Genomic DNA, 71,256 nt, shown 5'->3' with positions numbered 1-71,256 from the left:
GATCATTTCTCTTTTATAAGAGAGAGAGCTGAATAATTTAGATCTTATCCTTATCTTCCTGCTTCTTAATGTTCCATTTCCAGGTTTTTTGTCATTAGCAAAAACAAAACAAACCAACAATCACCAAAAAAACAAAACAAAACAAACAAACAAAAAAAAAAAACCACTGAATGAGCTGTATTTGACTGGGTAATTCCAAAGTTCTAATTGCTACATAGCATTGTATTGCTATAATCTCCAAGTGCCAGTTCCTGAATTACCATCCTTTTTAGCTGTAGTAAGATTTTAAGTCTCACATGTGTGTTTCTGTGTCTTTGATATCACAGACATGCATGTATCTTTACCTATGCATAGATATACACATCTGTGTATATTTGTAGATATCTAGCTTTCCTACTACATCTTAGTGTTCAGGTTGTTTTAAAATAAACTTGATTATACAAAAGTTTTAATGTGCTAGATTTGTTGGAAAGTCACTGGCTGATTTTAATGCTTTTATAGGCGGAGGGAAAGGCATGCTAAGACAATAGACATAGCCCAAGAAGAAGTTTTGACCTGCCTGGGTATTCATCTTTATGAACGACTGCATCGAATCTGGCAAAAACTGCGGGCTGAAGAGCAGACATGGCAGATGCTTTTCTATCTTGGTGTTGACGCTTTACGCAAGAGTTTTGAGGTATGGAAGGACAATTTTCAGGACGTGAGAATGCTTTATCAAAATATTAAATAAAAGCTTTTCTTTTTTAGCATTTGTATCTGATAATAGGTATCATTTGGTCTTTTTGGAACAGGGGAAACCTAATTTTCTTTTTTCTGATCTACCTACTATTTTTTTACCCTTGGCTTCCTCTCTAGAAAATGGAGGCTAATGATTACTTAACAGGATGTTGTGAGAGAACTAACAAAAGATTGCAAAGCTCTTGACAATACGCAGCTATATAAAAATACATATAATAAAACTTTAAGTACATTTTACATTAAATTTAATATGTTTCCCTTTCTCCACTGTTTTATCATTTAGCTTTCTCTGTCATAGCTCCTTTTGGTGGATTTTTTCCCAGTTGCATTTCTCTTCTACCTTTCCCTGCCTCCTTTAGATAATATATAGCATCTTTTTAGTCTTAATATTATTTAATTTAACCTCTTGGAACACAGCCACTAGTTTGGAAACTTGTAGACTTCAGTTCCACTTGTTTCCACTTATTTGTGTTATTAGATGGAAAGCTGCTCTAAAACTTTTGGTCAAAAATTTTCCCTGTTGTATTTCAAATTTTCCATAAGACTAATCTTCAAATATAGTATACTGTTAGACTTAATTTTCCCCTTCCTTCTCCCTCCCCAATAAGATTGGGCTTATGGGGAATCTTTTGGAAAATTTGTAAAATCTTTAGTTGAAGATAATTTTCTTTTTTGGGGATGGAAACTAATTTTCAAAATTCATTATTAGTTTTTACCTGATAACAATTTAAACTGTTAGATTGGCAAAAAAAAAAAAAAAAAATTATCTGATGGCGTAATCTTTTTTTATTTTTTATTTTTAAATAGATGGCTGTGGAAAAAGTACAGGGTATTAGCCGATTAGAACAACTCTGTGAAGAGTTCTCAGAAGAAGAAAGAGTACGAGAACTCAAGCAAGAAAAGAAGCGCCAAAAAAGGAAGAATAGGCGGAAAAATAAGTGTGTATGTGACATTCCTGCCCCCTTGCAAACAGCAGATGAAAAGGAAATGAGCCAAGAAAAGGTAATTTTTGAATCAACTCATGAGTATTTTGCACCAAAAATTCCTCAAAGAAGCAACTTTAAGACTAGTTTGGTATTTTGGGTTTTTTGTTTGTTTTTGTTTTGTTTTGTTTTTTAGTATTCCTAGTTAAAATTAAATTTTGCTACTAAAGTAAGTAGTAAGTTAGGACAAAAAACATAGCATCTTACTGTTTTGTATACTTGAATTCTTTAACTTTAAAGATAAAATCAGGTAGTAGTATGTCAGCCCACCCTTCAGTGATATGGGATACAGTAAAAAACTTATGTGTTTGATCTACTTGAAATCATCAGGTTTTGAATCTGTCAAGTTGTAGAATATACCTTTGTGTAATTGTTTACTCAAAATTGTACATTTTGGGGCAGGCAGCGGTTGAATGTTTTAGAATATCAAGCTTTCCCTTCGTTTATCCCTTTGTATTACAAATGCTAAGGAAATCATTTAAGTGACTTTTATAATCATTTGTGCCTTGATATAATCATTTGTGCCTTGATCCTTTAAGGAGACAGGCTTTGTGGAAAACAGCTGCAAAGCCTGTGGCAGTACAGAAGAAGGTAACAGCTGCGTAGAAGTAATTGTTACTAATGAAAACACTTCCTGTACCTGTCCAAGTAGTGGCAATCTTTTGGGATCTCCTAAAATAAAAAAAGGTGAGCTATTAAACATGTCTTTGTCTTCACCTTTAGATGAAAGAAAATAAAATCATAGATCTGTAAGTTACAAAATTGTTTTTCTTAGTTGTGAGAAAATTATGTTAAGTATAAGAACAAATTATATTGTAACCTCTGATTTATTCTCAGGTTTATCTCCACACTGTAATGGTAGTGATTGTGGATACTCATCTAGCATGGAAGGGAGTGAGACAGGTTCTCGGGAGGGCTCAGATGTAGCCTGCACTGAAGGCATATGTAACCATGATGAACATGGTAGGTTGAGAATGAACTTTTTGTTTATTTCTCTTATGGTAGCTGATTTTCTTTTAGAGCACATTTGAGAGAGTTACTCCCTCTTTCAGGTGATGATTCCTGTGTTCATCACTGTGATGACAAAGAGGAGGACGGCGATAGCTGTGTGGAATGTTGGGCTAATTCTGAAGAGAATAACATAAAAGGAAAAAACAAAAAGAAGAAAAAGAAAAGCAAAATGTTGAAGTGTGATGAACATGTAGGTATTTGTCTATAGTAAGAATCTCATTGTTCATTTTTATTATTTTAAATAATACACAGCATCTAAAAACTTGTGCTCATTAAGCAAAAAAAATCCTCCTCACAAAAATCCCAAGGATCAGTGTATTTTGTGACTTTCTAAGGTATTTAAGGAACTGTTGTGACTTGTATTTTCTTTGTGTTCTGTCATGTCAGTCTTCTTTTAGAGCTCACCTAAGGTGTTAAGATTCTATTTCAAAGTACTGAACTCATTCATTTTTTCCATAATCTCTCTAAGTACTGTTTCCACATATTTATCAAGGAGTTTTTTCTCTTGAATTGTAATTAATTTGCTTAGTAATTATTTACTGTTATTTCAGATCCAAAAGCTTGGAAGCTGTATTACAGATCCCAGTAATCGAGAGACCTCAGGAAATACCGTGCACACAGTGTTTCACCGTGACAAGACCAAAGATTCGCATGCTGAAAATTGCTGCAGCTCGGAAAAGGGTGGGCAGCCACTGCCTTGGTTTGAACATAGGAAAAACGTACCACAATTTGCAGAACCTGCAGAAGCGTCACTCGGTCCTGACTCTGGAAAAGGTGCCAAGAGCTTAGTTGAACTCCTTGTGAGTATCTTGACATGTGGTGGTGGTATCTGGTCTGTAAACTTGGGGGGAGAGAACTAATGCTTGTGGGGGGGAGGCGCGTGTGGAGTAAAGAGAATCTGAGCCTCTAGGGTTTTGTTTTGTTTTTTTATTGACTGTAGTTATTTTTCTTTAGAAGGGGGCACAGGCTGCTGGAACACCCCTTCTTGGCTTCTCAAAGCATGGTATCTAAATGAGGAGCTGAGTTGTCCTCCATTCTCACCTTCCTGGGAAAGGGAGGGAAAGAAGTTGTTGGAATTTGAGAGTCAATGTTTGGCAAAAAGTTAGCTTTGCAGTATACTTCTCTTGAAAACAAAGGATGTTCAAAATCATCTATGAGACAGGATTATTGCTGGATTTTTTTTTCAATGTCAGTTTATGGGAGCCATTCTTCTAGACAAGGGAGGAATGGGCTGCTTAACCAAAGCTGGATGTGACAGTCCTCCATTGTCTCTTGTTTTATGCCATGAAGAAAAATGGCAAAGCCAGGATATAGGCGAATTGTACCTCACATCATGAAATGAAGACTGTGATGTTGTTAATAATGATAAGGCCCTTTGTGTGATTCTAAGCAGTCAAATCTTATAATGGACTTTTTAGTGGGTTTATAATATGATGCTGTCCCTTGGTGTAGAATTTTTTTCAAGAAACTGGCAAGCAAATGTCTATTAAATATTCTATTAGAAATTTGTTGGGGTTTTTTTTTTGTTGTTGTTGTTGTTTAGTCATTTTCCACTCTTCCATAATTCCATTTTGGGATTTTCTTGACAGAGATATTGGAGTGGTTTGCCATTTCCCTCTCTAGCTCATTTTGACAGATGAGGAAACTGAGACAAGCAGGCAAACCCTGGGACTTGACAAGGGTTACACAGGAGTAACTTGGCTGAAGCCAAATTTGAACTTGAAGTGGGTCTTCCTGATCTCAGACCCAGTACTCTATCTATTAAACCACCTAGCTGCTCCTGTTAGAGATTATTCATGTGGGTCTGTTCAGTGGTTGACAATGCTTGGAAATCCTCTTCCATTAGTTGATACTTTCAGGTAAAGAGATTATGGATTTGAGCTAAAATGTCAAGCAAACCTAAGATTTTAGACCACTTTTTAGTGGTTCTTATTATGAAAGAAATATAGTAGTTCTTGCTGTTCTTGAGTCAGGCTTGGGATTCCTTTATTATTAGGAGTTCTGAGAAAGAAAAGAATTCCCTTAACCATTGCAGGTCAACCCCTGCTCTGCTACTTAGCTCAGGGAATTACCTAGGGTACAAAGAGAAATTGAAACTTGGACAGGGTGCATAACTTGTTGTCTATGTGAGACTGGAAACCAGGGCTTCCTGGCTTTCAGACCTGCCTTCTAGTTTTTACTCCAGGTTGCCATTGTGGTCGTCATTATTGTCATTATTACTGCCATTATTCATCATTATCTTCTAAAGTAGCAATAAAGAGGGATTGCTTGTTTTGATAGTCCTTAATTTTTTTTCTTTAATATTTAAAAGTTTGTTTTTGAAACTCCTTGGATATTAACTGAAACTTAAAAGCCTGCATTTTTTTTTCTTTTCCTCCTACCAGTATGTCCTATATTGTTTCTTCATTATCCGTTTTACGAATCCTAGTTTAATAGTTGCTTTCCTTTGCAGGATGAGTCTGAATGCACTTCAGATGAGGAAATCTTTATCTCACAAGATGAAATACAGTCATTTATGGCAAACAACCAGTCTTTCTACAGCAATAGAGAACAGTACCGACAACATCTGAAGGAGAAATTTAATAAATACTGCCGCTTAAATGATCACAAGAGGCCCATTTGTAGTGGCTGGTTGACAACGGCCGGAGCAAACTAAAATAAATAAAATAGCTCTGTCTTTCATTGAAACACTCAAGATGACTACTGCGCCTTCTCTTTCAAAAACTCTTAATTTAGTGACTTTTGGCAGAATTTTATCTTAAATCAATGTGATTCTTTTCTCTTTTTTGTTTTCGGGGACGTTGGTGGAGGTAACTTCATTAATTTGTTCTTTCTTCAGGCTTGTATGTTTAGTTGAGTAGCTGTGCAAGCCTGCCTTATAATTTAAGCCATCTCTTTTCATTAAATGTTTCTCTTACTGTGAGACTTACAAAAGCAACTTAGTGGCAAAAAGTAATGTTGTACTTATAATTCTGTACAGAAATGATGAGCTGAATATAAGGTTTTACAAAGTAGACATCCACTTGCAAAAAAAATGTTTGGATGTAATATGTTAAAGCGCAATGTGCAAAATTTAAAAATAAAGAATATTTATTAATACGCATAGTACAATTTGGTGTACATGTTTCTACTTAATGTAATAATAGTATTTCCATGTTTAGTTTGCCAATCACCTGACTTGGTTAAATCAACTTGTTTTGAATGGGGGGAGATGATGAGAAAAATCTTCAATGAACATTCATAGAAAAGTTACTTCTAGATTTCAACAAAATAAATCCTTCCCTTGACTGCTTATTTTACTGTGCCTAGTTGATTTGTAAAACAGTTTGAATAACTTTTTTTTAGAAGTCTATTAGAATCCCTTTAAATATACCAGTTATCCCAACTTTTCTGGATATTTCAATTGTTCTCATTAGTATCCTAGTGCTTCTTAAATTCAAAGGTTCGGATTGACCCATAAGAATGAAAACAAAACTTGGCAGATTTTCAACTATGGATTACCTAATAGGGCAATTACTTGCCGATTAAAGCTTAGGATCAGGAGTAGTACTGAGTAGTTAAACACACTGAAGTCTGCATAAATGCATGTTCAGCCTTATCTGGTTTCTAACAATAAAGTCACTGTGGCATTACAGCTTATTGCTGTCACAGGCTGTCTGTGTAAGTACTGAAGGAAGAGAAAGATATTCCCTAAGGAGAGACATTTGGCAAGCCACTTCTCCATTTAAAAATCAGAGACAGTAGCTGAGTAAACACAGGCACTTGGGTGTTTTTTTGATCTGATGTTGTACATACAACACAATGGACAATACCAGCAGATGATTATCAGTATCTCAGTATTCTTAGCATTGTAGGATTGGGGTGAATCTGATATTCAGACTTGAAATGGGGATGATGAGCTGTATGTAGTCTTTTTTTGTGGTTCCTGAAATGTTTTTAAAATCCACAATCTAGAGCAGAAGTTAAGTGAATTCCATGATTTTTCTCTGGCTCCTTTTTTACTCTGTCTTGAAGCTCTAATGATGACTGTTGTCCTGGAGAGAAATCTTGGCTGAGGTCCAGCATCTAAAATTGAGCTGATGGAGATGAATTCTGTCATTTTGTAGACTGGGAAATGTGAAATGTAAAGCCGCAGAGAGTTTTGCAAATTTGCTGGAGGTCATGTGGCTAGTTATAGAGTCAGATCTATAATGTAATTCCAAGTTTCATGTTTTTTTTCCATCATTACATCTACATTTACTTCTTGAACACTTTCTTGAGGGGAAAGGATCATTTGCTGTAGTTTTTCACAGATCTGAGTTGTATACCTTTCCTAGCTCAATCACTTGTCATGATTGGGCAAGTCATTTAACTTCTCTATGGTATAAAACAAATATTTTCATAACATAGTATTATGAAAAAGATGATTGCATATTGTTTTGCACATTTCTTTTGTTCCTTACCTTTCACTCCTTTTCCTTCTACATTCTCCCATTTAGCCTATTATCTCATTTTAAAAATTGAGATGATTCTGTATGTGTAATTGGCAAAATTGTGGAGATGAGAAAATGTTTGAAAATGTTTTAAGTAAGCTGCAAAGTGATGAGAAGTGTATATGGTATTGTTAAACATTTTATATGCTTTGCATATATGCACACTGCCCTGAGCATTAAAATCCATGTTCTCCAACAACCCAAATTCAGCTAATTTTGAAACTGAATTTTCTTTTTTCCATAAGCCTCTTAACTTTGATGTTTTTCTGTGGTACCATCATTTTACTCAAGTATTCCACATCTGCAGCTCTTCCATCTTTGATTCTTGATCCTCATTCATTTATAAAGTCCTGATAGCTTTCCCAAGTTCTCATCACCTACTTGGACTGCTACAATATTCTAAAAAGTCTTCCTGTCTCCACTTGTACCTCTTTCCTCTCCTTTTTGCCCACCTTTTGTAAAGCATTATTTCACATGTAGAGCCAGCCCTCTCTTTTTCTGCCTGAGGTCACATTCTGTGGTACTTTTGAGATAGCTGGGATGGTATACATACTGTATAGAATTCTAGACAGGAAGACCTGAATTGGATTCCACAAGTTAGCAAATCATCTGCACATAGGAATGTGTATATGAATACATGGAATCACTAAAATATAGGTGCAGAAAAAGAATGATGCAGGACAAAGTCTTGGGGTACAGCTAGAGTAAGGTGATGAGACATGGATTGCAGTTAAGCAAAGGAAACTAGGTAATCTAATCAAAAGCTAAAGAACCAAAAGAGATGAGTTTCATAAAAACCCAGGGAGGAGAAAGAAGTCTGAAATGTGTGGTACCCTGAACTGAACACAATATGCCAGATGTGGTCTGACCAAAGTAAGATTATCACTTCTTTCATGGTCCCATAATTAAAATGACAATATATAATGTTTATGCCAGGTACTGAACTAAAGCACTTTATAATGATCTCATTGCTCACATTAACCTTGTGAGATCCAGAGTCAGTATCTGACACTGGATTTGAACTTGGGCTTTTCTGATTTGAGTACTAGTTATATTCATTGGGCCATTTAATTGCTATAAAAAATCAGGGATGCTAGATGCAGTATCAGAATGAACTGAGAAATAAGAATAGAAATGAAGGTCTTCCCTATATTGAGAGAAAAAAATTTGAAGGACTAGGATCTTTGCTTAGGGTAAAAGGGATGATAGTAATTGACTACAGAGAGAACTGTAGAGTTATTCAGTTCTTTGTATTTGCAAAGTAAACTGACCTTTACAAATAGATGCCCAAGATAAATTGTAAGAGAACACCTATCTATCCTTTGTATGAATTCAAACTACCTGATCCAGAGTAAGCCACTTCCTGGGTCCTGAAAGACCCAGCCAATGGGATTATCTGAAAGAACATGGAGATATACTACAAGGTGGGAAAAGTGCAAAAAAGGAAAGGGAACAGTTTGCAAATTATAAGCCAGTGAGCTTCACTTTGTTTCCTGGGAAAATTCCAGAACCAGTCACTAAAGGGATGGTTAGTGATTAGAAATTTAACTATAGAAAAAGAAACAGTCATTACAAAAAGTCAGCAAGGTCTCTTCAGTAATGAATCTTGCCAAACTAATCTCATTTATCTTTCTTGGCAAGATTACAAAAGTAGAAGAGAGAGGGACTAATGTTGATATAAAGTGTATCTAGATTTTAATTGTTAAAATATTCTTGTGGAGAAAATGGAGAAATATGGATTAGATAATACCATCAAATAGATTCATAATTGGTTGTTCATTCAGTTTTAGTGTGGAAGATGTCTCCAGTAGAGTATTCCATGGATCTGTGCTTGGCTATGGGCCATTTAACAATTTTACCAGTGATTTGAATAAAGGTAGAAATAGTACAACAAATGTCCTGATGATACACAGCTAAGTGCAGAATCCAAAAGAATTTGTACATAAAATGAAACTCAGTAAAAGTGTTCTCGGATATAAAAAAACCCGAACTTTACAAGTATAAGATAGGAAAGCTATGTATAGATAGAAGTTGATTTGATAAAAGATCTTGTGTTTTTGGTAAACTGCAAACTCAACGTTAGCAAAAATGCCAGTGCTATTTTGGATTTTTAAGAGGAGAGCCATAAAATTTGGAACTATGCTCAAAAACATCAATGCATACCCTTTGATCCAGCAGTGTCTCTACTGGGCTTATATTCCAAAGAGATCTTAAAGAAGGGAAAGGAACCCACATGTGCAAAAATGTTTGTGAATAAGTTATGGTATATGAATGTTATGGAATATTATTGTTCTGTAAGAAATGACCAGCAGGATGATTTCAGAAAGGCCTGGAGAGGCTTACATGAACTGATGCTAAGTGAAATGAGCAGCACCAGGAGATCATTATATACAGCAACAAGACTATATGATGATCAATTCTAATGGACATGGCTCTCTTCAACAATGAGATGATTCAAACCAGTTCCAATTTTTCAGGAATGAAGAAAATCAGCTATACTCAGAACTATGGGAAATGAGAGTGGACCACTACATAGCATTTCCACTCTTTCTGTTTATTGTTTGCTTGCATTTTTGTTTTCCTCCTTAGGTTTTTTCTTTCTAGATCCAATTTTTCTTGTGCAGCAAGATAACTGTATAAATATGTATGCATATATTGGATGTAACATATACTTTAACATATTTAACATGTATTGGACTATCTGCCATCTAGGGGAGGGGGGGCGGGGGAGAAGAAGGGGAAAAGTTGAAACAGAAGGTTTTGCAATAGTCAATGTTAAAAAATTACCTATGAATATGTTTTGTAAATAAAAAGCTATAACAATAAAAAAAGAGAGGCATAACTTTCAGGAATAAAGAGGTAATAGTTTTACTGTATTCTACCTTGTTCAGATCTCTCACCTATATGTTATAATTAGTTTTGGGGGCAATGGTTTTAGAAGGACATCGATAAGACAGAATTTGTTTAGAGTAGAGTACCCAGAATATTGAAGGGATTGAAATGTTTAGCCTCGGGAAAGGAAGGTTTAGGGAAAATGTGATAACTGTCTTCAAATATGTCAAGAGATATCACTATAGAAGAACTTAGACTCATTTTACTACCAAATAGCAGAAGCAGGAGTAATAACAATAGTGATAGTTAACCATGTATATAAATTAGGTACTCTAAATTTGATGTTCTTCCATGGAGGTTTCAAATAGAGTTTGGATGACCATTTATGGGGTGTAATTGAGGATTCCTTTTATGTATGGGTTTGATTAGCTGACCACTGGGGTATCTTCCAACTCTGAAATTTTGTGATTTATAGGGTCACTCTTTGTAATCTATTCCCTCTCCAATCTATTTTCTACACAGATACCAATATAGTAATAAGAATATATAAGTCTTATGTCACTCCTCTACTCAAACATTTAGCTCCCCATTGCCTATGAGATACAATACAATTCTATTTGTCATTTAAAGCTCTTCATAGTCTGTTTCTAGCTTACCTTTCTAGACTTATTACATACTCCTTTCAATACATACCACATTTCTACCAAACTTGCCTTTTCACTTCTTCGTACCCAATATGCTATGTGTTATCTCTATACAAAGCATTGTACAGAGCTTAAATATTCTTTCTCTTTGCCTATGCCTTAGTAACATAATATCTCCTCCCAGAAATGACTTTTTATTGACTGTGTATGTGTTTTTATGTATAGGCATATATGATTTAATTTATTAACATGTGTTTGTGTTGTTTCCCCAGATAGAATGTAAACTCATTGAGACTCGGACTGGTTTGTTTTTGTCTTTGTAAGCCCACCCAAAAACCCAGGGCTTGGAGATATAAGATGCTCATTAAATGCTTGTTTGATTGTGATGGTTTTGAGAACATGGGAAGGTAAGATCTGGTTGGGAGAGGGAAGAAACAATTTCTGACTTCTAATATTTGGAAAAAAGATTTTTATTGGAGGACAAATTAGACTTATTCTGCTCAGCTGCAGAGAACAGAATTCAGAGAAATGTAATAAGAGAAGGACTATAAGGAAAAACATTTCTAAAAGAATGTAACAGAGTGCCTCTGGAAGTCCTTAGTTCCTTCTCCCTAAAAGCCTTCAAAGGAATATGGGATGATTACTTCTTAAAGTTGTAGAGAGAATTGTCCAGATTTGGCTTAGACCTATTCCCTTGCCTCCCTTGCCTGAATCAGGCCATCTGTCCACAGCAGGATCCATGTCCTGGAGGAACTTCTCCCCTTGCGGCTACATTCTTTGGATTATTGCCCTCTTTTGGAGCACCATTTCAGGAATGCTTTACTTCATTCCTTTTTCTCGGGTCATCGATTTTGCCATCTCTTCACCAGCATGTGCCACTGCTATCTGACACTCCTCCTCACCCTCTCTAGTTCTTGGGATCTTCAACCATGAATCAGTCAACAAGCATTTCTTAAAGCACCTCCTATGTATCGAGAATTATGATAATTATTGAATATACGAAGAAAGTCAAGAATATGGTCCCACATTTTCATAGTGGAGACATATAAATAATTATGTTAAATACAAGATAGATAATAAATGGAAGATAATAATTACTACTTAGGATGTTTGCAAAGCACTTTCCAAAGATTTCATTTTATCCTGGAAACAATTCTGCGAGGTGGGATTTGAGCTGAGTCTTTACCCTGTTATTGGTGTTACTACCCTATGTTCCCTATATGTTGAGAAGAGGGGGGATCCCCAGATCAGTGTTGTGAGGTGTCTCAAAAGTATCTCAAGGGGCAAAGTTTATTAAAAGCAATGTGACACCATTAATGAAGGGACTGAATTCTAAGAGAATCCTGTAAAGAGACTGAAGCTGCACTTATACAGCTTTCAATCATAGATACGTTAATTTTATGATCTGAGACTAGGAAGTAATCTCCAGATGAATTAAGGGTGGTCTTAAGATAGATTGGGTATGCTCAGTTTCCTGAAGTAGATTTCCAAAGCTGGAAGACCAAGGACTCATTAGAACAGAAGCCCCAAGGTCAAGGGACCCCAAAATCACATTATATCACCATCTAGCAACATTCAGAACCAAACTGCCCCATCCCTGGCCACCATTCCCCTAACATGTTTCTTCTATGGAAATGTAAAGCACTTTTACATTTGAGTACTGTCTTTACTTTTGCATTTATACACCCCATATTTAGCACAAAGCTTAGCACTGAGGAAATTCTTAATGTTTATTCATTCATTCATCCACTCATTCTTTCCCTTTCAATAGCAATGAATTCCTTTCTTTATTCATTCCCCTCCTTTGCCTTTAGTATTCCCAATTATCCTTTAAAGCTCAACTCAAATACCAATTTTCCACAAAGCCTTCCCTGATCCTGACTTTAGACATGACAGCTCTATTTTGCAACTCTCTAATGCATGTAGCATACTATGTTTTATCTCTTTCCATACTTTACTGACATCTACATTCCAAAAGTTGCATCATTTCCTATGTTTAGCACAATACACTGCACTTTCCCCTTCTTGAATCTTGCAGTAGATTCACTTTGAATGTTTCTTGAGTGAATAACCAGTCATTCACTAATCTAATCTATTAAGTATCCCTTTGATGGAATATTATTTTCAGCTTTTGGGAACTGGAATGCAAATTGAGTACCATGCTGATCTTTTTCCTCTCTTTTGATTGTAAAGGTTTTTTTTTTTTGGGGGGGAGGAAGGTAGAAGGTGGAGGGGAGTTTTGGAAATAAGAGAAGGCAAGGAATGAGGTGAATAGACAGATGAAGCACAAGTTTAGGAATCCAAAAACAGGTTTGCCTCTTCTTGTGGCACATTTCCCTAGTTTTATGTGTAAGACAATTGAAGACTTTCTACTTCCATGTCCAGACTAGGATTCATCATTTTAGGAGAAAAGTTCCTGGTCTTAAAACCAATTGCCAGGGTGATTTCAGTTACGGCCTTGATTCTTTGCTTATTCCAACCTCCTTGGCAGAGCCAAATGGAGAGGAGATTTTCTTAAAGTCAACCAATAGAGTGGAGGTTAAGATATTTCTACCTTCCTTTAGCCACTGACTAATTTCTCCTGGGATGAAATCAGAGGCTTTAATAGAAAAGCATACAGAAAAATAGAAGAAAGAGTTGGACTCTCCTATTCACAGATAAAGGGGTCCAAACCTCATTTTATATAGAAAATGAAAATCTGAGGGGTTGTAACTCCTGGAATTTGAACTCAGATTCCCTGTTCCAACTTCAGTGCACCCCAGTGATTTAATAAGCAGGCGTATTCATCAGATATTCATTTATGAAGCAGCTAAATAGCGCTTCACACAGATAATAGGGATCAGAGCTAATATTTGAATATATAGGGCTTCCTTTCCCCTTCACTAATTTTTCTCATTATTCCCTCTTCCATCCTTAAAAGTAATAGCTGACACTTTTTAAAAGGACTTACAGATTTAAAAAAAGAACACAAAACTAAGCACCACCTATGAAGTAGGGATTCTATTTTAGTAATAATCATTCTACTACTTATTCCATAAGTAGTTCCATTTTACACATGGAAACAGAAATGACTGACAGGAAGTCAGAGACAAAGAGCTAAACCCATTTGTCTCCAGATTTCAAGCCCAGCAGGTTTTTTTCCCCCTTTACTTTCCTCACCTCTTAACCATTAGAATCCCCTCTTCTAATCCAAGATCCCTTCCCTCATCTTTCTGAAGCTCTAGAACCAGAAGCTAATTCTCTATAAAAGCCTTCAGGAAAAAAAAAAAAAAAAATGGGAGGATCACTTGTCCCAGCCTCAGGCCCCAACATGGCTTGGAGTGTGCCATAAACCTTATTTTTTTCTCTCTCTGGACCCTGACCTGGGAAGATCCCTAGGAAAGAACTTTCATCTTGTACCCTTCCTTCTGACAGAGGAAAGTGGAAAGAATATTCTGTAGAACATCTCTCTTCTTCCACAGCAGAAAGAGCAGCAACTGTCCTGAATTTAATTGGAATTGTAGAGTCCAAGGATTTGAGTTCAAATTCCAACTCGAATATTTTCACATTGAATGTTGATTATACGTTCAAGTAACTGATAATAGCTGGCACTTTGAGGTTTGCAAAACGAGTTGCAAGTCACTCCATTCGATTCTCACAAGTTTGGGAATAAGTAGGCACTATTTTATTTTACAGGAGATTGAGAAAAGCAATGATTAAGTGACCTGCCCAGAGTTACGCTGGGATTTGAGGCAGGATTTGGTCTTTTTGCATCCAGGTCCATTTCTCTATCCACTGCGCCATTTAGCTGCTTCATAAATGAATATCTGATGAATACGCTTGCTTATTAAATCACTGGGGTGCACTGAAGTTGGAACAGGGAATCTGAGTTCAAATTCCAGTTCCGCCATGGTCATACACCTACTGAATGTCGAAAGAGGTTAGCTGGTCACCAACGTGACCTGCGTGACCCGTATGACCTTGGGCAAGTCACGGCCAATCTGGGCCCAGTTTCCCCGGGCAAGGTGAAGGTATTGGACTAGTTGACCGCAGAGGTACTTTTGAGTGTTCGAGATAAGACCTCGTCCGAATCTCCAGATCAGGGGACAGGCACTTGCTTTGCGTCCCCTGGGTTGCAAGCCCCCGCCCACACCCCAGGGCCGTTGGAGGCGGCCTGAGGGTACTAAGCTGCTCGGGCATAGCAGCGGGTTCCGGGACAGGTGAGCTGAGGAAGATTCACCCCGGTTCGGAACTGCGCAGGAGGCAGAAGATGACGACACCTCCTACCTTGAGCTGGGGGCGGAGCTTCTGGCAGGAGAGGGCGGGGATGAGACCTACGGCTCCTCCTACCTCGCGCTGGGGGCGGGGTTTCTGGTTGGGCCTGGCGGGGAGACGGTGGGAGGCGCTGGGCGTGGAGAGGGCAGCGGCGGGGCAGGCGGAGCCGGGGCGGAGCCGGAGGTGCCGCGGCCGGGCCCGCCCGCTGAGTGAGGGTCTGCGGGCATCTGAGTTTAGCTTGAAGGTCGGATCGGTCACCAGCCCCGGGGGGAGATGGATTCCCTGGGGCCGGCGGAGAGCGCGAAACTGTTGCTGGGGCCGGGGCCCTTAGCCGGCGTGTCCGGATGCCTCCAGAGGGAATCCAGCACCCCCAGCATGAAGCGCTGGCAGGGCCGCCTGGCGCTGGTCACCGGCGCCTCCTGCGGCATCGGAGCGGCCGTGGCCCGGGCCCTGGTGCAGCACGGACTGAAGGTGGTGGGATGCGCCCGCACCGTGAGCAACATCGAGGTACTCCGCGCCGGGACCCGAAGCTGAGAGAACTTGGGCTGCCCGGCGGTGTGGGGCGGGAGGGCGGGGGGCTGTGGTCCGAAGAGGTGGAGGTGCTGAAGTTCTGCTGAGAAGTTGGGACTGTGATCGATGAGAATTTGGGGGGCTCTTGGGGGACTCGAGATTTTGGGAACGTGTTGGAGGAGCTCAACTAGCAGGGGTTTAAGGGGTCGCGGGAGGGTTGATTGAGGATGTTTGCGGAGCTGAAGAGGTAGAAGCTGTGATTACTGGGAATTTGAGGGGCCCTATGTGGGAGGGGACTGTGACCATGAAGATTTTTGTATTTGGGGGTGCTGTGATAGTGGAAATAAATGTGTGTGTGTTGGGTTGTAATAGTGAGGAACTTCAGGTTCGGGAATTACCTGGAGGCTGTGATTATGGATATTTGGGAGGCTGGGATCTTTGGTCGTGGGTGGGGACCAAACACAGAGATTTTATGAGGATATTTTTGTGTGTGTATTTTTTGTAAGGGTATTTTAAAATGTTTACTTTTTTATTGCATGTAAAAGCAATGTTTAACCTGTTTAGTTTTTTTTTCTTCCGAGTTCCAATTTTTCTCTTACCTCTCTCTAACCTCCCCTCCCGTTTTTCCTCATTGAGAAAGCAGGCAATTTAATAAAGGTCATACATGTGCAGTTTGTTAGTGTATTTTTAATTGTTACTGGAAATGTGTATTGTTGGCCTCTAATGGGGAGGTTGAGGTACAGGGGTTTCTGTGAACTTTTCAGTGATGAGGGATTGAGAATTCTGATTTTGGGGAGGTGTGATAGTGAGCCTTTGTGGTGCAGAAGTCTTTGAGGGAGCTGTGGGACAGAACGACTATATTGCCAAGGATTTGAGACTGTGGATTTGGAAAAGGACAGGGCTGTGATAGGAAGTTTGGGTGCTGTAGTTGCGAGAATCTGAGGGAAGGAGAACTCTGACAAGTGGGAGAGCTGGAGTGACTTGTAATTTTTAGGGGTGAGGTACTCAAAGGATGATTCTGAGTAGTTTATAAGCCTCACCAGACTGCCACAGGGGACTAGGACACAAAAATGGGAAGAACTCCAGTCCTACAGGAAGCAGAATAATGGGACATAATGAAGTTGGTTGGAAATCCCCTGTGTGGCTACCAAAGACTAGGAACCTCCATAACCTAAAAGCATTATCATTCCTAATCCTGGCACTTCCTCCAGGTATCATCTTGATCCTACCTCTAGGACAACCACACTGATAGGATCCTTGACTTCTAACATTTCACCCAGATATCTTGCCTTCTTTGGATTTAGAACTAAGAGAGAAGGGAAAGAGTAAGAGAACATTAGTCAACTGGGAAGTCAAGAAGAGAAAGAAAAAAAGAAGCTATCATATATTTGGTGGGGAAGGAGTGCTCACTTCATTACTTGTGTTGTTCCAGACTTAGGCCAGATGGACTTAGGCAGCCAGTTTGAGAAACGTTCTCCTTCCCCACTCCTTGAACCTCTTCATATGGAATATATTTGTACTTCTCAGGGCCTTAAATCAATTACAGTAATTAATAACCATTATGATTTTGGGTTGGGAGACCTAGGAATAAGAGGATTAAGAACAGGTCTGGGTGTTGTCTTCTTTACCTTTAGCACAGGAAGGATTCCTGATAATATCTACTTCCCTATCCCAACTTGGATGGACTACACAAAAGCTTATTTATCTTTATGGAGCCAGGATGTTAGGAATATGTTTGTCATTTACACTGGCCTGTTTGTGACATTGTATTGAAACTCCTAGGTTGTTCCCCACCTCCTAACACACTGGGTGGTCATTGGGGTTATGGATATTAAGTGCTCAGAAATCAGAGCTGAATGGAGCAACCAGGGTAGAGGGACAGAGACAGTTTCTGTGGTAGCTCACAGTTTTATTTCTTTCCTGCTCTGTGGGCTGGTGCTTGGCTTTATCATTCACCTTCTGTTCAAAGTTCCTATCAGGGAAGGGCAGCGATCTGATGTGGGTGAAGGTCTGTAAGAAAGATTACGGGGCAGAGTCCTTGGTCTTAGACTTCACTGACCAGTGATTCATTTTATAGCTTCTCTGATATCCTCAAGGTCATCTGGCTCCACCTGTCCTTTGCCTTGCCCTCCTCCTCCAGGCCAGCCAGCTCATGGCAGCTCAGGGCTCAGTCCCAGTCTTGTGACTGGACAGTGTAGCCTGGTCTCTAAAGGGCCAGGCTGGTCCCTTAGGCAGCTGCATCTCACTACCCTATAGCCAATTTTCTATCCCTTGCCCCTTGACATCAAAATAATGATACCTTTCAGGACCAAAGAAGGGAAGTCAGTCATTGAGTTCCAAGAAGTCTAGTCGCTTAAACTCTAGGATGTATAATCTGTTTCATCCTCTCTATAATACCTCTAGGTAGAGGCAAGTGAAATTATTTGCAATTTCAGGAAAGAGAGTTACAGAAAACTAGAGGGAGTGATGGGAAGATATGGATAAGGAGAATTGAATTTCTATAGCCCCTTCATTCAGACTCTTCCTTAGGAGATTTTGGTCTCACTCATTCCTTTTTTTCCCTTCCAGGACTAAACCTGGGGTACTGAGTTAGGAATTGCCCATTATGCTTCCAGAAAAGGAGGGATGGCTTGTGTATTTGAATTTGATTTGGGAACAAGGATGGGCATGGAGAGAGGGGCAGAGTCTCCATTGCAGTTCACTTGCTTCAGCCTTTTTTTTTTTTTGTTTGTTTTTTTAAGCTGGTTTCTGCTTTCTCTATAGGATTACCAGGTTTCTGGCAAGGGACTCCTGTGTCTGGTCACATTAGGAGATGGAAGCTGCCTCTGGGCCAAAGAAATTGTGTGTTTACAGGTTCTTTTACTGGTAGGAAAGGAGGGGAGCTCTCAGGTCCTGGCAGATGGCTGAGCTGGATTGGAGCCAGCACCCATATGTCTTTCATGGGGCCCAGGTGCCCAGAGTGGATGGGCACTACCCACTCTCATTACCATATTGTTTTCCTTCTGCTAGTGCACCTCATGGACAGTTTCTGTGCAGTGTCACAGTCCCCTCTCTGCCTTCTCGGCTTCTTTCCCTAGTGTCTCTGTTTTGAGGTTCCTGACTGTTCTGAAGCTCCTCTAGCTGCAGAGTGAGTACTCTGTATCCTCCCTGGGGGAACCTCACAAGGAGAGATGTGTTCATATCACCAACTCACCTGTCTTATGATCTCAAGGACAAAGCTTGAAGGGGGAGAGAAGAGGGAGAATACATCTAGGGAAATTAGCACTAGTTATTGAGTGACATGGCACTGGGTGACTGGAGGGAAGAACTGGGATGGCATCTCCTGACTGATTTAAAAATCTTTGAGAAATCTAGAGCCAACTTTGTGGACATAATCCTCGAGGAATGGAGGCAGTAGGACTGGGGCTGGTAGGTCAGTGGGAGGCTTCTTTTGGCAGCTCTGGAATCATTCTGGGAGATTGGAAGAGTAGCTTCAAACCTGTCAGGGTAGGGATTAGAAGCTCTGGCTTTACTGGATGGGTGATTTTCTTGGCTAGAGTGGCAGAAAGATTAGGGTGAGTTGCTAGGCAGAGGAGGAGAGTTTCAAGTTAGAGATAAGACATTATTTTCTTGGGTATACTTGCCACCCTTCCCTACAGCTTCTACTCTGCAGCTTTCCTCCATCCAGTTAGAGGTTGGATAGATCCTCTCCCAATTCTACAGTTTGGAGAGCTGAGGTCTGGCACCAGGAGTGTCTCTCTCCCCTACCCAGGCAGTGGGCCATCTGTCCTTGGAGCTGATGGTTATCGTTGAAAAGTAGTCTTTTGTCTCGGGGGCTGGGGCTGTGATTTGACTAGGAGAGAGCTTGACAATTCAGATCTGTTAGTCCCGTGACGAGATTTCTTGTCTCTGTCCCCAGAAACTGGCCGCTGAATGCAAGAGTGCTGGCTACCCAGGGACTCTGGTTCCCTACAAATGTGACCTGTCCCATGAGGAAGACATTCTGTCCATGTTCTCGGCTGTGCGAGCTCAATACAAAGGTGTGGACATCTGCATCAACAATGCTGGCCTGGCCCGGCCTGAGCCCCTGCTCAGTGGCCACACCAGTGGTTGGAAAGATATGCTGAATGTAAGAGCTGTAGCTTTTGTAAGGGGTGGGGGGAAGACTGCTCAGAGGGTGGGATATGCTGGGAACAGTTGACTTGGAGTAGATGACCCAGGCCCAGGAATTACTAAATGAGGCCCTGATCCAAGTCCTGTGTTTCTCTGCAGAAGCAGAGTGAATAATCTTTCTCATTCCCTTATTCTATTTTACTATCATATTTAGTCTTACTGCTCCCTTTTTGACGCTGGAGTTAGGCCATCTATCTATTTCTTTAGATACTTTGGATACTGCCTAGCAGAAAAAGTAGCCTAGGAATTAAGAGACCTGTGTCCTGTTTGCCAGCTGCTGCCAATAGCTGCCTATGTGATCTTAGCTCGTGTCCTCTATGAATACTTGCTTTCTCTTCTTTAACATAATTTCTCATCCAACACTTGGTAACTGCTTGCTTTTTCCAAGGTTCTTTGCTAGAGGGGCACCATTTTTCTTAACTCACGGTGTGGTTATGAAGACCAAATAAGGTAATAAATGTGAAAGTCCTTTAAAAGACTGTGCCATGTACAATGAGGTAGCTGCCCCTCCCCCCAAGCCTTTATACCATTCCTGTTGACAAGGAGCATGACTTTTGCTGTGGTGGAAAGAGCACAGTGACAGAACTTCTAGATTTAACTTTCTCTGACCAGCCCTGTTCGATTCTGGGCAGTTCCTATTGTCTTGTGATTCCTCTTCCACCCAACCTCTCCCCCTTTTCTAAGGGCATCCTGTCTTCACCGTCACCGTCTCTTTCTGAGATAGATATTATTACTATAGTTAAATTTTTTCTCCTTGGAAACTGTTTGGCCTGCTTATTCGTTCTCCGCTAGTAAATCTGGGAGTTACTTTCCAGTGTTTTATTTTATGTTCATGTTTGCCCAATCCAGAGGATGGGGCTAGGAAGACTCAGAAGGGCCAAGCATTGTACTTCCCTCCCTCCCCATGTCACTGGGAGTTGAAGCAGGTTCACACTATGGGTGTTCTGTTCCTGAGGCTTTAGGGATGTCACCTGATAAGGAGAAATATCTAATCTCCTAACCAGTCGCCTCTCTCCCTGAGAGGAGAGATGTGAAGAACTGGTGAAAGGCTTGCCTCCCTCCATGGGCAGTGAGCCTGGTGGGGCCACAGCATGGCCAGTTCCTCACCTGCCTTTTTCTCTGGGAGTGTCCCACTTTGCTAGGACAACCAAGTCAGAGGGGTGGGGAGTGGGGTTGGTGTGGGGTTGTTGAGGCCCAGGAGATAATTCCTTGGGCCTTTTGGGGTCCCCCCAGCTAGTTTAATTCCTAGTTAGGCCAGGAGCTTAGGTTGGTGGGATAGCATGTAGATAGGCTGGAGGTGGAGCCAAAAGGATGATGAGCTGTCAGGACATGGGTGGGAGTCTCATATGGATGGGTTCCGTGTTCCAGGAATCTCTTTGAGGAAAATGATCATCAGAGGTCTGGAAAGTTGGGGGCAGATATTTTTAGGCTGTTTATCATGTGTTCCTCCTTTTGATGCCAGATACACTGCTTAGAGAGGAAGGACAGGGCTACTGCCACCAGAAATTCTAAAAGGAAGGAATATGGGAGATGTCCCAGTATGGAGGCTATGACAGAGAGGCAGGGAGTTAAAATGGACTCTTCATAGAGATCCCTGGGTATGGTCCCCATGGCAGGGAGGCTCCTTGTTCCCTGGTCTCCAAGACTTGGGCACTAGGATGGTTCTTGTTGTCCTCTTCATCACAGAGGATAGTTCCGTTAGTCATCTAACTAACTGTAGACTCACCTTCAGTATGAGGGAGAAAGAACGGAGACAGAAAGAGGAGGCAATCTTTTGTTACATTTGAAGTTGTCTTGATCCTCATCTAGGGTAGGATTCAGGCAGATGCCCTTGATGGTGGAATACTGACCTTCCTTTTTCTGGAAATGAATAGCAGCTTGAGAAGGGGTTAGGGCAGAATGTGATACAAATATTTCAGGTCTTCATTTGCAAGTTACGACCCAGTTTGCTTGATTGTTAGCTTTAAAAATTTTTTAATACATATAATTGAGGGATGAGGGAGAAAAGGCTGTGAGGCCAAGCATTGCACTTCCCTCCCTCCCCACGTCACTGGGAGTTGAGATTAGAAATTGGGGTCCATCTGAATTTAAAGAAAAATGCAAGAAAAAGTAACTCCCCCTTTTCCCTATCTCCCATCTCCAATAGCTTTAAACAGTCTTGGGAAGAAAAAAAATTACTAAAAATACACATAGTCATCTCAGTCTTCTAGTCCTTCCCTCCTCAGCATTCTGAGACTCATTCAGTTTTAGCTTAGACTGGTCCATGCCCAAAATATTCCTGGTTGGAGTTCTTAGTTCTCCATTTTTGATCTTTGTCTGCAGGTGAATGTGTTGGCTGTCAGTATCTGTACCCGGGAGGCATATCAATCCATGAAGGAGAGGAGCGTGGATGATGGACACATTATCAACATCAACAGGTGAATAGGGGATAGGGGAATGATGCTGGGATGGCTCAATGCCATTGTTTGGCAATGTTAGATGAGACCAAAATTCTCTGAGAAGAAATCAGTATTTCTAAAAAAAAATTTCAATTGTATTTTATTTTTCCAATTATATGTGAAGACAGTTTTCTTTTTCTTTTTCAACATGAAGATAGTTTTATTTAAGGACTTGTTGAGTATCAGTATCAAGCAATGTTTCAATGAGAGAAAATGAATTTTCTTTTTTTTTTTTTAAGTAAATGCTTTTTATTTTCAAAATATATGCAACAACCTTGCATATATTTTTCATATATATAGTTTTCAACATTCACCCTTGCAAAAACCTTGTGTTCCAAAAATTTCTACCTCCCTTCTACTTTGCTAGACAGCAAGAAATCCAATGTATGTTAAACATGTATATTTCTTCTTTACATATTTCCACATTTATCATGCTACACAAGAAAAATCAGATCAAAAAGGGGAAAAACTGAGAAAAAAAAAAGCAAACAAACAGCAACAATAACAACAAAAAAAGTGAAAAAAACTATGTTGTGATCCACATTCAGTCCCGACAGTCCTCTCTCTGGATGCAGATATCTCTTTTTTTTTCTTTCTTATGATTTTTTCCTTTTTATTTTGATTTTTCTATCTGTTGGAATTGGTCTGAATCACCTCATTGTTGAAAAGAGCCACCTTCATCAGAATTGATTATCACATAATCTTCTTATTGCTGTGTATATTGTTCTTTTGGTTCTACTCACTTCACTTAGCTTCAATTTATGTAAGTTTTCCCAGGCCTCTCTGAAATCATCCTGCTGATCATTTCTTATGGAATAATAATATTCCATCACCTTCATATACCATAACTTAGCCATTCTCCAACTTATGGACATCCACTCAGTTTCCAGTTCCCTGATACTACAAAAAGGGCTGCTATAAACATTTTTGCACATGTGGGTCCTCTTCCTTTTTTTATGATCTCTTTAGATATGGGCCCCGTAGAGACATTGCTGGATCAAAGGTTTGATAGTCCTTTGGGCATAGTTCCAAATTACTCTCCAGAATGGTTGGATAAATTCACAACTCCACTAAACATGTATTCGTGTCCAGTTTTCCTACATCCCCTATAACATTTATCATTATCTTTTCCTGTCATCTAGCTAATCTAGTGGTCCCTCAGGGGTGTCTTAATTTGCATTTGTCTGATCAACAGTGATTTAGAGCATTTTTTTATATGACTAGAAATGGTTTTAATTTCTTCATCTGAAAGTTGTCTGTTCATGTCTTTTTACCATTTATCAATTGGAGAATAGCTTGTATTCTTATAAATTTGAGTCAGTTCTCTCTATATTTTAGAAATGAGGCCTTTATCAGAATTCTTGTATGTAAATATTTTTTCTTTTTCTGTTTCCCTTCTAAGAAGATAATTTTCAATATTCATTTTTTGTAAGATTTTGAGTTCCAAATTTTTCTCCTTCCTCCACAAGACAGTAAGCAATCTGATATAGGTTTTGCATGCACAATCATTTTAAACATTGTGAAAGAAAAATCAGAATAAAAAGGAAAGAATCACAAGCAAGAAAAAGCATACAAACAAACAAACAAAAATACTATACTTTGATATGCATTTCATTTCCATAGCTTTCTGTCTCTGGATGCAGATGGCATTTTTCATCCCTAGTCTATTGAAATTGTTTCAGATCATTGTATTGCTGAAAAGAACTAAGTCTATCATAGTTGATTACATAATCTTGTTAACATATAAATGTTTTCCTGGTTTTATTCACTTCATTTAGCATTAGTTCATGTAAGTCTTTCCAGACTTTTCTGAAATCAGTCTGCTCATAATTTTTATAGAATTCCACCATTTTCATAGTGGAATATTCCACTACATTTGTATATCACAACTTACTTAGTCATTCTCCAAGTGATGGGTATCCCTTCAGTTTCTAGTTTGCTACTGCAAAAAGGGCTGATACAAACATTTTTGCACACGTGAGTTCTTTCCTCTTTTATGATTTCTTTGGCATACAAACTCAGAAGTGACACAGCTGAATTGGAAGGGTATGCAGTTTTATAGCCTTTTGGGCATAATTCCAAAATAAAACAGCGCTATTTGTGTCATTGATATGATCTGGGTAAGCTCCCAGCAGGATTTGAAGGGAGTGCCTGGGCCAGTTGAAGTCTGGAAAGGCTTCTTTGAGAGGGTAGATTCTTGGGAGCTGCTTAAATGATAGGAAGAATTGAGAGGCAGCATGGTGGTCATGGTTGGATTCAGAGAATGTGGGTTCAGATCTCAGTTCTGCTAACTGTGTTGCTCCAAGATTAGGTCACCTAATCACCCACTTTGGGCCTCAATTTCCTCATCTTCAAAATGAAAGGGTTGTACTAGATCAGGATTCTGTTCATGACTTGGGGTTCCCCAAGAGGCCCATGGATAGAAGAGAGTTTATTAATTTAGATTGGGAAAAACAATTAACGTTTTTATTTTCACTAGCTTTTAACTGAAGTTTAGTATTTCCTTCAATTATTAGAAAACATTCAAAGAAAGGATTTATGACACAAACCAGGTTATGAATCCCTGGGCTGTGATAAGACCAGAGGTGAAACAAGGTTACCCATTATCACCACTATTATTCAATATTGTACTAGAAATGTTAGCTTTAGCAATAAGAGGAGAAAAAGAAATTGAAGGACTTAGAATAGGTAATGACAAAATAAAATTAGCATTCTTTGCAGATGATATGATGTTATATTTAGAGAATCAACTAAAAACTACTAGAAACAATTAACAAAATTAATAAAACTTGCAGGATATAAAATAAATCCATATAAATCATCGGTACTTCTATATGTTACTCACAAAGCTCAGCAGCAAGAGAAAAAAAGAAAAATCCCATTTAAAATAACTGTAGATAATATAAAATATTTGGGAATCTACCTACCAAGACAAAGTCAGGAATTATATGAACACATATGAATTACATAACATTTTTCAAAAAAATAAAGTTAGATCTAAACAATTGGTAGAATATCAAGTGTTCATGGGAAGGCTGAGCTGATTTGACCTAAATTAATCTGCTTGTTCAATGTCTTACCAATTAAACTGCCAAGAAATTACTTTATAGAGCTAGGAAAAATAATAACAAAATTCATCTGGAAGAACAAAAAGTCAAAAATTTCCAGGAAACTAATGGAAAAAAAATGCAAATGAAAGTGGTTTAGCTACATCAGATGTAAAACTGTATTATGAAGTAGCAGTCATCAAAACCATTTGGTACCAGCTAAGAAATAGAGTATTAGATCAGTGGAATACATTAGGTTCACAAAAAACAACAGTCAATGATTACAGTAATCTGGAGTTTAATAAACCTCAAACCCTCAATTTTTGGAATAAGAACTCCCTATTTGACAAAAATTGCTAGGGAAACTAGAAAATAATATGTCAGAAACGAAGCATTGATCAACATCTAACACCCTATACCAAGATAAGGTTGAAATGGGTTCATGATTTAGATATAAAGAGTGATACTATAAGCAAATTAGGAGAACAAGGAATAGTCTACCTGTTAGACCTGTGGAGAAGGAAGAAATTTATGGCCAAAGAAGAACTAGAGAACATTATGAATTTAAAATGGATAATTTTGATTACTTAAAATTAAAAAGTTTTCACGTAAATAAAACTAATGCAGCTAAGATTAGAAAAGAAGCAGAAAGCTAGAAAGACTTTTTTACAACCAGTGTTTCTGATAAAAGCCTCATTTCTAAAATGTATAATTGACTCAAATTTATAAGAATACAAACCATTCCCCAATTAATAAATGGTCAAAAGATATGAATAGATAATTTTCAGATGAAGAAATTAAAGCCATTTCTAGTCATATGAAAAAATGCTTTAAATCACTATTGATTAGAGAAATGCAAATTAAGACAATTCTGAGGTATCCCTTCAAACCTCTCAGATTGGCTAAAGTGATAGAAAGCAATAATGATAAATGTTGGAGGGGATGTGGGAAAACCAGGCCACTAATGCATTGTTGGCGGAGTTGCCAAATGATCCTACCATTCAGGAAAGCAATTTGGAACTATGCCCAAAGAGATCATAAAAGAGGGAAAAGGACCCACATGTGCAAAAATATTTGTGGCAGCCCTTATTGTAGTGGCAAGGAACTGAAAACTGAGTGGATGCCCATCAATTGGAGAATGGCTGAATAAATTATGGAATGTAATTGAATATTATTGTTCTGTAAGAAACAATTAGCAGAATGATTTCAAAAGGCCTGGAGAGACTTATATAAACTGACGCTAAGTGAAATTAGCAGAACCAAGGGAACAAAATTGTACACAGTAATAATAAGATTATGTGATGATCAAATGTTGTGGACAAGGATCTTTTCAACAATGAGGTGATTCAAGGAAATTCCAATGGGATTAGTAATGCAAAATGCCAATTGCATCCAGAGAAAGAACTATGGAGACTGAATGTGGATCAAAGCATAATATTTTTACTTTTTTTTTGGTTGGTTGTTTGCTTGGATTTTTTTTCTTTTCTCATTTTTTTCCCCTTTTGATCTGATTTTTCTTTTGAAGCATGACAAATAAAGGAGGGAGAGAAAGAGAAAAAAAAATTGGAATACAAGGCTTTGCAAAAGTGAATGTTAAAAACTATTTTTGCATGTATTTGGAAAAATAAAATACTTTAAAATGTGAGAAAAAAAAAAAACCCAAAGTCGCAAAGAAAAAATACAAACTGCTTCATTTGAGACTTAAAAAAAAAAGAATCCCTGGGTTGAATCTTTAAATCCTGTGATCCTATGAATGACTACAGATGGGAAAGGACATTTCAGGTGTAGTTCAAAGAGACGGGGAGGGAGTTGTGAGCAGATTCAGAAGATCAGGAGAGGGCAGAGAAGCTAAGGTATGAGTCAATGTCTTGGAGTAAGAAGATGGCAGAGTAATTGAGGAGAAGCAGTCAGGGGAAGGGCATTGAAGGAGACACTGGTGAGATAGGAAGGCCTCTCCCCCCAATCTCTGATCTTACCCTTCCTCTACAGCATGTCGGGTCACCGGGTGATAGCCCAGTCTGATGTGCATTTCTACAGTGCCACCAAGTTTGCCATTACGGCACTGACCGAGGGACTGCGGCAGGAGCTTCGAGAGGCCAATACCCACATCCGAGCTACAGTGAGGGAACGCTTGTCCCAAGGGGGGATTTGAGGCCGATGAACCTCCACCTTAGCGGGAGTCCAGTTCTCCCGGCTCAATGTCCAGTGCATTCAGTTGTGGTGGGCAGAAGGAGATAGAAGTTCTGGGTTTCTTCCTGTCTGCTATTTTCATGGCCCTGATCCAAGCCTCGTTTTTCCAGACAAAATGACCCAAGTCTGAGGCAGAAGGGAGGCCCTTGGGGGCAGGGTCACATCAAGAAAGCTGCTTGGATGAAATGCAGCCAATGTGATCATGAGAGTAGTTTCCTATTTGATATTCCTTGTACGGGGTGCAGGGGGTGCTGGACAGTGAGTGGCCATTTCTGCGGTCTTTCTGCTTCTCTTGGGCGCCTATCCCCTCACCATGACCTCTTCCTCATGGCTTGTTCTCTTTTGCGGATTTTCTTTCCCTCACATGGGATAGGGAACGGGAAGGGGAGGAGGAGTGAAATGGAGGCTTATCCCCTGAGCAGCCATCCTCTACCCCTCCAGTGCATCTCCCCTGGGGTGGTGGAGACAGGATTCGCCTTCAAACTTCATGACAACGATCCTGGGAAGGCGGCTGAGACCTACGAGCACATGAAGGTGGGATCTAAAGGGCTGAACACTGAGCCAGAGGGGAAAGGATTAGGTCTCATGGTACAACGGGGAGAGCTTTGCACAGGGAGTAAGGCTACCTGGCTTTCATCCAGTCCCAGCTCTTTTTCTGATTTGCCTTGTTATACCTCAATTTCCTCATCTCTAAAATAAGGAGGGTTGGACTAGATGGTGTCTGAGGTACCTTTCAAATCTAAAAAATTCTGCTTCAATCCAGTTTTCAAGTCACTAATCTCCTAAGCCCCCAAATTCCAGAAGCCAAAAGCATCATTTACTGGAATGGCCAAGTCCTATAAACAGTAGACTAAGGGTTGAAGTCAAGAAGAGGAGGACAGGTGTATTGGGAAAAGGGATTGGGGTGGCGAAGAGGAGTAGAAATGGTCTCTCATTTCTTCTCCTGATGCTCTCAGTGTCTCAAACCTGAGGATGTAGCTGAAGCTGTCATCTTTGTCCTCAGTACCCCACCACATGTCCAGGTGAGTCTAGAACTGACCATTCTTTAGGAACTTCAAAAGAATCACTGTCTATAATTTCATAGTAAAAGAATGGAAAAGCTAATGCAAGTGGGAAACACATTTATGTAATATCTACACTGATTTCTGTCTGGATTGGAGGGAGGGATTGTTAAATTAACTACTTACAGAAAACCCTAAATTAAACTGGAGGCTTAGAGGGGTGGGGATGGGGATTGAGGGGATGGTAATTCTCAGTAATTTGCTTTAACTCTGGAGATGGCCTTTTCTTGGTGTTGTGGAAGATAAGGGAGAGAGCTTAAGTCTTGCCCACTCCACTGTACTGTTTGCAGATTGGAGACATCCAGATAATGCCAACGGAACAGGTGACATAGCATCTGGTTGGGAGCCGAGCCTGGGGAATGGACCCCTACTGCCTGGCTCCTAATTCTGCATTGTATGTGTAAATTTTTGACCCCTGGACTCAACCTCCTTCTGCTCCCAGGACTAAAAATATTATTTTTGTAATCTCAAATTGTTTCATATGCAGATGTGATGCAAAGATGAAAATTGGGTGATGGGTGGTAGGGTGGTTCGGGTCTATTTTCCTTCTTAATATGTTACCCTTCACTCATTGATCATTGAGCTTTGTCCTCTTTATGTCCTTTCCTCCTTGGGAAGGAGGCCAAAATTGGAAGCAGTACTTACTAATGCTTCCCTGGGATCTGGGAGCAGGCCCTCCCTTGTGACTTCAGGTTTCCTTTCTTTCCCTTTCCTCTATTCCCTTTCTTCCTGCTAATCTTGCATCTTCCATTTTCCCTGACCTTGGGCTTTGGAGGGATTATTCCATGCTGGGCACAGCAGCAGGGTCCTGTCTCCCAAGAGAATTTTCACTTCCAGAATTAAAAGAGAAAAAAAAACCAACAAATTTTTGGCTTTGGAAATTTATTTCCACTTATTCCGTTTCCTAGAATAGGGGTTTATCGTATATAAGATGGCTCTCCTCTGAGTGGGAAGGGTCCTCCACCAAGAGTTACTCTGTGATATTTAGGGCTGTGGGGGAAAAGAGGGACTGGATGTTGGGAAGGAGCAGATTAACTATTAAGTAAAATGAAATGGAAAGGGTCTAGAGTGAGTAGTAAATTTAAGGAACTCCATGTGGGCCCTTGGGGATGCAAGTTGAAAATATAAGCACAGTATAAAAAAGTTAGATCAGAATAGAGCCACGTTAAGAGGAAATTTGGTATACATTTCTAAGTCTTGATTTTGTTATAGAAAAGAAATACAATGCCCCCCTTTAATTAAAGTTTTATTTTCAAAACATATGCTTAAGTAATTTTCAACATTCACTATTGCAAAATCTTGTGTTCCAAATTTTTTTCCTTTTCTTCCCTCCACCCCTTTCCCTAGATGGCAAGTAATACAATATGTTAAACATGTGCAATTCTTCTATACAAATTTCCACAATTATCATGCTGCACAAGAAAAATCAGATCAGAAAGAAAACAAAATACAAGCAAACAACAATAAAAAAGGTAAAAAATACTGTGTTGTAATCCACACTCAGTCCCCACAGTCTCCCTCTTGGTGCTGATAGCTCTCTCCATCACAAGTCCATTGGAACTGGCTTGAATCACCTCCCTGTTGAAAAAAGCCACGTCCATTAGAATTGATTATTGTATACTTTTGCTTTTGCAAAATGATTCTAATTCACTTCATTTAGCATCAGTCCATGTAAGTCTCTCCAGGCCTCTCTGATATCATCCCGCTGATCATTTCTTATAGAACAATAATATTCCATAACATTCATACACCATAACTTATTCAGCCATTCTCCAGCTGATGGGCATCCATTCAGTTTCCAGTTTCTTGCCACTATAAAAGGGCTGCCACAAACATTTTTGCACATGTGGGTCCCTTTCCCTCCTTTAAGATCTCTTTGGGATATAAGCCCAGTAGAAATATTGCTGGATCAAAGGATCTGCCCTTTGGGCATAGTTGTAAATTGTTCACAATCAGTTCACAACTCCATCAACAATGTATCAATGTCCCCATTTTCCCACATCCCCTCCAACATTCATCATTATCTGTTCCTGTCATCTTAGCCAATCTGTGTGTAGTAGTACCTCAGAAATGTCTTAATGTGCATTTCTCTGATACAAAGCCCCTGTTGGGGGTGAATAACACCCCAACAAACTTCGGGTCCCCAGGCCAGTATCACAGGTATGGCTAAAGAATTTGCAGACTCAGTTTGTCTCCAGGTTAAGGGGCAAAGATTTATTATGCTGGCAACAGGGAGCTAAGTTCCAAAATGGATTAGCAAAGAACCAGGAGCAAGAAGATAAATTTATAGGAAAAGGATGGAGGGATCTGGTGTTTCATGTCACTGATAAGCTAATTTTTATTATCCCCCTCAATATTGAATTTTATGGTTTAGAGATGGAAAAAGCCTCGGAAACCCTGCTGTCACAGACTGAAGTCTGGTGAGTCTGTCAGCCAGTGTAGTGTGTGGAGCTACTGCACTGTCAGGACGGCCGGCCTCAGGGCTGCTGCCACATCTCCCCTAGAAGCTGTCCCGGCACCCAGAATAAGGGGCTGACTGGCCCCGGAGAGTGACGGTGAATTCGGTTTCTTTTGTTTGGTGTTGTAAGAGGAACGCAGAAGTTTAAAAACCCTCGGCTCCTACATGTAAGGTGGTGGCGGCTGCGAGATTTTACTGGTCCGTAGCACGAGACCCTCAGGTCTCTGGCACCCGGTTTGCCCATTATTAACCAGTTACCCGCGGGCAGCCTTCCCGGCTGGCCTAGCGTCGCGAGTCCTAGATGGGAGTCCCCAGAATCTTCCCCAGACCTTCCAATCTTTAAAGCTCGCTCCACCAGAGGCCCAGGTCATTGTGAGCACGAGCACTCGATCCGGCTGAACCGGGTGTAAGGAAACCACCTACTGGACACATGGAGAAGGCCAGGAGAGGATGGGTCAAGGATTTCGGTCCCCCCACCAACCCAGCAGGTGGCGCTGTGGGAACAAACCGCAGGCGGAGCTAGACGGCTCTGTTTACGCGGCTCCCAGCGTACATGGCCTCGGCTACACAGGGGCGGAACTGGAAAGCCGCTCACGTGGGTGCGAGTGTACGGAACTCGTACCTGCCGCTTTCCGCCAGCCGCGTGGGTTTTGTGGTAATAGTCCTGGTCAGAGGCTCCCGAACTCGCGATGTCTTGGTAGAGAGCCCGGACTTCTAGTTCCCCCAACTTGCCCGGTTTCCAGCGGCCGGATCCCCCGGGTGGGAAGGGAGCGTCTGCTGTCTCGTCTACACCGTAGATCCGACTGCCGGCGGGAGGCCAGTGTGCGGGACATGCTGCAGTGGCCGGCTCGCCTATGGGCCCCTGTCCGGCGCGCTTCGGCTTTTCTCCCAGCGCGGCTCCTCTCACGGAAGAACTCTTTCCCGAGGACGCCCCCCTGGAAGGCGGGACCTCGGCCTGAGGCCCGGCCGGGGGGCGCGGAGCTGCTTCGTCTCCGGGAGGACGACCTGCCCCTGCCCGGACGGCAGGAAGTGCTGTTTGGGCTGGCTCCCTGTGCCCTCGCACTGCGGGCTGCGCGTCGAGATGTGACCCGTCTCCTCCTCCTAAAGGGGGGGGCGGGATCCGGGGCGCGGGATAAGCTGGCTCGAGCCGCCGAGGCTCTGGGCGTCCCGGTGCAGCCCAGGAGGCGCCGGGAGCTGGATACCTTGTGTGGGGGTCAGGTTCATCAGGGTGTCTGTATGGAGGTGGCCCCTCTGCTCCCCACGGCCTATCAGAAGGACGAAGAGGCCTGGCCGGCAGAGGGGCCGGCGGCCCGGCGCCTGTGGCTAATCCTAGACGAGATCCAAGACCCTCGGAACCTGGGCGCCGTACTGCGCACCGCACATTTCCTGGGAGTGGATAAGGTCATCACCAGCCAGATAAACAGGTAGATCTTTTGCCTCCATCCACAGCATCCGTGGACCATGCGTCTGACAGCTCCGTCCCAACTCCCCGGGAGCCACAATGACCACCTGTATCTGTAGCCCACTCCCCGCTCCTCTGACTTGGGGCCTCCGCTCCGAGCTGGAAGCGGTTTGCTTCAGCCTAAATTGACTGCCTCTTTTGGGCCAAGGAGATTGGGCCAATACCTCCCCTGCCCCCCCTCCCTAAATTATATCGCTCCCCTCTGAGGCCAAAGCTTCCGGGATAGCAAGCTTGGTGCTGGAAGATGGGAAAAACTTGCAGTTTCTCCAGATCCTCCTTGTATTAATGCTACCTTCCTCCTCAAATATGTATTTATTACCGGGGTCGTCGCTTTAGATCTTGAGGACACCTTAGAGGTCATCTGTTCCATTCTCTCTGTTTTTCAGAGCCCTGATTGCTCTTTTTCCCCACTGTATCATGATACAGAAGCATCAGACTTAATCTCCTTTTATAGATGAGGAAACAGGCTCAGAGATGCTAAATTGCGTCGGTCACACAGTTTGGACTTAAGCTAGAATACAAACTCAGAGCTTTTGACTACACGGCCTTTTTTTGTGTCCTGGACCCCTGTTTGGTATTCTGGAGAGACTTACCCCTTCTCAGGATCATATTTTTATATACATAAAATAAAATACATAGGACTACAAGGAAACTGAAGATTTATGGAAATAACTAATTTTATGATATACATAAAACATGTTAAGTTATAATTTTTCCCATCCAAATTCATATGTCCCCTGGAAATAGTACCTGGTAAATAGCAAATAATAAATAAATTAATGTTTCCTTTCAGAAATCTAACCTTGGATCCCGGGCAAAGAAGCCTTGCCTTAGAAGAATCCAAACTCTGAGAGCTAACTGCTTTAATTTTGTTCCTAGTGCCTTCTGCATAGTAGGTGCTTAATATATATTTGTTGAATCTAATTAAAATTGAACTTTGCAGTTGCCCCCTGACTCCAGTGGTTAGCAAGGCCAGTGCAGGAGTCATGGAAGTAATGGATATCTTTGCAACTGATGATCTTCCAGGCTTGTTGAAGGTAATTAGTAGTAGAGTGGATTAGTACACTCCTCCCCTGAAAGGTTACCTTGTATTTATCCTTTTTTAGTATATATCTGTTGATGAAGATGTCATCTCTCTCATTCAAATGTGAGCTCTTTGAGGACAGGGCTGTTTTTGTTTTGTTTTCCTAATATCAATAGCACTTAGCATAATGCCTGGCACAAAAGTGCTTACTTGTTGATTGATTATTTATCCATAACTCCTGTGGGATAGGGAAACAGAACCCTAAGATTGGTGGTAATGCTGTCATGTCCATATTTCATTTTAGATTTTAGGGGGACATTAGTTTCTTAGTCCCACTTGAATCTACCATTCTAGTGTTATGGTTTAGGATTCTTATTCTTATTCCCCAAATGGGATCCAATCATCCTTGAGGGAGAAAGGATCTGTGCCTCTGGAACTTTGGTTAAAGGAGGACTCAGACTACAGAGCCTCTCTCTGTTTTGGTTTTTTTTTTTTTTTTTTTTAAGTTTTCAGTTCAGTTTTATTTCATTCAGTTCAGTTCACTGTGACAAGCATTTATTAAGCTCCTATTATGTTCTAGAATCGGGGATGCTGAAAATTACAAAAAGTTTTCTATTTAATTTTGGGAGGTTACATTTTTGAGTTCCAAGTTGTTCCAGCCTTGCAGTAGAGGCCACATTTTTATTCACACACACACACACACACACACACACACACACAACATTCTTTTGCTTCTGCTTGTGTCCTTCATTATTTCATTCAAGTCTTTCCATATTTTTTAAAATCAACTTGCTCATCATTTCCTACAGAATAATAATACTCTATCACAATTGTATATCACAACTTATTCAGTCATTCCCCAATTGATGAGTATCCAGTTTTTTGCCACTGCAAAAAGAGCTGCCATAGCCCTGTTTGTAGTGGCTAGAAGCTGGAAAATGAATGAATGCCCATCAATTGGAGAATGGTTGAGTAAATTGTGGTATATGAATGTTATGGAATATTATTGTTCTGTAAGGAATGACCAGCAGGATGAATACAGAGAGGACTGGCGAGACTTACATGAACTGATGCTAAGTGAAATGAGCAGAACCAGGAGATCATTTTATACCTCAATAATGATACTGTTTGAGGATGTATTCTGATAGAAGTGGATCTCGTGGATAAAGAGAGCTAATTCAGTTTCAATTGATCAAAGATGGGCAGAAGCAGCTACACCCAAAGAAAGAACACTGGGAGATGAATATAAACTGCTTGTATTTTTGTTTTTCTTCCCGGATTATTTATACCTTCTGAATTCAATTCTCCCTGTGCAACAAGAAAACTGTTCGGTTCTGCACACATATATTGTATCCAGGATATACTGTAACCTATTCAACATGTAAAGGACTGCTTGCAATCTAGGGAGGGAATGGAGGGAGGGAGGAGAAAAATCGGAACAGAAGTGAATGCAAGGGATAATGCTGTAAAAAGTTACCCTGGCATGGGTTCCATCAATAAAAAGTTATTTAAAAAAATCTGCCATAAATATTTTAGAGTATAGAGGTTTTTTTTTTCTTTCCTTTTTCCCCTGTTTACCCTGGGAAATAGACTCAGTAGTTGAATTGTTGGTCAAAGAGTAGAGAATTTTATAATTCTTTGGGCATAATTCCAAATTGTTCTCCAGAATGGTTGGATCAGTTCACAATTCCACCAAGCATATTAGTGTCCCAATTTTTCCATATCTCCAACATTTGTCATTTTTTCTTCCATCATTTTACCTGATCTAAGAGGCATTTTAATAAATTTTGTATTTTTCTAAGCAGTAATGAGTTAGTGTATTTTTTCATGACTAAATATAGCTTTGATTTATTCTTCCAAAAATTGCCCATAGAGTCTCTCTTTAAACCTACCTGGAGAACTTGATCTGTCTCCCTGGTGTGTAGCTATCCTAAACCAGAACTGTACTTGACCTTGGGAACAAAGTTCTTTGTACCGGAGTTTGTTTTTTGATTTTGAACTGTGACTCTTGTTGGCCACATGGAGGCGATGTTGTCCCATATTTAGCAGCCCCGCTGTCTATTCGACTGGTCTGGGCAAGGAGGAGCTCATGTTTCAGAATAGGAAATCAGGGAGGGAATCAGCTGCATGTGATAAGGGAAATGGTAGAGAAGCATTCTGTAAAATCTCTTGCTAATCTCCCTTGAATTCCAGGAATCTTGCAGTAGAGATGGAATTCCCAGCTTTTCCCACAGCCTAGTTTCTTTCACACAAAAGCCATACAAAAATCTATTTTCTCTCTGTGTTTCCACTGCTCCTAGGATGTAAGCTTCTTAAAGGTAGAGACTAGTTTGTTTCTCTATTTCTTGCACTTAGCCTTGTGCCTAATACATAGAAGGCCTTTGATAAATGCTTGGTGGTTAATTAAATAGTATTATTGATAAAATCTGGTGAGTCAGGAAATCATCTTTTTTTTCTTTCCCTTGCCAGGATAAGGCTCAACAAGGCTGGCTTGTTGCAGGCACTGTGGGTTGCCCAGGGTCTGGGATTGTTCAGTGCTCTAACGTCCCCATTACCAGTTGTCGAGAGTTCCTCTGGGACCGATCTACTCTTCTGGTGTTAGGTAGGTGACAGGAGGTGACACCCAGCTATTGGGTGAGATGTTTGTTGCATTTCCCTGTTATTTTGTTGTACCTGCTTTCTGCTATACCTGTTTTCCAAGGCTGTAGTTGTAGGTAGTACTGACTCTTCTGTCCCCATCTCTGCCCTATAGGAAATGAAGGTTTTGGGCTATCCCATGATGTCAGAAGCCTGTGCCATATTTTGCTAACCATCCAGCCTGGGCGGGAGCTCATCCCAGAAGTGGAGTCCTTGAATGTCTCTGTGGCTGCAGGTAAGGATTCCCTTACCTCCATTCTTCTCCCTTAATGTAAAAACAAAAACAGTCTCTCCCTTCCTCTCCCTTCTCTTCCTCTCCTTTTTTCTTTCCCTCTCTTCTCTCCCCTCCTGTCCTCCTCTCCTTTTTTTTCTTCCCCTCCCCTCTTCTCTTCTCTCTTCTTATCTTCACCAATTTCCCCCCTTTCCCTCTATTCTTTCCCTAATCCAGTCAATTGTCCTTTTTGTGTTAAACAGGGATCCTTCTCTATTCCATCATCAGCCAGAGGAAAGGGCATGGAGATTGGCTTCAGAAGGAAACAAGTGCTGTTGCTTGTGACTCTCCACAATCCTCAACTTCTTCTGAAAAGCCTGAACCTGGAACCAGCCAAGGCCTAGGACTATAGGAGCCAACTGTGGCTGCAGAACCAGCTAAGGCCTAGGGTTGTGGGAACCAACTGTGGCTGCAGAACCAGCCAAGGCCTAGGGTTGTGGGAGCCAACTGTGACTGCAGAGCCCAGATCAGGAAGAGAGGGACCAAAGGAGGAATTCCCAGAGGGGGGTTGACTTGGATTTTGGGCCTCTGGGCATGTGTATGTGCAAATGTGTGTGCCTATCTGTGTACTGGGTTTGACTGGGTTCTTGTTCCCCCACCTCCTAAATGAAATGAAGCCTTTCTGGATCCTTTTCCAACTTCTCAAGGCCCTGTTTCTGCCCTTGCACTAATGATTTTGCAGCTGTTTTCTTCCTGATAGAATGTAAGCTCTATAAGGACAGGGACTGGTTTTTTTTCTATTTGTATGTCAGGACAGTTGAGAACTAGGTTACTGATTGTGATTGCATACATGGATAGGTCCAAATACCTGTTTGAGTCCTTGATAATGTTCATGTACAGACAAACCACACCAATATGCATTTATTCATAATAATTGCAGCCCAAACTGGGAGTCTTCAGTATATGGGAAGGAATTCATTGTATTGTCTGTAAAAGAAGAAAAATGATAGCACCTCTCCCTTCAAGGGTTGACTTAAGAATCACAGGAAATGAATGTGACACGGTTTGTTAGAGGATTGCAAATTTAGTAGTAGAAAAGATCTCAGAGGCTGTCCTATCTACTCCGTCCAACCCCATCCGTGTCGTTGAGGGGATAAGTCACAGGGAGTGAGGTTAGGTGATTTCCTAAGACCTCTGAGCCTCAAAGAAGAAGATAGGAAGAAGAGGAATCCCTGCTGCTGTAGAAGAAGCACTGACAGAGTGTCAGAACTAGAAGAGACCATCTCATCTTAACAGTATTTTACAGAGGAAGAAACAGGCCCAGAGAGTTAAAGGAGGCCAGACAGCATATTTGTTACAAGTCAGGACTAGAGCTGTTAATTCCCCAGCTCCTGGTCTGGTGCTCTCATGTCCCCTGCAGAGCCCAACCCACTGGGGATCCTCCTCAGCCCAGAAAGCTTTGGCCACAGGGAGGCCTAAGTAGGTTTGGCTAGATGCCTTTTATCTCCCTTTCTTTCTATTTTCTGAGAATCAAAAAGACTGCCATTGAGATTTTAATTTGTAGATCATGCCTTTCTTTTTTTTTCCCCTTCTTATTTTTAAAAATAGAAATTATTTTATACTACTAATAATTTCCAGTCAACCACTGCTCACCAAAAGAACTTTTCCTTATGACCAACAGAGGGAATTGACAAAGCTGTATTAGACAAAGTATTTACACAAAGGGATATATGTTTCATTATCAACCCCCTGAAATCAAGATTGGTCATTTTATTTATCTGATTTCTGATTTATGTTAGTATTTGGAGTCAGTATATGGAATTTTTTCCCCTCCTCTTTTGCTTTCTTCATTCTGTATTAATTCATAGACGTCTTTTCCAATTGAAGTTTTGTGGCACAAGAATATTCCATTATAACTGTTGAATATAATTTGTCCACTCCAGACCTGACTTTTCTTTGAAAATTTGGATCTTACTACATCTTCTTCCCCATCCTCTCCCACCATTACCCAAATGATACATTGGGATATTCTGTCTGTATTCTGTCTGGGACTACCTGTTCTAGGTGCATTTTTTTCTCACCACCACAGGCCCTCCTATGATATTTTTCCACAAGAGGGAAGCTTTATTCTTTTCTCTTTTTTGCTTTTCAAAATTTTTATATATTTTTTCTTTTTTTCCCCTGAGCCAGTTGGAGTTAAGTGAATTGCCCAGGGTCACATAGCTAGGAAGTGTTAAGTGTTTGAGGCCAAATTTGCACGCAGATCCTCTGGACTTCAGGGCTGGTGCTCTATCCATTGTACAGACTAGCTGCCCCATTTTTATTCATTTTTTTGTGTTTCAATTTTATTTTGCATTCCAAATTTTCCTCCTCTCCTCCCCCTCACACCTGATTAAGAAGGAATGGAAAACAAAACCCATTCCAAGTAAGTATAGTTAGGTAATACAAACTCCAACACCAGCCATGCCATATCCAAAAAAGAAAATAGGCTTTCATGAATGTGCAAGGACTAGATCCTTAGGTACCTGAAGCCCTTGGGCCTGTCCATACGGGCTTTGTGGATCCCCAGCATGGTGAGCCAGGGAGAAGGAGGGGAACTGTGAATTTGGTTATTTGCTCTCAGGAGGAAGAGGGTCTAGAGTCTCTGGGAATCCTTTGTGAGACCTGGATATCTCCATTAGGTGGCGCTCTTGGTCTTTGGTAAATCTGTGCCTAAGCTGAAGGCTTTGACATAGGAGGAGGTGATTAGCACCCCTGACCTCTTCCTCCCGAGGCTGCTCTGATTTCTTGGGGTTATGGAGACGAAATCTCTTTCTCAAACCAAGTTAACCCGACAATGTCTAGTGTCAGGATTGTGGAGATCATAGCATCTTGCAGACTTGAATCTGGAAGAGACCTTATAGGTTATTTAGTGTAATATCTTCATTTTATTTTATTTTATCTTATTGTTTTGTTATTCTAAACTTAAATGCCAAATAAAGTGAGCATTTCCTTGTTGAATGTGGAACATGAGAGGAGTGTAATGCAGCTGAATATTATTTAGAGCCCTTATTTTAAAAAATAATATTGTTTAATATTTTCCAGTTACATATAAAAAAATTTGACATTCACTTAAAAAAATTTTGTGTTTCCTCCCCTCACCCCTTCCTTGATAAGGCAAGCAGTTTGATATCAAATGTGAAGTTAGAGAGCTTGTTTTTAAGTTTTATAATAAATTTACCTTGTAACTTTTAAAGTTATCCTACTTACGTGTGATTCCTTCTGGCCTTCTATTGTCTTTTCATATTTGTTTCTTTATTGGGGATGGGAATGGGAAGGAATTCTATCTCTAATCCCTTTTTCCCTCCAGGCGCTTCAGTAATCAAAATAAGTAAAACAAAACCTTTCCAACTAATACTCAGTAATCAAAACAAGTCATCACATTAGCTGTGTCTGAAAACGTATACCTTAATAGAACATTTTTCTATCACCTTTCAGTCAGCAGGTAGGTAGCATGCTTTGTCACTGGCAATCCCCTGGAATTGTGCTTGGTTTTTGCATTGAAAGAGTTCTGAAATCTTTAACAATATAATTATTGTTTAAATTATTTTCATTCTGCTCATCCCACTATGCATTGGTTAAGTCTTCTCAGGTTTCTTTGAAATCATCCCTTTTCATTTCTTTTTTTTTTTTTGGGGGGGGGGGGAAGCAGTTGGAGTTAAGTGACTTACACAGCTAGGAAGTGTTAAGTGTCAGGTCAGATTTGAATTCAGGTCCTCCTGACTTCAGGGCTGGTGCTCTATCTGGTGCTCTATCCACTGCACCATCTAGCTGCTTCTTTGTTTTTTTGTTGTTTTTTAAAATAACTTTTTATTGACAGAACCCATGCCAGGGTAATTTTTTATAACATTATGCCGTGCACTCTCTTCTGTTCCAATTTTTCCCTTCCCTCCCTCCACCCTCTCCCCTAGATGGCAAGCAATTCTATACATGTTAAATAGGTTACAGTATATCCTAGATACAATATATGTGTGCAGAACCGAACAGTTTTCTTGTTCCACAGGGAGAATTGGATTCAGAAGATAAAAATGACCTGGGAAGAAAAACAAAAATGCAAGCAGTTTACATTCATTTCCCAGTGTCCTTTCTTTGAGTGTAGCTGCTTCTGTCCATCATTGATCAACTGAAACTGAGTTAGATCTTCTCTTTGTTGAAGAAATCCACTTCCATCAGAATACCTCCTCAAACAGTATCGTTGTTGAGGTATATAATGATCTCCTGGTTCTGCTCATTTCATTTTAGCTGCCCCTTTGTTAAGAGAATAATAATATTCTACTGTATTTATATGCCAGAATTTATTCGACCATTCCCCAATTCATGGACAGTCCTTTAATTTCCAGCCCTTTGTTATAACAGAGCTGCTATTAAATATTTTTACACATACAGATGCTTTTCCTCTTTATTTGATCTCTTTGCAAGTATGTATCTAATAATATAATAGTATAATGTAGGAGTATTTATCATAATATAGTAATGAGGTAGTAAAGATGGACAGGTTACCCCAGACTGGTATAAGGAGGACCCAAGTTCAAATCTGGCCTCAGAAAGTTAATGTTATCACCCTGGGTTACTTAACCTCTGCCTGCCTCATTTTTCCTCAACTATAAGATGGGAATAATAGTAGCATCTTCCTCCCAGAGTTGTGTGGATCAAATGAGGAAATAATTGTAAAGTACTTAGCATATTGCTTGGTACATAGTGCTATATAAATCTTAGCTATTAATAATATCATTTTATAGATGAGCAAATTGAAGGCCAAAGAAGTTTAATGATTTTTCCATCAAATAGGTAGAAAGTTAGAAAGCTTGGATTTGGACCTTAGTCTTGTAGTGTTAAGTACAGTTCTAGATGGAAGAGGATGGCAGGTTGCCCATTGTCAGGTCCCAGAACATGGGCGTACTTCATTGCCTCTGTGTTTGTGTGTGTGTGTGTGTGTGTGTGTGTGTGTGTGTGTGTGTGTGTGTGTAAGGAGGAGTAAATATTACTACTAATAATAACTGGGGGAGAGCTTTAAAAACAAAAACAAATATACTGTGTTCATCTTTGCTCCAGTTTTTCCTCAAGAAAAAAAGAAAATGGATGTGAACCTTGATGGCAAGATTCACAAAAGTGAGATCTTGGTTTTTCACAAAAGATAACTAGCTAGAGACAGAGAATAGAAACTTGTGGAATACAAGTACAAGCAACGCTTCTACTTTCAAGAAGCTTTCATTCTAATGGGGAGAGGCTGGAAGACAGTATATGGAGGGGAGTTGGAAGGAAGGATGACCCAGGGTGTGAATGCATGGCATGGAAGTAGCTGGCAAACGTGCTAGAGGTCAGGGTCTATCAAAAGCTCTGGGCGTGAAGTCTCCAGTGACATGAGTGGGCAATGTGGTTGGGGATGACTCTGCAAATGTTTTTATAATTGTATCCCCCAAACAGAACTCTGTCCCTGACCATCAACATGCTGATCGGTGTGGGAACATTTTCTGCCTCATCTCCTGCAATTAGTGCCATTCAGCAGTCAGGCACTGGGTTAGGTACAAAGGCAAGAACAGTTTACACAGTCTTACTGGGAAGAAGGAACAGGCAGACAAATTATAGACGAGATGAGAACAAAGTAATTTCAGGATAGGACACTGTGAGGATGGGGACTGACCTTAGGCTAGAAGTACATCTTAATTGGGCCATTACAGCAGCTAAGTATCCCAGTGTACTGTGGTACTTCCCCCGAGCTGGAACTACAATCCCAAGGTAAGGTAGATGGCATGGGGGGCATTCCTTCCCCAGTTCAGTTACATTAGGGCAGGGGATAAGTCTCTAGAGTATGGCTTCTAAGAGGTCTACGTTCCAGGAACATATAGGTTGTGGTCTCCAATACCCGCTGGAAATGGTACAACTCTGGACCAGATGGAGGGGCGTTGTGGTGCTGGGATGGGGTGAAGTACCATCACAGGGGCTACAACAAGGGGATCCTAGGACTGCCTGAGGGGGCTGGCGACTGGAATATTGATGAGGAAGAAGCCCCATCCCCACTCCTGCTTGGACAAATGTGATTTTGGGGCCCTGGTGCATGATCTTTGTTGCTCTAGTGAATCATCATTACTCTTAGGAAACTCCTAATTTAAAGAGGGACATTCCTTCTGCTCCCAGGGAAAGGCAAGAGACACACTGATGGGAAATAAACTTCAGGAAAATGAGGTGATTGTACTAAAATCTAAAATCCCTTCCGACTATAACATCCTAAAGCATAAGCACAGTGATAAAAATGTTGATAGAAAAAATTGCAGATCTGAATTATCCTCCCTCTCGCTTTCTCCTCCCCCCATGTCCAATCAGTTGTCAAGGTCTTTTCAGTTTTACTTCTGAAACGTGTTTCTCATCCATGCTCTTCTCTCCACTGACATATTCCTTCCTCTAGTTAAGGTTATCACTAACTTTGCTTTAGCTTTTATTTCCTTGACTACAACCATCAAAATTTATCATTTATCAACCATCAAAACTGTTTCTGAGTTTTTCAACTACATTTAATGCTATGAAGATCTTTGAACAGATAGGGTGTTTTGTTTTTGTTTTTGTTTTTTTTTGCTTTTGTTTTTGATAATATCTCCAAGGCATCTTCCCAACAGTGGAATTTATTGGATTAAAAGGTGAGATAATAGTTGAAATGGTCAATGTATTTTACCACATGGTGCTCCCTTAAAGATTCAAAACATTTGGAATTCTACTAGAAATGAATGTACAATTTCCCAGCCTTATTTCATGTTGCTCTCAGCCAAAGACCTTATATTCTATCCAGTTACACTGAGGGGTTTCTAGAACTATATTCCATTTTTTGCCGATTCCTCTGCATTTTAAACCTGCATTCTTGGGATCCTTACTTTCAAGTGTTTCCTTCTCTTTGAAACCTTCTTTCACTATTCTACCTGTTATAACTCTTTTTTCACATGACCCTATAATTAGGTTTCAATATACATGTATCCCTCACTTCTTAGTAGACTGGAAGCTCCCCAGTATCCAGCACCTTTCACACAAGAAAAGAGAGGTGTTGCATTTGTGATTCCACAAGTATAGGGAATTATCAGATAAGGAAACTTCCTGTGTCAATGCAGATTAATACATTCTTTGTAGTATGCTGTTAGAGTAGGGTTCCTTAATTGGAAATCTGTGAACTTGCATGGGGGAAAACTTAGATCTTTAACATTTAACTGAAATGTAGCATTTCCTTCAATTATTCAAAAACATCATTCTGAGCTGTTCATAGTTTTACCAATAAACCAAAGTGACTGTGATAGACATATTAATAAAAGCTCATTGAATGAATATTGAGACTTCATTGATCCAGGTGGCTTGGAATTGGGAGGGACCAGACTGTGGTCCACAGTTTGCTGTTTTTATATAATTCTTTCCTGGATGCACCAAGTTCCTTGTTTGGTTACCAGAAACTTCACCATTGAATCTAGACCTTTCTGATTTGCTCTGTAGTCGGGTCCCCCACGGGCTAGATAAAGCAGAGATCTATCTGCCTCCTAGATCATTAGACTTCCCCTGTGTTATTGATTGCAAATATTTAATCACAGGTAAGCTTCTTCTGAATGGAGAATGTGGTTCAATTCAGTAAACATCTCCTGAGAAGTGATTGAGAGGGAGACACTGTGCTGGAGGCTTGGGGTGTGTATGGGGTTAAAAATAAAATGAAAATGAACAGCACACAGTCCCTGCTTTAAAGAAATACATATCTACAATAGGGTAAGACAAATATGAGTGTATCAGTGAGAAAAATACAAAGCAGACGATGCTCAGGGCTTTAAGAGAGGTGAAAAGTTGTATGGAGGGATAGACCCAGGAGGGATTCATGGGGGAAAAATATGTGGTATCTGAACTGAATCTTGAAAGTTACTTCAAGAGGTGGAACAGGAAGAATTAGGTGTTCCAGATGGTGGGAACGGCCTGAACAAGGATAATGAGGTCTAGTCTGTTATGACTAATGTATAATACCCGAGAGAGGTGAAGCTAGAGAAACAGACTGTAGAGTGGAGGGCCTTGAATGCCAGGCTAAAGAAATTTGGTTTTCTTTGGGGGGCAATGGGGAGCTTAATGATAGTTTTTGAGCTGGGAAAAGCCTGGATTAAAACTGTGCTTTTAGACTAATCTGGCAGTGGCAGATGATTTAGAGTGGGTCACTATTCAAGATAAGGTGGCTGCTTAGGAACTTATTATTGTACTTGGTCAGCAGATAATAAAGGCCAGAAGGAGAAGGGATTAGTTAAAAAAAAATGCCATTAACCAAGTAATTGTCCTAACTACTGTAGAATAGCATTGAGTAGATCTCTGTATTTCTCTACTAGAGGACCTCCTTCCAAGTTGTTGTTGTTATAAAGTTGTTTGGTGGGTCTGAATCTTTGTGTTTCCATATATCATAGCACAGCAGGCCTTTCTATCCTCCACTCTCTCTGTCTGTCCAAATTCATGTGTGTAGTTTCCATGATATTATCTATCCATCTCATCCTCTGCCTTTCCCTTTTTCTTTTTGCCTTCAATCTTTTCCAGCATCAGCGTCCTTTCCATTACATAGTCTTCTCATTATGGGGTCAAAATATTTAAGCTTCAGCTTCAGTATTTGACCTTTCAGTAAATAGCCTGAATTAATTTCTTTAGGTATTGATTGATTTGACCTCTTTGCTATCTAAGGGACTCTCAAAAGTCTTCTCCAGCACCAGTTTGAAAGCATCAATTTTGTGGTACTCAGCTTTCCTTAAAGTCCAACTTTCCTACCCTAATTGCTACTGGAAAAACTATATTTTTGACTCTACAGACCCTTGTTTAACATCTCTGCTTCTTAGTATCCTGTCCAGATTTACCACAGCTTTTATTTTCTAGGAGCTAGTGTCCTTTCATTTCATGACTGCAGTTGCTGCGGTGATCTTTGAGACCAAGAAGATAAAATCTGACACTACTTCCATTTTTTCTCCCTTTATTTGCCAGGAAGTGATGGGACAAGTTGCCACGATCTTGGTTGTTTTTGTTTTTGTTTTTGTTTTTTAAATTTTAAACTGCTCTTTCACCCTCATCAAGAGACTTCTTAATTCTTCCTTACCTTCTGCCATCAGAATGGTATCATCTGCATATCTATGATTGTTGATATTTCTCCCAGCAACCTTAATTCCATTTTCTGATTCATCCAGCCTGGCATTTCACATTATGTTCTCTGTATTTAAATTAAATAAAAAAGATGACAACAGACAGCTTCTTTGTACTCTTTTTCTAATCTTCAACCAGTTGGTTACTCCATGTTCTGTTCTCATTATTGCTTCTTGGCCCTCATTCGGGTCCTTCAAAAGTCAAGATGATCCAGTACTCCCCTATCTTTGAGGATTTGCCATATTTTGTTGTGATGCAGTCAAAAGCTTTAGTGTAGTCGATGAAGCAGAAGTACACGTTTTTCTAGAACTCCCTTGCTTTCTCCATAAGCTAGTGCATGTTGACAATTTGGTCTCCAGTTTCTCTGCCTCTTTGAAAACCAGCCTGCACTCTTGATCCTTCTTAGTTCACTTGTTGCTGAAGACTACTTTGCAGAATCTTAAGTAAAACTTGTTGGTATGTGAAACGAGTCCAATTATTTGGCAATTTGACATTACCCTTCTTTGGGATTGGGAGCAAACTGATCTTTTTTAATTCAATGGTCTTTGTTGTGTTTTCCAAATTTGCAGGCTTGTTAAGGGCAACACTTTAACAGCATCCTCTTTTAGGATTTTAAATACCTCTGCTGGAATTTCATCACCTCCATTAACCTTATTATTAGCAATGCTTCCTAAGACCTATTTGATTTCATTCTCCAGAATGTCTGACTCGGGATCAATAATTATACAATCCAAGTCAATATGAATCCATAAATGACTATTTTTTAATCCTGTAATCTCTCTGTCTTGTCATCAGAGATAGCAGTCAGTCAGTCAATAAACCTGCTATGTGCCAGGCACTGTGCTAATCACTGGGGATATAGAAGAAAAAACAATCCCTGTCCCCAAGGAACTTACAATCTAACAGGAGAGAGAACATGCAAACAAAAATAAACGAAGAAGCTGTATAGAATATGTACAGGATAAATAGAAAATAAGTAGAAGAGGGAAGGCACTAGAATTGAAGAATGGATGAAGATGGAAATTTAGTTGCTATTTAAAGGAAGTCAGGCAATTTTCAGATGAAGAAATTTAAACTATTTCTAATCATATGAAAAAGTGCTCTAAATTACTATTGATCAGAGAAATGCAAATTAAGACAACTCTGAGGTACCACTACAGACCTCTCAGATTGACTAAAATGACAGGAAAAGATAATGATGAATGTTGGAGGGGATGTAGGAAAATTGGGACACTGATGCATTGTTGGTGGAGTTGTGAACGAATCCAGCCATTCTGGAGAGCAATTTGGAACTATGCTCTAAAAATTATCAAACTGTGCATACCCTTTGATCCAGTAGTGTTTCTACTGGGTTTATACCCCAAAGAGATACTCAAGAAGGGAAAGGGACCCACATGTGCAAAAATGTTTGTGGCAGCTTTTTGTAGTGGCAAGAAACTGGAAATTGAAGGGATGCCCATCAGTTGGAGAATGGCTGAATAAATTATAGTATACAAATGTTATAGAATATTATTGTTCTGTAAGAAAGGATCAGAAGGATATTTCAGAGTCTTGGAGAGACTTACACGAACTGATGCTGAGTGAAATGAGTAGAGCCAGGAGACTCAAGGAAACAACAAGTCTATAGGATGGTTCATTCTGACCCGACTGTGGCTCTCTTCAACAATGAGATGATTCAAACCAGTTCCAGTTGTTTAGTGATGAAGGGAGCCATCTAAACCAGAGAGAGGACTGTGGCAAGTGAGTGTGGACCACAACATAGCATTCTCACTCTCCCTATTGTTGTTTGCTTGCATTTTGTTTTGCTTCTCATCTTTTTTTTCCCTCTTTTGATTTTTCTTGTGCGACATGATAATTGTACAAATATGTATGTATATATTGGATTTAACATATATTTTTACCATGTTTAACATATTTTGGACTACTTACCATCTAGGGGAGAGTGTGGGGGCAAGGGGGAGAAATTGGAACACAAGGTTTTGCAAGGGACAATGTTGAATAACTGTGTATGCATATGTTTTGAAAAACAAAAAGCTTTAATAAAAAAAAAAGGAAGTCAAGAAAGCCAAGAGGCAGAAATGAGAAGGGAGAGCATCCTCTGCATGGAGGCTAGCCAGAGAAAATGCCCAGAGCTGAGAGATGAAACATCTTGTTTGTAGAACAGCAAGAACAGCTTCACTAGATTAAAGACTCTATAACTGGGGATAAGATATAAAAAGACCGGAGAGGTAGAGGGGAGCTGTATTATAAAGGGGCTTGGAACACCAAACAGAGGACCAAGTGAGATAACATAGGTGAAAGGTTTTGCAAAAGTACTGTGTCAATGCTAGCCATTATTATGCCATGATTGTAGGATCCTAGATTTGGAGCTGGGAGGGAAGTCTTTATCTTACTAATGAGGAAACTGACTCCCAGAAAGTTTTATATTAGAGTAGGCAATATTTCAAAACATCTATGATTTCAACATGACAAAAATTGTCTTAAAATAGATAAAAGATTCTCTGAGCAGCATTTTAGTCCTGGCTGACATTAGGTAACCTGAATCGTTTTGTGATTTCTTCCAGCAAAGCCTAGAACTCAAGGTGAAGGAGAGGGATGATGGGATTTAGGTAGGGTTCATTATTAATTAGCAAGGTAGGTGGTAGACAGTCAAGATTCCAGGAATTCTGAGGTGATGTTGGAAGTGTATGTCTGATTCTGCATCCTGCGTCCACCCCTTCTCAGTCAGGATAGCATGTGCTTCATTATTAGTCCTTTGGAATCATGGCTGACCATTGTATTGATCACAGTTCTCAAGTTTTTCAAAGTTGTTTTTTCTTTATAACATCAATCCTTTCATTTTATAGAGGAGGAAACTGAGTCCTAGAGTGGTTAAGTGATCTGCAAAAAGCTTAAAGAAAGTTTGAGAAAAAGCTCTCATTTTAAATCAGATTTAAATCCTCTGATTTTAAATCCAGCTGCACTCCCTTCATGGCATTCGTCTGATTTCTTTTCTGGGAGTAGGCAGGAAAAAAATCATCCCAAATGTAAGGGGTTAGGGGAAGGGTATCTCTGGAAATGGGCACCAAAATTCCCCTGCAAATCCCAGGCATGTAAGTGACTCAGTATTTAAGGACTTGTACTTTCAGATGACTAAGCAACCTATATACTGGCTATTGACCTTGAAGAACCAATCAATGACTCAGTGGAACTTTAAAGGGGGCAGCTAGATAGTGAAGTGGACACAATGCCAGGTCTGGAGTTCAAATTTGGCATCAGATTTGTGTGATCTTGGACAAGTCATTGAACTTATTTGCCTCAGTTTCCTTATCTGCCAAATGAGCTGAAGATGAAAAGGGCAAAAGCTCTCGTATTTTTGCCAAGCAAACTCCAAATAGAGCCAGGAAGAACTGGACATAACCTCCCACCCTCTGCCTGGGCCTTCTCTTCATAACTTGCATATCTTTTAAAGTCCATCCTTGAAGAGGTGGTGGATCCCCTGTGCTTGACCTTAGGAAAAATGGCAACTGCTCCAATGCAGCAGCTAGAATTGGGGGCTGAACCAGGTAAGCTTGTGTCTGGGCCTCTGATCACTTCTTGTGAATACCTGAATATAGGTAACTAAGCACTAATCCTGCGTTGGATTTATTTCCAGCCGTGGAAGTGACCATATAAATTTGGAAAGTCCAGAGGTCCTGGATCCTTTGGACAGAGCCCATTGGCTCCAGGAAGAATTTGCTCCAGAGAAAAACAGTTGCTGACAAGACAATGGGCCCAAGTGCTGGTCTGGGACCTGAATGTGGAGGGATTTTTTTTTGTATGGTGCAAAGTCAAGATGAAATATAAAATATCTATTCCGAAGTCCCACAAAACACTTTGATGATAATCTCCTAGAAGAATATAACAGGAGTTACAATTTAAAGTCTTCTTTTTATGCTATTTGTGGATCTTCTGTGTACTAAGCATTTCTTTTATACAGAGAAAATAGTTGTCCTATACTTGATTTACATTGTACATTGAGTAGCTTTTTATTCTTCTTTTTGGGGAACCTTAAGCATAAGCCAGACCCAAGTTTTAAGAATTTGCTTAATTCCCTGGGACACGATGGATGTATAACCAGAGAGAATATAGAAAAGGAGTCTGACCTTTCTTTTAGGCAGTTAGGCCATACCAAAGTCAGAATGAGAATTAAGGTTGGCCATGAAAGGGAAAAGCGGGCTATATTGGAAAGAATTCTGTGCTAACAATAACAACATCAACTATTATCCTCATTTTATCGGTGACTTGCTTGCAGCCACACAGCTAGTAAGTGTCTGAGATTATCTCCAAGATTCAGTTAAAGCTCAAACATTCTATGATTTTTAATCCACCTTGGATCATTACTCATTCATTTCTTCATTCATTATCTGCTGTGTGCAAATGTCTAAAGGCAGTGTTGCCTTCTGGGTAAGAATCTTAATTCTGATGTTCTGGGCAACTTTCTTTTTTTTTTTTAATTTTATTTTTTATTATAGTTTTTCATATACAAAACATATGCATGGGTAATTTTTCAGCATTGACCCTTGCAAAACTTTCTGTTCCAACTTTTCCCCTCCTTCTGCCCACTCCCTCCCCTAAATGGCAGGCAGTCCCATACATGTTAAATATGTTAAAGTATATATTAAATACAATATATATACACACATTTATACAGTTATCTTGTTTGGGCAACTTTCTTTATGTGTTTCTGGCAACTTCTTGGGACTAGGCCCTAGCTGAATTGTGATCTGTGTCAGAGATTGTAGGTTTTCCACTACAATACAACTTTCTCATATATATGTATGATATATAATACAATATGTGATTATATGATATATATATATAATATCTGTATATATATACATATATACAGATATATATGTGTGTGTGTCTATTTTTTTTTCTTGAATGTGCAAATGCTTATATTTTCTCTGGTCTGTTAGACTGGTTACAAACCCCTTGAGGTCAGGGAAGGTGTTTTATGCTACATCCTGAAGCACTGTGTCCAGGAGTCACCATAGTAGGTGATCAATAAATGGTGTTTGATAATTGACATCATTTGTGCACTCTCAGATGGGGAGTTTGCTGACCCCCAATTGGAGGCAGAGGGTCCAGTTAAGGGAGGACCCCTCTGCCAGCCTCCGCCACCTCCCCTTGGTGCCTTTTCAGGACCACCCATCCAGCTTTCACAGTGAGGTGGGCAGGGACCAGATAGGAGGTCTCTGGCTCACTTCGTCACCACGCGCTCCCTCGCAGTCTCCTCCCAGCCTCTTCCCTGCTGTTCTCCCCCACAGCCAGGTGGCTGGGATCCCCACAGTTTGTAAAGGCAATCAACCTCAAGGTCTCAGGCTTGCACAGGTGCAATTAAGATCCCCATCTGCTAATCCCTGATTAATGATGTTTACAAATATGTGCCATACACCAGTGTAGCAGTCCTTCCCTCTCCCTTCCTGCTCCCACAATCTGTCACCACACACCCAGGGAGCATTTCCCTCCAGGGCAGGGGACCTCCCCGGTTCTCACCTCCCGTGGGCAGAGGGCAGGAGGGAGAGCGGGCCAGTCAGTCAGCCACAGACGGCGGGGTTCTCCCCAGACAAGAAGGAGCACATCCGGAGGGCAGTGCCCAGGCTGCTGTGGGAGCCACTTGCCCTGCTTCCCTGCTAATGGAGCTAGGGGGGGCTTCATCTTGAAGGAGCTCTCTACCGGACAGTTCTCTGTCCTGGGCTGCCATTCACTGCCTTTGTGACTGGGCAAGGCCCCTCACCCACCTGTGAAGGAGTTGGAGTAGAGGTCCGGTGGTCCGGTGTGGCACTCAGTCTGTGGCCAGTGAGGGACTTTAGATCCCAAATTTAGAGCTGGAAGGAAACTTAGAGGCTGTTCAGTCCAAGCCTTTTATCTGACAGCTGGCCTAGAGGTCCTGGAGTGACAAAGGTAAATAAGTACCTGAGGCAGCACTTGAACTCAGGCCTTCTTGACTTCAAGGCCAACATGCTGTCCACTGTACTGGGCCTTCTGCTGGAGATACAAACACATGAGTGAAAGGATGCCTAGGGGGCGAAACTGGAGCTGGGAAGCAGTGTCCTAGGAATAAGGGAGTGAGGAACTCATTGGGCAGGGAGGGAGGCGGGGAGGAAGAAAGGGAGAGAGAGACAGGGAGATAGAAAGAGAGAGAAGGGATGGGGAGGGAGGGAGGAAAAGGGAAGGGGAGAGAAACAGGCAGAAAGAGACAGACAGATAAAGAAAGGGAGAAAGGAGAGGAGACAGAGAGAAAGAGGGAAACAGAGAGACAGAGACAGAGAGACACAGACCGATAAAGAAAGGGGGGAGGGGGGAGACAGAGACAGAGAGAAAGAGAGGGAAGGAGAGGGAAACAGAAAGACAGACACAGACAGACAGATAAAGAGAGGAAGGGGAGGGAGACAGAGACAGAGACAGAGAGCAGAGAGACACACAGACAGATAAAGAGAGGAAGAGGAGGGAGACAAAGACAGAGAGAGAGCAGAGAGACACACAGACAGACAGATAAAGAAAGGGGGGAAGGGGAAGGAGACAGAGACAGAGAGAAAGAGAGGGAAGGAGAGGAAAACAGAAAGACAGACACAGACAGACATAAAGAAAGGAAGGGGAGGGAGACAGAGACAGAGAGAGCAGAGAGACACACAGACAGACAGATAAAGAGAGGAAGAGGAGGGAGACAAAGACAGAGAGAGAGCAGAGAGACACACAGACAGATAAAGAAAGGGGGGAAGGGGAAGGAGACAGAGACAGAGAGAAAGAGAGGGAAGGAGAGGAAAACAGAAAGAGACACAAACAGACAGATAAAGAAAGGGAAGAAGGGGAGGAAGACAGAAAGAGAGAGAGGGAAGGAGAGGGAAACAGAGGCAGAGAAAGAGAGAGACAGAGAGACATATACAGACAGACAGACAAAGAAAGGGGGGAGGAGAGGGAGACAGAGAGAGAGAGAAAAAGAGGGAAAGAGAGGGAAACAGAGACAGAGAGACAGACAGATAAAGAAAGGGGGGAAGGGGAGGGAAACAGAGAGACAGAGATGGAAGGGGAGAGAGATTGAGAAAGAGAAGGAAAGTGAGGGAGACAGAGACAAAAAATGGGGGAAGAGGAGGGAGACAGAGACAGAGAGAGGGAAGGGGAGGGAGAGAGGAAGAGAGGCAGAGAGACAGAGAGACAGAGATAGAGTTGGGGTAAGATGGTGACTAGAGGGAGCTGGATGGTGGAAGAACAAGCAGAATTGATATTTTCTAACTTCTCTCAGGACAGAAATGGAAGGGGGAGGGAAGAATTTGGGGGATTCTGCCCCACGGCCTGATGTCTTCATCTGGTGGAGCTCTCTAGGCCCTCAGAGACCCCAAGTGGAGACAACCACAAACATTCATGGGATCACAAATTTACACCTAGAGGGCTCTTAAAGGTCCATTAGTCCAAATGCCTTGTTTTATAAATGAAGAAACCAATTTCCCAAGAAATGAAGTGGCTGGCAAAGCCAGCCTTAGGTATCAAGTAGCAAAGGTAGGATTCCAGCCCGGTGCCCTCAGAACAGCACTTCCCGCCCTGGTTGGAGCCTTCTAACCACTGTCCCTGGTTGGTCCATCAGGAAGGAAAGGATGCTGAAGTCCAGCTGGTGCTCTCTCCCCTAACTGGTGGAGAACAACTGCCTCTCCTAGTTGCCAGTGAGAATAGCAAGGGGAAAGACCACATAGCTTCTTTGGGACAGTCAGGGAGGGGCAGGTTTCTGCTCATTAAAGGGTGGAGTGGGGGTGGGAGGTGGTGCTGTGTGATTGAAACTACACCTGTGTCTGCCTGTTCACAGCTTCCGGGGCTTCATTATCACTTCCCCAGGTGGTCTCTTATTTGGTGGGGCTGGGGCTGAGTTGGCTCTGTGGTATGTGTGGGGGAGGTGACCAAATAAAGGGGGCTCCAGAGGGAATGAGGGGAGAGTGAGCTTCAGGGCTTGAGAGAAAGGCCTAGGGAACTTGTGTGTGTAGGGGGCAGAGATAGGGAGATTTGGGGCACACGGGGGTGGCTTTTTTAATAATGGAGGCCTGATCAGCTGGATGAGGTGTACATGGAGGACAGAGAATTTTCTAGGAGACCAGACCACTTCCACTCCCTTCCCTGTTTGGGGGTGCTCTGGATTTGGATTTAAGTTGTGGTTCAGTGGAAATAGCATCGAATACAAAGTCACTGGACACGAGCTCACTTTCTAGCTCTGCTATCTAATGATTGTATGACTATGGGCAATGCCCTTCTCTCTCTGGGCCTCAGTTTCTTCATCCATAAAATTGAGGAGTTGGACTAGATAGCCTCTGAGTTCCTTCTAGTTCTGTTATCTATCTGATCTATCATCTACCTATCATTTATTTATATACTTATCTATCTATCCATCCATCCTTCTCCTTCATCTACCTATTTATCTATCTCACCATCCATCTATCAACTCCCTATCAATTATTTACCTGCCTATGTATGTATCAATCATCTACCTACTTATCTGTCTTTATTATCTTTTTATTATCCACCTATCTAGCAATCATCTACCTATCATTCTATCAGTCATCTATCTACTTATCTAACCATTCATTCATCTTTCTACTTCTCTATCATATACCTATATATCAATTACCTACTTGCCTATCTACCTATACATCTATCATCTACCCTTCTATGATCTAGTTATATATCTATCAGCTATCTATTAATCATCTATTTACTTATCAATCTCCCAACTCTATCATCTACCTATCAATAATCTAGCTATCTACCTAGCCACCCATCTACCCATCTGTTCATCCATCCATTTATCTATCTTTCCATCCATCCATCCATTTATTTATCTATCCATCCATCTATCTATAAATCCACTCATCTCTATCTATCCAAATATCTATCCATCTATCTATTTTTCTTTTTATCTATCTATCTATCCATCTTATTTATCTATCAATCCATACATTTATCCCTCCATCCCTCTATCTATTCATTCATTCATCTATCCATCCATTGATTTATCTATCTTTCTATTTATCCATCCACCCATCAATTCACCTATCCATCTGTCAATTTATTTATCTATCTATTTATCCATCCATTTCTTTATCTCTCTACTTTTATCATTGTCTCTCTGTTTATGAACTGAGTTCCAATCTTAGCTTTATGTCACTCTCAGTTTGACCTTGGGAAAATTATTTCTCAGGCTTCTGGCTTTAGTTTCCTCAATAGTCAAATTAGGAAGTTGGACTAGATGACCTGTTAGGTCACTGCTAGCTTTAAATCCTAATAGGCAAATAAAATCATAGGATTTAGAACTAAAGGAGATATTAGAGATGATATAAAACAGGGGTTCTTGACCTTCTTCATTTCATGCACTCCTTTGATAGCTAGGGAAGGCTGTAGATCCCTTCTTAGAATAATGTTCTTACATGCAAAAAATAAAACATGGAAGACTATAAAGGAAATCAGTTACATTGAAATAAAGATATATCTTTTCTCCTTCCAAGTTCACAGATCTGCTGAAATCTATCCATGAATCTTTTGGGATTAGTGGACCCCAGGTTGAGAACTCCTGATATAAACTAATCTTTCTTCTTCCCTAACTTTGCAGAGAAAGAGACTCAAGCCCAGAAAGGCATAGTAAGGGGAGGTCTTGACTCTTATCCAAGTTTACATAGCTAGTAAACTGTAGTTGAATTGGGATTTGAACCTAATGTTCTAACTCCAAATCCAGTACTCCTATTCCATTATAGCTGCCTTCAAGAAAGATTTCCTCCTATAGGAAAACTGCTAATAGCTTTCAGGAGTATCCCCAGTTTCCCTTTCTCTCTAGTCTATTTTCTCCACTAGGTTATCCTTAGCTTGCTTGCCTGATGCAATCAGGTTTTCCAGGATTAATAAGTGAGGATGAGGGTGGGATCAAAACATCCATCAGTCACTTTATGTGTAGTAAAAGGACTTCAAGTTTAGCTCCCTCCCATGTCTTCCCTCTCTCCCCTCCCCCTCCCCCCCACTTAATTCTCTCAATTTCTTACATTTGCCCAGAGAAGTGGAAGCAACTTGGCTGGTAGATTTATACCTTTTAGCATAGGAGCATCACTGTAAAAGCTGCTTCTAAATAGGTCTCCCTCCCTATTAGAATCCAGAAAGGATTATTATGTCAATTCTTCCTTCTTTTCCCTGGTTCCCCCCTTCCTCCCCCTTCTACTGCTTTGCCCTTCCTTCATTACAATATTCAATTTCAGAGGATGCCCTTCACCAGCTGCTGCTTTGGGGCCTGGGGTGAGAGTGTGTGTGTCCCTCTTCTCATTTCCACTTCTCCCATAGCTTCAGCGCCCTCCAGATAGATGGAGGGGCCCTACCCTCAATCCATAGCATCATCCTTTCCTCAGCTTTTCTCTTGGGTCTTTCTACTTTGTGGAGTAATAAAGGAATAGATAAATGGCAGTTAGCTCATGATTATCCAATTTATAGATTATTATATATATATGTACACATAAATATATATATTTATATATAAGATCTCAGGTAGATTAATTTAAAAATATATAAAGCCCAATTATAGTACAGGAAATAGGGGAGATAGCATGGGTGCACTGAACTCTTGAGTTATAGTCCAAGCTCTGTTCTTAACTTGCTGTGTAATTCGGGTAAACCACTTGCTCTTTCTAGGCTTCAGTTTCTTTCTGTATAAAATAAGAGTGGTGAGGATTAGATGAGTGATTCTCAAACATATTTCTTCCAGCACAATATTCTTTGCCATATGGAATCATGGCACTCAGGACATTTCCCACAACAGAGTCAGGAGACATATAAGGAACTGGTTTCCCTTCAGTAAGCAAAGCTCTCTTTTTTTTTGTCCTCTTTAAATTAAATTTTTTTCCCAATGAACAAAAACCTATTTTCTCTCTCTCTTGCTTCTTTTCTCCATAGGGGGAAAAAGGGAAAAATAAAACCCTTGTAATACTGAACTTTTTGCAAGTTCAAGAAATGATCTGTTTTGAGGTTAGTGCCTTTGTGTATTAAGCAAATTTCATTTATCTTGCAAATACCATACTTAACATATTCTGGGTAAACAAAGCTATATGTCAATTTTTTTCCTACAATGACATAATATTTAATATTTTCATGGTTCTAGTAAAACTTGAAGTACATGAGTCTTGGAGAGCCACTGGACTAATGAAGAGCTGGGATAAGATATTTATGTGAACTTGGTAAGGTTTTAAAATTTTATCTTTCTCTGTGTTATTGTTATTGAAATTTTGACACTTTACTATGTCTCATTCAATAAAATAAATAACCAAATGCCATTGGGGGTGGAGTGGGAAGAGGAGAATAAGCATTTATTAAGTGCTCACTATGAGATATGCAAATTTATTCTTTTTTTTTTTTATTTTTTTAGTTGATAGACAAACCAATTTCTTTTTTTTATTATAACTTTTTAGTTACAAGATATATGCATGGGTAATTTTTCAGCATTGACAATCGCAAAACCTTTTGTTATAATTTTTCCCCTCCTTTTCCCCACTCCCTCCCCCAGATGGCAGGTTGACCAATACATGTTATATATGTTAAATACAATATAGAGACATGCAAATTTAGAGATATCTCTACTCCAAATGTTTCTATGGACTATTTGTGTCCTACCTGTGGCAGGACCTTCCAAGTTTCTACTGATCTGATCAACCACAATTAAATACATTATACCTTGACCCCAATATAGTAGTGCCATTTTGGTCCTCTTCAAGAAGAAAGTACAATAACCAATCAACTATGTTCCAGGCACTGTACTTAATTAATACTCTCATTTAATCCCAATAACAATTCTAGGAGATAAATGCCTTTATGATCCCAATTTCACAGCTGAAGAAACTGAGGTTTATCAACTTGCTCAAAGTTATATAGCTGGTAAATTTCTGAAGATGAATTTGAATTTCAGACTTCCTAACTTGAGGCCAGAATTCTATCTACTGTGCCACCAGCTGCCTCAGAGTATAATTTTCTGCCTGTAAAAAATGTGTGCCTTTATAAAAGGTACTATTAAAAGTGTTAGTGTAGAATAGTGCATAAAGTACTGGATTTGGAATCTAAAAGACACAGGTTCAAACCTCAATTTATCAAAGGATCAGAAATTTAAAGGTAGTAGGGACCTTAGAGATTCTTTATTTAGTTAAACAACTTGTTCATTCACATAATTAATGTCTGGAACAGGTTTCAAATAAAGATCTCCTGACTTGAAGTTAATCTTCTGGGTCCACTGGGCAACTGGGTGGCAAGTAGATAGAGTCCCTCAGTGCAGCACCTGTGAAATACGAAGTAAGCAGCCAAGACCTGCAGTTCCTGGCACAAGAAGTGCTTCAGGACCAGAGCTCAAATTTAAAAATAAAGAGACTGGAAAAGATGAGCAAAAAACAAAAAAAGAAACTGACCATAGAAAATTATCATGGTGACAGGGAAGAACAAGACACGAACTTAAAGAGGACAAACATATCAAAAAGTCTATGGAAAAGGCCCTGAAGAAAAATGAAAATTGGACTCAAGCCTAGAAGGAACTCATAGGATAATTCAAAAAAGAGTTTAAAAATCAAAAGAGAGAAAAGAAAAATTGGGGAAAAATAAGAGTGATGCAAGATAATCATGAAAAAAGAGAAAAATAAGAGTGATGCAAGATATGCTGTTTTGTCATAAAAATTGTTGAAGGACATATTCTATTGTTTGTGGGAATAAGTAAGAAACCTTTGCAATAAGATTAGGAGTGAAAGAAAGGTGGCCATTGCCTTTAATATTATTCAATATTATATCAGAAATGCTAGCAATAGTGATAAAAGGAAAAGAAATTGAAGAAACAGAATGGACAATGAGATAGCACAATTCACACATATATGTGTGTGTGCATGTGTGCATGTATATGTGAGTGGTAGATGGGTGAGAAATGGGTCTTTCTAACAAGGAGTGGAGAAGGAGAAGGGAGGCAATTTGGAACTTAAAATGTAACAAAAAACAAATTAATTTTTTAAAATGATGAAACCTGGGAAGAACTTGGGAAAACTTGTATGAAATGATGGAGAGTAAAGCAAATAGAAGGAGAATAATTTATACAAAACAGCAATATTGTAAAGACAACTTTGAAAGACTTAAGACCTCTGATTAACACCATAACTAACCATGATCCCAGACATGAAGCATCTTACACACTTCCTGGTAAAGATATGATAGATTCAGGGTGCAAAAGTTATATATTTTAGACATTACCAATGTAGGAATTTCTTTTGCTTAATTAAGCATATTTGTTATAAGGCTTTATCTTTTTTCTTTTTACATTTACCTGTTTTTTAATAGCTTAAATGTCACCTTTTTTTCACAGTCTTACATGATTCTTCTCATTAATAATAATGACCTTTCCCATCCCTCACCTAATATAAACCTCTGCTGGTAACTTTCTCATTAGCTTATCTTGTTCTTATTTTTTTATTCTAGTAATTTATGAGTATCCTAAATCTCTCTGTAGGACTGTATGCTTCCTGAAGGCAGGGACCTTGTCTTTTTAAATTTTTGTATTGTCACTTAGTACAGTCCCTAATAAAAGTTTCTTGAATGACTGTCTACTTCGATGCCTCTGATTCTGTCTCTCTCTGTTCCTGCCTTTGTTCCTTTTTGTGTCTTTCCCCCATCTATATCCATCTATTTCCCTTTCCTTTGCTCCTGTTAAGCAATAGAAACTCAGTCCTGACCCTAGACTTCTCCTGGCCTCAGGGATGGTCTTGTACTCTTCATCCTGCTTGGTTTGCCCTCAGCTCCTGCCGATTTCAAATATCCTACAGGCTCATCAATAGCAGCCGCTGGTTTATTGATTGGGATGGGAGCCAAGGCAGAGCTGCCAGGAGTACAGTATTGATGGGAGACATTGGTGATTGGGGCCAACTGTGGGAACCAGCGGCTGGAGGAATTCTTTGATTAGGGTAGGAGGGGATGATAGAGTAAGGGGGTGATATGTTTCCCCAATCTCTGAGTTATACCTATGGCCCAGGGACCTAGGAGCTTTGGGCTTTCGTGAGATAGGAAGGGGGAAGGGAAGGAAAGACAATTTTTCAGGATCTATCTGTCCTCTTAGGAGGAGAAGACCATTTAGGAGAAGACATTCTTTCTAATGTCTTTCTCAACCAGTGCTTGAAAATCATCTCTGGGGACCTCTAGAAACCCCCAAATCCCCACCCCTTCACACAGGACTTCTTTTGAATTTGTTCCCCAATCTCCTTTTCTGATTGAGAGATGTTGGACCATGGACAGCTCCACATCCATATCTGAGGATCAAGAAATTAAACTTGTATCCTAGTCTCAGCTCAGCGTTTCTGGGCAATATCTGGTAAATATTAGAATTATTCTTTTAGCTTCTACTGTGATAGGGGGTAGGGGGCAGGACAAAGGGTTGGGAATATTCTAATCCTGGGAGAGCAGGCACTAGACAAAAAGCATTCTGTCTCTCTATTATATGTATATGTATGCATATTTGTCTATTTGTATTTATATCTCTCTCTCTGTATATATGTGTCTCTAACTGTGAAGTTTTGTGTATCTCTGTCTTTGTGAGTGCCTCTGTGTAGGGATCTCTGTCTTTGTGTGTATGTAGGTGTCTCTCTCTTTAAATGAGACAATATTTGTAAAGCACTTAACACAATGCTTGACAATAGTAGGTGCTACACAAATACTTATTCTCTTCCCTTTCTTTTTCCTCCCCTATATATGGTTATTACTACCTTTTCCTACCTATGTCACTGTCGCTGGGTTTGTGGATTTTTTTGCTCTCTCCTAATGAATGTCTTCCTCTTTGTATGGGTCAGTCCCTGTGCATGCATATATATGTCCCCATCATGTTTATCTGTCCTTGTGGGTCCATGCATCTGTCTCTATCTCTGCATACATGTGTGTCCATCTGTCCTTGTAAGTATGTGTAATTTTTATGTTCTCCTTGTCTCTTTGTGTATTTGTGTGTGTTCCTTCCTGTTTCTATATGTATATAGAAATATGTGTGTATCTCTTTAGCAGTCTCAGTGGATGTCTGTATCCCTTGGTATCACTGTATACGCAGAGATATGATGGTAAATATTTAACAACTGGCTCTCTGAAAAAAGAAAAGCATGATGCTCTTTTTAAATTTAATTTGGATTATCATCCCTTTATCCAACACTTTTAAAATCTGGAATCAACAAAACAATAAACAAGGTCCTGATTTATAGTGTTTGTCGGTTTCCAATGTAATGAATACTCTGAAAATTTAACAATTGGCTTTGGTGAACCAGGACAAGGCAGCTCCAGCACATCCCTGGGTGTATGTGATTCTCCCTCTTTGTGTGTATATGTATATATTTATATTTATGATGTCTGTTTCTCTGTATTTGTGCACTAGTGTTCCTTTCTATTTCTAAGTGTATATCTCTTTGTACGACTGGTTCTGTGTCTATCCCTTTATGTTCATATGTAAAGTAGATCTTCCTCAGTGCATGCGTGTCCCATTTTTTCTCTGTATATGTTTCCCTCTCAGTATCTTTATGTTTGTTCCCCTCTCTGTCTCTATGAACGTGTGTCCCCCTTTTCTTCCCCTGTATCTCTTCACTTCTGCATTTTCCCTCTGTCTCTGTAAGTGTGTGTTTTTCCCTCTCTTTCCCCTCCTGACACTGATGATGGAGCCGTCACACTTTGCTGCTCCAGCCCCCTGGCCAGGTCCTCATCCTCCAGTCTAATCTCCGTGCTCCTTTCACACAGAGAACCCATATATAACCCCTCTCCCAACCCAACATAGAGAAAAATCAAATCTCATTACATACCATTGATTTCCTTCCAAATTTGCTTCTAATACATTTTGTGACTCTTTGATGTGACCGCCTTCCTACCCCCAGCCTCCCCCTCCTAGGCTTCCCCTTCTCATCCTCTCTAACACAGCCTCCTTTTCTGAAAGGAGAGGGGTGGGCAGCCAGCATGGGGATGTCAGGGCTGCATGGTGGGGGGGCAGAGGGGGCAAGAGGAAGAGTAACTGGAGAGAGAGAAGGGCAGAGAAGCTGCTCCTGTGGAACGCCCAGGTGTGGGGTTTGGCCTCCCTTACACTCCCATCCCACTGGGAGCATTGAACTCTCCTTCATCCCTCCAACCCAAGACAGGTGAGAATTTGATTATTGGTTTGGGGAGGTCTTTCCCACTCCAAGTCTCTGCCTTTTCGAAAGCCCTATTCAGAGTGAAATCATCTCATTTTGCCCTTTCCTAAGGGTTATGAGCAGTGGATTGGTCTGGGCAAGAGAGATCATGCAGTAGACTGGGACTGAGAGGATGGGAGATCTTGGGCTGGGATAACAGAAGGAAAGGATGGGGAAAACCCTGGCCTATTTTTATCCACTGCCCATTGACTTGCCTGCTTTTCTACTGTACTTGTCTATTGGCTCTCTATTTGGAGTTGGGGGGAACTGGCTGGGGCTGAAACAGCTGAAGGAGCAGGCCCATGGGGGGAGGTGGTGATGATCTGGGAGGGCTTCTCTGAAAGGGAATCAGCACACCTTCTCCCACCCTAGCCCTGCCCTTGAAAACTAAGCTTGAGTGTTGGATGTGTGATTCTTTGGAGGAAGGCAGTATATGAGAAAAGCTTCTTATCTCAGACGAAGTTTTTCAGAAATGCAGTGATGCAGAAGGGGAGGTCACAGGGGAGCAGCAAGACCACTGAGAGGGAGAAGGGAGCAGGAAGGGTGAGGTTGGGGGAAAAAATATGAATTTCTAAGATGTCTCAATTTGGCCATAGACTTACCCTGCTCATCTCCATTTATATTAAAGGAGAAATCGGTCAATAGATTAATCAGAAATTTAAAGCCAAGAGGGTGCGTTGAGGTTGTATTGTTTAATCTATTCATTTTACAGATGAAGAAATTGAGGAAAGAGGGGCTAAACTAAGTTGTTCAAGGTCACACAGAGAGTGACAGAGCCAGGCTCAATTCCCCTGTCTTCTGATTCTAAGACTATGTGCAAAAATACTGGGTATGCATGAACCTTAGGAGGAACTGTTCCCTGAACTGTGCAAGATTCCCTGGGAGAGACAAAAATCCTTACGTTAGCTTGAGTTTCTGCCCTTGGCAAACTTAATTTCCAATTTAGAAGCTTATACATAAGAAGAGATAGTAAATGCTCCTTTTCTCCCTTTCTTCCCTGCTTTTCTTCTCCTTTCCTTCCATTCCCTTTCTTCTCTTCTCTTTTCTCCTTCCATGCCTTCTCCTCTTTTTCCTTTCCTCTCTTCCCTTCCCATTTTTCTCATTCCATTTTCTCGTCTCCTCCCTTTTCTTCCCCTCTCTTCTCCTTCCATGTCCTCTTCTCTTTTCTCCCTTCCTCTTCTCTCTTCCCAATTTTCTCCCCTTGCATTCTTCCCCTTCTTTCTCTTCTCCTGCTTCTCTTTCCCTCTCTCCTCCTTCCATTCCCTCTTCTCTTTCTCCTTTCCTTCCATGGTCTCTTCTCCTTTCTTCAATCCTCCCTTTCTTCTCCTCTTCTTCCACATCTTCTCCTCTCTTCTCCTCCCTTTACATCCTTTTCTGACTACAGTTTCCTGGTGCCTTTTTGTTCTTGCATTCTTTCCCTCCCTCAAAGCTTGCTTCTGTAAAAAGGTTTTGTTAAGTTAGTTCAACTACATTCTGTGATGTGACTTATAAGGCTTAAAATTAGGGGGAAGAGGTTATTTTATATATATATATATATATATATAATATATATATATATATTTTTTTTTTTTTTTTTGCTGAGGCAATTGGGGTTAAGTGATTTTTCCAGGGTCACACAGCTAAGAAGTGTTAAGTATCTGAGATCAAATTTGAACTCAAGTCCTCCTGACTTCAGGGCTAGTATTCCATCCACTGCGCCACCTAGCTGCCCCTGAAGAGGTCATATTTTAAAAAGAAATTTTGATTAGACTCTTTTGTTTGTTATATCTCATCTACATTTCCTAAGGTATCTTTTCCCCTCCCAGAGAACAATCCTTTATAATAAAGAATTTTTAAAATGAGGAAAAGAATCCATTAGCAAAATTAATTATCATTTAAAAATCTGACATTATATGCATTATTCTATTCCCATACTTGGATGGGTAAGGTGCAGTGGATAGAATGCTACGCCTTGAATCAGGAAGATCTGATTTCAAATCTAGTCTCAGATACTTACTAGATGTGTGATCCTGAGCAAGTCACTTAACTCTATTTGCCTCATTTTTTTCACTTGTTTAAAAAAAATGAGCTGGAGAAGGAAATGACAAACCTCTCCAATATCTTTGCCAAGAAATCCCAAATGAGCTCATGAAGAGTTGAGCATGATTGAAAAACAATTAAACTACAATACCCATAGTTCCTCATTTTGTCAAAGAAGTAATGAGGAAGATACTTTTTTGTATCTCTTCTTCAGGGCAAAACTTTTTAAAAAATATTTACACAGAATTCAGTTCTTATTATTTTGTTCTTGTCTCCCTTTACATTTCCATTTTTATGGCTGTTGTATATATTATTTTCCTTGGATTGCTTACTTCAATTTGCATCGTTTTATATATCTCCCTATGCTTCTCTATATTAGTCACATTCACAATTTCTTATGGTGCAATAACAGTCCATTCATGTAATGTTTAGCCCAGTCACTGGGAATTTGCTTTGATTCCAACGTTTTACTACTACAAAAAATGCTCTTATAAATATTTTTCTCTGTATGAGAACCTTTGTTTTTGCTTTTTACCTCCTTGAGGTCTATACATAAAAATAGTCTCTGGGACAAAGAATATGGATATTTTTGTTACTTTCTTCACTCCAAATTGCTTTACAAAACATTTGGACCAATTTACCACGTCCATTAGTGTGTCTATCTTTCCATAACTCTATCAATACTGGCTATTTGTATCTTTTTGGCATTTTTGTCAGTTTTCTGAGTATATAGTAAAACCTCAGGTTTGTTTTGTTTTGCCTTTTTCTTGTTATTATTTGTGATTTGTTGTTTTCTTATTGTTATTTACAATTTGTTGTATTCTTTCATATAGTTATTAATGGTTTATAATTCTTTTGAGAAGTAGTTATTTATATCATTTGACCATTTATCTACCAGGGAATGGCATTTGGTAATATAGGCAACTAGTGGTTGCAGTGACTAGCTGTCTAGGCCTGGATGCAGGAAGATCTGACTTTAAATCCCACCTTAGACACTCCCTAAACTGTGTGATTTTATAAAAATCATTTAACTTCTCTTTGCCTTAGTTTACTCATCTATAAAATAGAGCCTACCTTCCAGAGTGATGGGGAAGATAAAATGAGATATTATTTGTAAGATACTTAGCACACTGCCTGGTACATAGTAGGTACTATATAAATAGTGGTTATTATTACCATTACTATATTTTTCAAATAAGCTTGTACATTAGTTACCTGTAAATTTGTGTAGCAAATTCTTTTTAGGGATATTTGATATAGGAGGATTACATTTTAATCCAGGACAATGCCTTGAATCAGAAAAAAATTTATTTTTAGAGATATTCGAGAGAGGGTAAGGATGATGGTTTGAGGCTTTCTTGGATCAGATCATCTACCCTGCCCATCAGTCATAATAATAGCTCACTATTAATATGCTATTTACATGATATATTAAAGCATGCAAGGAGCATTCTTCACAACAATCCTGTAACATAAGTAGTAAGAATTTTTCCTTTTTTCTTTTCTTTTTGGTCCTGGTCTCTTGATCTTTCTGGGTCTCACTTTTTTCATTTGTAAAATGAAATTATTAGACTAGATAACTTCTGTACTATCTTTCACCTGCAAATCTAGAGTCCATGACCTGTGATTTCATCTATGTAAAAAATTCCCAAGAAACTTCCTCTACAGAGTGGTACTTTCTCTACAATTTAGTTTTAGAGATTAAGGGGGGACACTTTGTTGTTGTGATTTGCTCAGAGTGCCCAGGGTCACACAGCCAATATGGGGGTAGGACTTAAGCCTGAGTATTCCTAAATCTGAGGACATTTCTGATCCAAGTACAATTACCAATATTTAAAAAATGGAATAATGTATAACCTATATCAAATTGCTGTCTTGGGGAAGGGTGAGGAAAGGAAGAGGAAAAAGGGAAATCAAAATTTTATAAAAGTAAATGTCAAAAATTAACAAACAAATTTAAAAAAATAGGATAAGTATGGCTCAAAGATATCAAGGGACTTGCATGTGATTACATAGCTAGTAAGTGTTTGGGGTGAGGGTGAGAGGATGAAAACCCAGGCTCCTGATTCTAGGTCTAACATTCTTTTCATCACTTTGCATTACCTCATGTAAGACTGAATTACTCCAATCCCCTCTTTGATTCAGGTTCTCTCTCTGAACTCTGTGATTGATAATCCTTTGGTTCAAATGTTTTTTACCTCTGTCTTTTGTGAGCTCTTTTGGGGTTTTCTTGGCAAAGATACTGGTATACTTTATTATTTTCTTCTCCAGTTCATTTTACAGATGAGAAAATTAAGTGTCTGAATCTGGATTTGAACTTATGTCCTTGTGACTCTATGGCCAGCAATCTATCCACTGTATCACCTAGCAGCCCTGATAATTTCAGCAGGTGTGTTTGGGATATAATAAATTCTTGTGGTCCATTTAACTACATAGGGGAAAGGAGATGAGTAATGAAGTTGGGGAAATAGAGGAGTTGTTATCATCTGACCTATGGTCATTCTTGGATATTGGGGCAGGGAGAATTTAAAATTAAATTTTAATTAAAGCTTTTTATTTTCAAAATGCATACATGTATACTTTTCAACATTCATCCTTGTGAAACCTTATGTTCCAATTTTTTTTCCTTCCCTTACCCTCACCCCTTCCTCTAGGTGGCAAATAATCCAATATGTTAAACATGTGCAGTTCTTCTATAGAAATTTCCACAATTATGCTGCACAAGAAAAATCAGATCAAAAAGGAAAAAATGGGGCAGCTAAGTGGCACAGTAGATAGAGCATCAGCCCTTAAATTAGGAAGACCTGAGTTCAAATTCAGCTTTAGACACTTAACACTTCCTAGCTGTGTGACCCTGGGCAAGTCACTTAACCTTGATTGCCTCAGGGGAAAAAAAAGAAAAAATGGAAAAAAAAAAAAAGCAAACAACAACAAAAAGGTAAAAGTACAATGTTGTGATCCATACTAAGTCCCCACAGTCCTCTCTCTGGGTGCAGATGGCTCTCTTCATCACAAGATGGCCTGAATTACTTCACTGTTGAAATGAGCCACGTTCATCACATAATCTTGTTGTTGCTGTGTACAATGTTCTCCTGGTTCTACTCATTTCACTCAGCATCACTTCATGTAAGTCTCTCCAGGCCTTTCTGAAATCCTCCTGTTGATCATTTCTTACCGAACAATAATATTCCATAATATTCATATACCACAGTTTATTCAGCCATTCTCCAAATGATGGGCATCCATTCATTTTCCAGTTTCTGGCCACTACAAAGAGGGCTGCCACAAACATTCTTGCACATGGGGGCCCTTTTCCCTTTTTTAATGAAGATTGATATATTTCACCACTCCTACTGAACTAGCAATTCAACAATTGAAATGAGGTTTAAATGAATATCACAAAACCTTAGGATGGAGACAGATTTTTCTTTGTATTGTCAATAGTCTGTCAGGGGTTGAGACCATGGGGGTTCTGCAAAGTTAAGAATTTGTTACATTTCATATATGGGTCTTAGGTCTTCCCCCCTGCTCTCCCTTCTGGCTGTCTCCTCATCCCTCATCTCGTCCAGTCACCAAAGCTAGGTGGCAGCCCCCAAAGTTTGGGGACCATTCACTGTTCCTTAGGTTTGCCTCTGATCTGACTTAGATGGACGTTAACTACTTGGTAAGTGGGGATGGGCCTTCTTGTTTATAGTTCAACCTTAATTTCCGCTGCTAGTTTCCTTCATTCCTTCCACCTCAGATGCTCTGGAACTCTTAGGAGTGTGTAAGCTCTGGTTCAGAGTTACTTCACTCTGATGTTTTCCTGGCCATTGCCCCTCACTCTTAAATAAGTTCTTGTTGACCGATTGACTGACTGACTGCTGGCCTCTTCCCGTACAGTGCCCACCATGTTCTGGGGACAGGGCAGATTTATGGAACTGGGAGAAATATTTAGGTCTGAGACAGTTTGGTTGCGTTAATTAGGGAAATCTAAAGATAATCTATATTTAATGCTGAATTTTGTCAAATTTGCTAAAGAATTAGGGGAGCGTGTGCAAACACTGACACTTTCAATGAAGAACAAGGTGCAATTAAACTCTGAAATTTACAGTAGAATAATTGGGAGAGGATGACAAATATAGTTATCAGCAGCAACTAATTAGGGGTCTGCTCTAGGTTTCTGGGCTTGATTAATCTTGCCTGGATGTTAATAACTTATTCAGGGCAGATGGTGACTCCCGTTTGTTTCCTTCCACTTCCCACCCTCTGTCTCCAGAGGAGGTGAAGGGGACCTCCAGCAGTAATTCCATCCATCCTCCTGCCTCCTACAAAGATGGCATCCAGCCATAGCCCAGCTACAGAGAGGTATTTTGTACAGTATCTCTCCTTTCTGAGGGAACTCCAAGGCCTTGTACCTTCCTTACCCTTGAATTCCATTTTCTCCCAGGTTCCACTCCCAACTTGGCCACTAACTAGCTGTGTGACCTTAAATAAGTAATTTCTCTACTCTGTACCTCAGTTTCCTAAAGAAATCTCCCTGATCTTCCCTGGGAAGCAGCAGTGGCAATTAACTTGACTGAGACTTTGTAACAGTAAAGCTGTAACTAGGGTATTGTGACTAGGGCTTTTCTCCAGGGCATAAATTTTAGAGGGCACTGATAATACTTGCAATCCTTCAGTAAGCAAAAATGTCAATTTAGCACCTAGCTAGCAAGATTAATAAGTTTAAAAAGCATGCTGGAATGGGGTGAAGTGGGTTATTTCTCTGTCTTCCTCCTCCCTTCAAATGGTGATCTCCTTAAAGAGACTCTTGCTCATGTTCCGGGGTTTTTATTTCTTCCATAAGAGGAGTTATCTTCCTCTACCTCTTAAATAAAGTGAGGGCCCAGGGTGTGGTTTATGGCTCTTGCCCTGGGTACAAAGACTCCTAGTTATAACTCTGCTTAGCAGCTAGGTAGCCAGAGAGTTGCCCTAGTACTCTTTATAGTCATCAAGAGAAGGAAGAGTGAAAGGCCCCCAGATCCCATTAAGAGAGCTCCCCCTCTCCTCCCTCCCTCCCATCAGCTCTAGGCATCTACTAATCTCTTTCCTTCCTTGCTCTTGATTGTGCCTGAGTCTTAGATCCATTGATTAAAGTTTAGGCCTGAGCTGAACGCTATTACAGGATTGGCTCTGAGAGGTGTTTAGACAAGGAAATCTGGTGGCTGGCTGGATACTGAAGGCTGAGAGTGATGTATTTCTTGGGGCTCAGAGCAGAGTCCATGTCCCATTTTGGACAAGAATGGGGTAAATTTGACTTTGTCCTCTTCAGATGGGGCAGCAAAAATACCTACGTCTTTACATACTCATAAATGCCAGCGTCAAGCCAAGCCATTCCAAAGCAAGCCATTATGCATTTATTAAGCTCTTACTATATCCAGGTCTGGACATTAAGGACAGATACAAAAAATGAAAATAGTCCCTAACAACAAGTGTAGAAAAATAATTTCAAAGTCAATATGAAATAAGTGCAAAGTAACTTTTTCTTCTGGGGGTGGGAAGCAATTACTGGGCCTGAGACAGCACTTGAGAATATAATGCTTTATTATTTTTTAAAAAAAATATTTATTTAATATTTTCTCCAGCTACATTTAAAACAATTTTTTTTACATTTAAAAAAAAACTTTTCAGTTCCAGCTTTTCTCCCTTATCCCCAGTTCCATCTCCCATTAAGAAACCACATGTGAAGTTATTCAAACATTTCCATAAAAGTCATGGAAAATAATCAGTTCCTTCTCTGGGTATGAATAGGATTTTTCATCATAAGTCCTTCAGAGTAGTTGTGGATCATTGTACTTGAACTAGAGGTTCTAAGAACCATAAATGAAGAGGGTTGATTACAGGCATGGGGAACAGCTTATACAAAAGCACAGAAGTGGGAGACTGATTCTTAGATGTGGAAAAGATCCAGTAATCCAGTAATGGAACTAGACTGTGAAGGAGAAGATTTTATTTTACCTTAGAGCAGCACTTCTTAAACTTTTTCCACTTGCAACTCTTTTTCACCCAAGAAATTTTTACATGACTTTGAGTATATAGATACATAACATATAGAAATCAAACATTTACTGATAATAAATCATAATTTTGCATCCTCCACATTCAGTTATATGATGTCTATGAGGTCATTACCCACAGTTTACAAAGCTTTAGATTACAGGAAAAAGGGAGTCGCAGGTTAGAAAGGAGGGTGTGTATGTGGGTGGGTAAGTGTATATAAGCCCTTTTCTTAGGGATTTCTGTTTTTAGGTCCTAGATTCTTTTCAGTCCCTTCCAGGTAGATGGAGATGATGAATAACAGTTGACATTTTTATGGGCTTTATAGTTGGCAAAGTTTTTAGGTATCTGACAACAACTCTATGGGGTAAGTACTTTTGGTGTTGTTACCTCCATTTTATATATGAAAAAACTAAAGCCTAAGGAGACTAAATGATTGGTTTAGTAATATAGGATTCAAATTTAGACCTGTTTGGACTTCAGATGCAACATTCCAATCACTAATTGTCTATTAGCTATTAGAACAAGTGGCTTAGTCTGGACCCTGCCTCCTCAGCTTTTTCCTTCTCTGTTACCAAATTCCTAAAAGGATTGCTTCATTATTGCCTCAGTTTACCTTCCTGCAAAAGATTTGTCATGGTAGGAGAGGAAGAAGTAAGGGCTTATGCTCTTTTGATAGACTGTCTTTGTCTTGGCCCATTTGAAGTCATTAATAGGAAAGATCTTTGGGAGAGCTTTTTCCTTCATTCCATCTCCAGGCTCTGGAGTATTTAAAACCTGTAGCTCTCTGGATTCCTGTAGGTGCCTGAACAGATTCGTGAAAGGACACAAAGCTCTTCTCTAGTTTGGTATTTGAAGGAAATTGGACAGTGTAATAAAATAATAATATCAACTTTTTTAGAGCTCTTTAAGATTTGCAAAGTGCATTATAAATATCTTATTTTATCATCATGACTATCTTGAGAGATAGGTCCCATTATTATCCCCATTTTACAGATGAGAAAACTGAGGCAGACAATTTAAATCATCTGCCTAGGATGTACCTGAGATTAGATTTAAATTCAAATCCTTTTGTCTTTAGGTCCAGCTCTCCTTTGCCATGATGGATCTGAGAGAAACTGGGCTTTAGGGACATAAAAAAGGGAGAGTGACAATGTAAGTTTGTTCCCCCTAACAAAGCTGCTGTACCCTCCTGGCTTCTGATATTCAGTTTTTAGTGACTGGAGGATGAGGGAACCTAGACAGGTTTGTAGATGATGTTGTGAGCCTCTCTATGCGATGATCAGAACAACAGCAGTTTGGTAACGAAATCTCCTTTCCTAATTTTCCATTCTCCTTCCATCTACCTTCTCTCCACAAACTTTCCAAGCCAGTCACATTGGTCTATTTGCTATTCCTTGGATAGGACACTTTCCTGTCTCCCATCTCCTTTCCCATGGCTGTTCCCCAAACAATGAATACTTCTTTTCACATTTACCCTCAGTTTCCATGACTTCTTTCAAGAGTCAACTCAAATTCCAATAGACTTGGGATCTAGAGAGAAAACTATGGAGACTAATATGGAGCAAAGCATGATATTTTCCTCTTTTTGTTGTTGTTGGTGGTTGTTACCTTGGCTTTTTCCTTGTTTTTTTTCCCTTTTGATCTGATTTTTCTTGTGCGGCATGACAAATATAGAAATATGTTTAAAACAATTGCACACGTTTAACCTATATCTGATTGCTTGCTATCTTGGGGAGAGGGGGA

At 40.2% G+C, this 71,256-nt stretch overlaps 3 protein-coding genes and 1 long non-coding RNA gene across 8 annotated transcripts in view; 3 read left to right on the top strand and 1 right to left on the bottom strand.

The window, feature by feature from the left end:
- Positions 1-5,843, top strand: part of GGNBP2 (gametogenetin binding protein 2) — a 24,133-nt gene extending 18,290 nt beyond the window's left edge. For all 5 annotated transcript variants that reach the window (XM_051994091.1, XM_051994090.1, XM_051994092.1 and 2 more), the window contains 7 exons: positions 502-676; positions 1,546-1,740; positions 2,261-2,408; positions 2,559-2,684; positions 2,774-2,922; positions 3,284-3,532; positions 5,185-5,843. In XM_051994091.1, coding sequence (XP_051850051.1) covers positions 502-676; positions 1,546-1,740; positions 2,261-2,408; positions 2,559-2,684; positions 2,774-2,922; positions 3,284-3,532; positions 5,185-5,388 — 1,246 coding nt within the window. In that variant the 3' untranslated portion in view covers positions 5,389-5,843. The remainder of the gene's footprint in view (positions 1-501; positions 677-1,545; positions 1,741-2,260; positions 2,409-2,558; positions 2,685-2,773; positions 2,923-3,283; positions 3,533-5,184) is intronic.
- A 9,245-nt stretch (positions 5,844-15,088) lies between these two features.
- Positions 15,089-29,197, top strand: DHRS11 (dehydrogenase/reductase 11). The gene is made up of 7 exons (XM_051994083.1): positions 15,089-15,441; positions 19,343-19,552; positions 21,919-22,013; positions 27,071-27,200; positions 27,713-27,805; positions 28,228-28,293; positions 28,623-29,197. The coding sequence occupies exons 1-7, from the start codon at positions 15,208-15,210 to the stop codon at positions 28,662-28,664; spliced, it is 870 nt and encodes a 289-aa protein (XP_051850043.1). The 5' UTR covers positions 15,089-15,207; the 3' UTR covers positions 28,665-29,197.
- Positions 29,198-29,561: 364 nt separating this feature from the next.
- Positions 29,562-31,508, bottom strand: LOC127559927 (uncharacterized). The gene is made up of 2 exons (XR_007953232.1): positions 31,413-31,508; positions 29,562-29,910 (listed from the first exon to the last, which is right to left on the bottom strand). It is a non-coding gene; the product is annotated as an uncharacterized LOC127559927 (long non-coding RNA).
- On the top strand, positions 29,904-39,363 carry MRM1 (mitochondrial rRNA methyltransferase 1). The gene is made up of 5 exons (XM_051994082.1): positions 29,904-32,214; positions 33,196-33,289; positions 35,746-35,878; positions 36,029-36,148; positions 36,388-39,363. The coding sequence occupies exons 1-5, from the start codon at positions 31,241-31,243 to the stop codon at positions 36,534-36,536; spliced, it is 1,470 nt and encodes a 489-aa protein (XP_051850042.1). The 5' UTR covers positions 29,904-31,240; the 3' UTR covers positions 36,537-39,363.
- The last annotated feature ends 31,893 nt before the right edge of the window (positions 39,364-71,256 follow it).

The sequence above is a fragment of the Antechinus flavipes genome, chromosome 4 (genome assembly GCF_016432865.1).
Source record: "Antechinus flavipes isolate AdamAnt ecotype Samford, QLD, Australia chromosome 4, AdamAnt_v2, whole genome shotgun sequence".
Classification (NCBI taxonomy): Eukaryota; Metazoa; Chordata; class Mammalia; order Dasyuromorphia; family Dasyuridae; genus Antechinus; species Antechinus flavipes.
The sequence above is the reverse complement of the archived record's forward strand: the minus strand, read 5'-3'. Positions and strand labels throughout refer to the sequence as shown.

What these genes read in the sequence shown, in the direction of transcription:
- DHRS11 (XM_051994083.1), top strand. Translation starts at nt 15,208, where the DNA reads ATGGATTCCCTGGGGCCGGCGGAGAGCGCGAAACTGTTGCTGGGGCCG. An exon ending in GTTGGAAAGATATGCTGAAT is followed by an intron (nt 19,553 to 21,918) that starts GTAAGAGCTGTA and finishes CTTTGTCTGCAG; the next exon opens with GTGAATGTGTTGGCTGTCAG. An exon ending in GTACCCCACCACATGTCCAG is followed by an intron (nt 28,294 to 28,622) that starts GTGAGTCTAGAA and finishes TACTGTTTGCAG; the next exon opens with ATTGGAGACATCCAGATAAT.
- MRM1 (XM_051994082.1), top strand. Translation starts at nt 31,241, where the DNA reads ATGGGTCAAGGATTTCGGTCCCCCCACCAACCCAGCAGGTGGCGCTGT. An exon ending in ATCTTCCAGGCTTGTTGAAG is followed by an intron (nt 33,290 to 35,745) that starts GTAATTAGTAGT and finishes TTCCCTTGCCAG; the next exon opens with GATAAGGCTCAACAAGGCTG. An exon ending in GAATGTCTCTGTGGCTGCAG is followed by an intron (nt 36,149 to 36,387) that starts GTAAGGATTCCC and finishes TGTGTTAAACAG; the next exon opens with GGATCCTTCTCTATTCCATC.